The sequence below is a fragment of the Lactuca sativa genome, chromosome 8 (genome assembly GCF_002870075.4).
Source record: "Lactuca sativa cultivar Salinas chromosome 8, Lsat_Salinas_v11, whole genome shotgun sequence".
NCBI lineage: Eukaryota > Viridiplantae > Streptophyta > Magnoliopsida > Asterales > Asteraceae > Lactuca > Lactuca sativa.
Window position 1 is genome coordinate 52,304,838 of NC_056630.2, and position 72,089 is coordinate 52,376,926.

At 36.7% G+C, this 72,089-nt stretch overlaps 1 protein-coding gene and 1 pseudogene across 1 annotated transcript; one reads left to right on the plus strand and one right to left on the minus strand.

Moving 5' to 3' along the window:
- Positions 1–436, minus strand: part of LOC111904515 (CDK5RAP3-like protein) — a 6,757-nt pseudogene extending 6,321 nt beyond the window's left edge.
- Positions 437–30,119: 29,683 nt separating this feature from the next.
- Positions 30,120–30,713, plus strand: LOC111904516 (uncharacterized). Its single transcript, XM_023900264.1, has one exon. The coding sequence runs from the start codon at positions 30,120–30,122 to the stop codon at positions 30,711–30,713; it is 594 nt and encodes a 197-aa protein (XP_023756032.1).
- Positions 30,714–72,089: the final 41,376 nt, after the last annotated feature.

The following is a 72,089-nucleotide window of genomic DNA, read 5'->3' on the forward strand; positions in this document are numbered from 1 at the left end:
TGTGGTTGCAACTTGGTACTTTCCTGTCCCATTATACTTAGCTACATACTTTGCTGCTTCAGTCTTAATCTCCTCTAAAATTATAGTTGTAGTAGTACTTAGTTCCTTTTGACACTTATCTATTTCCTTTTGCACAACACACAATCTCTTCATGAGATACTCTCTAATATACTTTAAGCAGGTGATGATTGGTTTATCCCTACCTTCCTATATCTTAGCATTGAATACCTAACAAAGATTATTCACCAAAAAATCAGTGTACATCCTACCTATGAAAAACATATTCAAAAAGAGAAATTACAAATTTTATATTAAAACATAAAACTCGACAACTTCTAAATGACATACCACTGAAGTGAGATTTAGACCATGTCTCTGCAGGAATCTTACATAACCAAGCATGATCTTTATCATTCATTTTCTTCAACTCATCCATTGCATATTTAAAGTGATTTAATGTTGTTGCTCTACCATATTCCCAAACCAAGTCACTCAACTCTTTTTCCTTTCCATTGTTTCTTCAAATTCTCTTGAATATGCCTCAAACAAAACCTATGTTCTGCATTGGGGAATACCTTTGCAACTGCTAGTATTATCCCCTTAACAAATGCAAATACAGTCAGTTTCATTTATAAAATAGAAAGTAAGGTAAACTATCATGAGAAATAATTAGGTAAAACATACCTTTTGTCTATCAGAAATTAAGGTAAATTTTGAATTTGCTCCCAATGCCAAGCCTTCTCCTAACAGTTCCATGAACCAGGTCCAAGAACTAGTTGTCTCAACCTCTTCCATTGCATATGTTACAGGGTATATTCCATCATTTGAGTCTATACCCACAGCAGTTAGTACCTGCCCAGGATATGGGCCTTTCAAGAATGTACCATCAACTCCCAGGAAATCCCTTAACCCAACTTTGAATCCCAACTTCAATGCACCTAGACATACATATATTCTTCTAAAAGTTCTTGTAGTAGTCGACAAGCATGGCTCAGGATACACATCTATCCTAATAGTTGAACCAGGATTAGTGTTTAGCAGTTCCAAAGCATAATCCCTCAGATACCCATATTGAAGTTGGTAGTCCCCACTAATCACACGTTCAACCATTTGCTTTGCCCTACAAACATTTTGAACTGACATACCAAGCTCCAGCTTCTTACACAACTCCTCGTGTAAAAGCTTTGATTGAAATTTTAGGGTTACTCTGAATTTGTGGAACAATTAAGTTTGCTAAATATTTGTAAGTACAAGCTTTAACTGATCTTTTCTGCAAACATTTATGGACATCATCTACTGTTTTCACCAACCAATCCTTATTCTCATTTGGCCTCAAGATTTGGACCGCCCAAGGACATTTTTATTTTTTCTAATCACATTTTTGCCCTTGCACTTTACCTTACATCTAGTTGATGGCCCACCACATTCAACTGTTTCAGTAGATTGGCCCACAACACCTCCACATTGGATCCTTATCCTGATTTTATCATTTTTTGCTAAGTATATGGACCTCCTTGTATTTACAACATGTGCATGCATGTAGTCCACAACTTCCTTCTTTGTTTTGAAACACTGCCCCACCCTATATGGTTTTAAATGGATCTCCCCATGTGAGCATGGAGTTGACCTACTCAACCCCTTAAGCATTTTTGTCCTTTCATCTTCATAAAATCCTGCATACTGATAATCATCACTTTGAATAACTTCCAACTCTTCATCAACTATGTCATTCCCTATACTTTCAGTTTGCTTGTTTAAAATTCCATGTTCATCCACATCCACGGCACTTTGGAATTCACTCATGTCTACATCCACATCAAATTGCAAGTTAGACTCATGTACAATGTAGTCACTATCATCATAATCATCTCCACTATCATCAAAACCATCTTCATTCTGACTATAGAAAGCATCTCCACTATCATCACTTACCATGCCCTTTAGAATTTCCATTTCTACTTGATTGTCTTCACCATTTGGTACATTGTACCCAGCATCAAAGTCAGCAAAAGTTGAATAATCATCTGTAAATGCTTCAAATTCATCGAGTCTTACACTTTGTTGTCCATCAATATCTTCACAAATTGGTTCATCTGCAAGATTGCCTAAATTACCCTTACACACTTCTTCTATGTGGCCCATGATCAATCCTTCATTCACATTAATGACATTACTTCATTGGCTAACTTGAGATATAACATATGGAACAATAGTCTTTGAATGATCCTGACTTTCATCCATATCTATTACCTGTGACTGGTCAATAACATGGTTGGCAGGGTGGTCTAACTCAAGCTTTTTACTACACGATCCTACTTCTCTTCTACACGGTTTTTTCTATTAAGTTCCGGTGACACACTCTCAGGTTCCATTTCCTCAATAACAACTTTGGAAGGAGACTTAAAATAACTAGCTACCCTAGTCTAACCAATTTCAATATAGACCTTTACAAGTCTGTTCTTAGGGACATACGAAACCAATATAAGAATATCTTGGTCATTACCTAAAGGCAATAACCCGTAGTCTAAAGGAAATTCAGGGATACATAAATGGTAGTAAAGAGTTTGTACACCTTTATCCCCTAATTCTCGAACCATGTCATCGAGTTCATTGACTGAAAATAAATCAGTGTCAACGTCATCTACGTATGATACAGTACCATCGACGTATTTCCTTCCAGGTGACTTGGTGAAGACACCACTATAGTGTATCTTCAACGTGAAATAGTTATCATATCCCTCTGCAAACACAAAAATAGAAAGGGTAAAGAAGATGATTTATCTTCACGTATACATTCAAGGAAAACAAAAACTTAAGTTTTTTTTTTTATGAAAAATCTTACCGTATCTCGATTGCAAGTCCTTCAAGCACACATTTTTTTCACGCAAACACCATATTGACAGAACCACTGTCCTTTGGTGCTGTGTAAACCATAAACTCCAATTTCGTTTCTTGAATGAGAGTGATCTGTTGAAGACGAAGTCACTGTACTCTTGGGAGATGAAGAGTGTTTGGGAGTTGACGTGAAGAAGACAATGGCATAATCATTTCCCTCAATAAAGAAAAGGGCACAGGTGAAAAGACCGATTTGCCCTTATATAATTTTAATGAAATAAAGGTTAACGGTGGGGTTCTAACGGTGTGAAGGATAAGGATCATCTATCAAAAGTTTTGAAAGCACAGGGACCATTTATGAGATTTTTAAACCACGGGGACTAAACTTCAGAATCTGGGAAAATACAGGGACCATTTATGATGTTTTTTCTTCATTTTTCCAACTAACATAGATTGTCAAATACACCCATTCTACTAATTTGGTTTTAACAAATATATAATCTATATTTTTTTTATTACAATAATAGTAGATAAATAAGATTATATTTATAATGCACTTATAAATAAATATGTTATCCTGTTTCATGATTTTAATACGTATTTAATTTTTTATATGAGTTCGATAAATAAAAATAAATTTTATATTTATGATTAATTAATATAATTTATTATATAACAAAGTATTATAAATATTAAATATTTTATTTAAATTAAATGTAATAGATAAAATAAACTATGAATGTAGAAATATATAAAGAATGGACTAAAACCCACAACTAAAATTTCATCCCCATATTTTGAAAATTGAATAGTATTACTTGGGGTAATAATATTATTCAAATCTCCAAATATGGGGGAATAAATGAGGTAGGGTTGGAGAAGAATAAGATGAGAAATGGAGATAAAACTATCATGTGGGGGTGGGTTGGATATGCCCTAAGAATGGTTTCGTAGAAAGATCCCATTTTATAACCAATAAGAAAGGACTACATACCATGGTGATGGTATTTGCACTATATATACTTTACATCAAGTGAATCTCATTCGGACAATCCATGGGCAAAAACCATATATCTATTCTATTATTCTTGTGTTTCAAGTGATATGAGAACCCTAGCTACGGATACTAAAAACCAAAAAACCTAATTCTCGGACTGACCCCATATTCAACAAGTGAATACATAATAAATAGAAAATCCAGGTTATAAATCAATTTAGATCGTCAAATTCCACGTCACAGGAACATTATGTTAACTTAATTTATGTATATTTGTTTGTATAAAGATTTTGGATGCGATTTTGTGTGTCTTACATGTGCATAGAAAAAAGGGTTTGTTGATGACGACACAATCTACAAATTTAATTATTTAATCATCTCGAAATGTTGGTGTCGTTGTTGAAAAGCTGTGATCCAGAAAGATGTGAAAGAAAACATTATCAGGTCGAGTTACTTTAAATGCTTTCGTTATCTGAGTTATGCTAGTGCTGTGAAAATGAATAAGTTTTTACACTACTACAAAGCAGTTGAAATAACTTGCATATTAGATTAGATATAATAATCGAGTTTTGCAACCAGTTTTGATGTACTCAACGCATGCAAAGTGGAATAAACAGAAAGATGCCCTGATTATTTCTTAGTGGACATAAAATCAATGTGCTTTCTTCACCAAAACAATACTTACAAAACACATTACTTATTAATCTCTTTATTATCCACAATGAGTTCAAAATTGAATGTTGAAAAATACGTAAATGAAATATATATATATATATATATATATATATATATATATATATATATATATATATATATATATATATATATATATATATATATATATATATATATATATATATATATATATATATATATATATATATATATATATATATATATATATATATATATGAGAAAGATCAAATACGAACCACTAAAAGTTAAGAACCCTAAAAACCCAATTTTATAACCAGATCTACACACACTACACTCTCACATGGTTATTTTTCTTTCTTATCTCGAACTTGAAGAACACACAAACATTACCACCAGTTAGCCACCAACCACCACCCTTCACCGCCACTGCCTCCTACCGCCCGTGAACCGCCGCCTCCTCCTATCGTCGACGAACCACCGTCATCAGATCTACAAGTTTCGGTGGGCTCCAGATCTACAATTTAAACTTCAGATCTACAATTTTCCTCTTCAGATCTACAATTTCAGCTTCAAGTCCATGATTTCTCTCTTCAGATCTAAAATTTTCGTCTTCAAATCTACTATTTTCGACTTCAGATCTTCGATATTCTCCTTCGAATTATAAGCTCTGACGAGCGGTGATAACAACCACCTTCCTCCATCAGTGTCGATAGCCACTTGGCTTCAAATTTGAAGTCGAGAAGTTGTTTCAACTTCACTTTTTCTCTCTAAAACACAAAACATATCAGATCTCGTGCGATTTGGTTAGATTTGGTAGTCGACCTTATCACCACCAACCACCGCCTAACATCAGCTATTGTGCTTCGTCGGAACTCCAAAAAACGTCACATTGTGCTCTGAAGTCCAGATCTAGTTTGTCTCCAGCTCTGCAAAGCATCATAATTAATATTGTAAAGTTGTATATTAGCTGATTTTAAAAGTGAAAACATTATGTAAACACATTGAATTTTATTCATGAATGATGTATTCAGGGATTAAACATTATAAAACTTTTCAGAAGTGATAGGAGCAAACACCCTCAGTATAGGATCCAATGCCAGCACGACAAAAAAAATTGGCAATCACTATCCTTATGAGAAGGGTTGGGAATCACACGATCGCACATATAATTACCATTGTTTTTAGATGTAGATTTATGGGTCACCACATTTCCTTTCTCAGTGGAAGCATATGGCATCTGCATACTTGAAAAGTATATCTCTTTAGCTTTGAACTCTAATAATTTTTTAAACTAAAGAGATAAAGAAAAAAATTCTACAAGATATACGCCTAAAAAACTATCTTCAGTAAAGTTTAAGCGAGATAACGAAACCGTACATTCATATTCAAACGATGTCACAGATAAAATTTCTCTCGAAGTCAATATAAGCATGTAAATATTAAATTTAAACCAAGGAAATTAACCCTAACTAACGTTGATCAAGTGCTAGCCAAAATCAAAGTTACCCGTCAAAATTTATATTTTTAAAATAAGCACACATTTGAATATGTCATTCAATTTCAACAGAATTGGTTCAACAAAATAAACTACATTAAAATTACCATCTCACCCTAGTCAACCAAACCCTCAAAATTACTACTCCATTAAACTAAAATTATGAACAGTAAACAAATAAAAATTAAGCATCATATTTTAATTAAATTTCTAAACAAAAGCAATTACTTTTGAAAGCAGAAACAAAAATCAACTAAACGTAGCAAAAGAAAATACTAAAGCAATAAAATTTGATCTTTGGTAGAGTCAAGGAGGGAATTTTGGAGCTTTTGAATAGCCGCGTCAAGGCCTTCCAGGCCGAGATTGATGCGGGGAAGTTAGGGGCTCTTTTGGGGCCCGATGTTTATGGATCTCTGGGATCCCTCGGGAGGAAGGATTCGGTTATTAGCTCTTGTCGTTAGGGATCGGAGGTGGGTTATGTACCTTGTTTTCAGAAGAGTTCACTACAGGATTGGATCGTTGTGGAGGTTTCGCAAGCCGTACACGAGGAGTTACCCGGCATTATTGAGTGTATTACTGACAGGGTAACCGCCACGTTTCAAGGTCAGACAGTGACTGTGCAGACGGTTGATGAAGTAGTCGAAGTGAATTAGGAGTAAGAGATTGGTTTAGGTGTGCAGTTAAGGAAGAGGAAGCGGACTTCTAGTCAGGCTCAGCAATCTGAGCAGTCGGACACCGCTATAGTTGACACCAGAGACCTGAGTGGTCGTGATGGACGTGCAAGGGATGAAGGGGCGCATGAGAAGGTTCACAGCAGCTTGTAGTGTGGTAGGTGCGGATGGAAGGTTCACCTCCGCCGAGAATTGACATCGACGGAAGAGTTATGTCTCCGTTGCCATCGGCCTGGTAATTTCATGGCAAATTGCTCCCGTATAATGGTTAATGCAGCAGGATTCATTGCAGAAACTTCGACAGAGAGAGAGATGGAGTTCAGGTTCCAACACCCATGATTCCGTTGGAAGTCAAGATCGAGCCGCAATAGATCGCTAGTATGTAATTTGAATTCTCCTTTCAGTGATGATTTTATTGCTATGGTACTACATCAATGTTAATAGGTGTATTTTAGAATATTATGTTTCCTGCCTATGAATGAGTTATATGCCATCTACATACCGTGAATATGAGAGTAGTAGTCCGAAGATGTTTCCCTTTAGAGCAGGTTCTCAGGATTCAATCACTGTAGCAAGTGTGAGTAGGGATCGAGTGGCGTTTTGTTAGTTTGCAAGAGTGGGTCGGGTTTGGTATTGGTTAGTTTTGGAGCTCTAGCGGTGGTAAGCATGGTTGTCAGCAGATCGACCTTTAGATGGAGAAATGGATTGGGAATCCTTTCCAAGCTGGGATCTGTAGGGATCTAGTTGAATCGAATTGGGTGAGAACCTTCCGAGTAGTCAGGATCAGGAGTAAGAACAAACCTAGGATGAGTGTGCATCCTTGATGAGAAGGAAAGCAGCCCAAGTGGCTGGTCGGATTGAGGAGCACGTGAGATGGGAGTTTCGGAAACTTCCCAATGTTGAGTTCGTATATTCATGATTAGTCGATGGCTGTTTTGGGAAACCAGGTTGGAGGACCGTCAGTAGGACTCGAGTGAGTCAAGATGCTGATTGAGTGAATGTCCGGCATGGGATGCTTTCGGATAGTAGTAAGTGTAGAGACAACATGGGAAGTGTGGTAAGACTTCAGGATAACCGCGACATTTGTTAGTATCCAGTTAGAGGAGTGTGGGCGAGGGCCCATATCTCCTAGTTAGCGGAGTGTGGGCGGGTCCCATATCTCCTAGTCAGCCTAATGGAGACCGAGAAAGGATAGTACGTTGAGGATTCAGGATGGTTTAGGACCCGTGTAGCCCTAGATAGGTGAGAACGGGGGTAGGGTCGCTCTGTAGTATGGTTTGGCTGGGACCCGTGGGCGAGGCCCTTGCGATAGTAGCAAGACAAGTGAGACTTGAAGGAGAGACCGCTCTAAGATATAGTTTGGGTGAGACCCGTAGGCGAGGCCCATGAGATTTTAGCCGCACAGGTGGGACCTGGTAGACACGTTAGAGTCAATATAGGGGATCAAGGATCCCAAGACTTATGGAGTCAGAGTGGTAAGGTATATAGAGCAGTTTTAGTTAGCCAAAGTTTTGTTCGGAAGTCACTGAGAGCGACTAAGTGATTGAGCTTGGGTGCAGTAACCGGTAGGAGTCCGGTAACCCAAATTATCGCAGATTAGTTAGGACGAGGGTGGTCTCGGTTCATCCAGAAAGCGGACAAGAGATAGCAGGACCTTCGGTCGGGGATAGCGATAAGAGAATTCCTGGTGGAGCAGCTAGTAGACCGAGGGGTGCTATCTCACATCATGGTTGAAGAATCTTAGAGGGAAGGGTTTGGCCAAGTTTCGCAGCTCTCGTATGAGTCCAACCGTTACAAGGATGAATCTTTTACTTGAGGGATTATTTGATCCATTCGCTGGGAGGGGTTTTCAGCATCAGGATATAGCAAGAGAGGACACTCAGTGGGTATTAGTGAAGTGACCAGCACTGCGAGTGGCTGGAGAAGTAGATACAGTGAAAAGTACGTCCTTCTCAGAGAAAGGAAAGATTGTTGTTTTTGGGAAGCTGCCTTGGGAAGGCTGGTGATCGCGCAAGATAAAGGTGTGAACCCTAATAATTTCTAGCATAAGTAATCGGGGGTTACCAAAAGGATTCTTGGTAGGGTAAGAGTTGTGCTCTCAGGATTTTTGGCGATTAGAAGTTCTCTCTAGGTTTTTATCTTTATGGATTATTTTGCGGAAGGTCAATGGAAGTGGTTCTTCGAGGATATGACCCAGTACGTGATGTATGCATCGGACAGGAATGTTGTGAGCAGATTACAGGATAGTTAGTCGTAGCAGACTTCGAGGACGAAGTCTAGTTTAAGTGGGGGAGATTTATAACACCTTGTTTTGAAAGTACATGTTTACGGGTTTCAAAAGCCAAGGCTAGGGGTATTTGGTCTTCTATGGGTTTTGAGTTTTTATCTGAGAGGTTTTGGGTCGGGGTGTGTCGCTAGAAGCATAAGGCTTCTCGCCACCCTTTCGAGGATATAAAGTTCGTTGGAAACGGACCTCAAATAATGAAGATATGACACTTGGAAGTTTTTGGCATTAATGGACCCTAATGGAAAAATATGACAAAGAAGGACCATGCATGCAAGGTGGTAAACGCGCTAGTACGCCTAGCGTAATAGAGCAAAGTGATCGCGGATGCGGAGAGGCATACTCCCAGCGTATGCTCAGAGTCTCAAAACCCTAACTTTTAAGGTAAGCCACCATATAAAGAACATAATACCCTGGTTATCAGCCTGCCTCTTATCTTCATATAGTTCCCACGAAAACCCTAATCGTTTTGGAGTATTTTTGGAGCTTTAAAGGCTTTGAGAGAGCATTTTTGGTGTTTTGGGTCCACTCTTCAAAGAAGCATAGGTCAAGGCAAGGTATTGGTGCAAAGGAGAGGGTTCAGATTTGGGATTGTTGCTTCATTTCATACCTTTCCAAGGTATAAAGTCATGAGCTTGATAATTAATCTTTTAGATCTCTTTAGGGTGGGTTTATGAACTCTTTTGGTCCCATGAATGGACCTTTATGACTCAACTCGTTTTCTAGGTCTAGGATTGCCACCCTTAGTGTCATATGAGTCCCATAAACGGTAAAGTTTCAATCTTTGGGACTTATTTGTGTTCATGCATGAGATCTAGCCCTTGGTATGGAAGATTGTTGAGTTTGGTCTCATTTGGTGGGTTGCAAGCCACCAAGTAGTCGACTTTATGGATTAATACATTAATGAGGACTTGGATCTATAATTGTAGCCTCTGGACTAGAGTATTAAGCAATTAATGGGAAGTGACTTAGCATTGAGGAGTACGCCCAACGTACATACGAGTACGCCCAGTATAATCACCAGTCAAGGTTTACGACCATGGTTTGCGGCCAAAGGTTTGCGGTCAAGGGTTTGCAGCCAGGAGATAGTGACGTGGCAAGGGGTACGCCCAACGTACATAGGACTACGCCTAGCGTACTCATCAGTCATGGGCTTGTTATGTTTTGGGCCTCGGTTTGGGCCATGTAGTGGACCTTGGGTCATTGGGCCTTAGTGGGCCATCATAAGTGAAATAATGTCCTTAGATATGCACCAAGTTGGATTAGGGTTAGAATGGTCATTTTACCCTAAGATGGATTATTGTACTGAACCAAGTGATGTTTGGTATTGGTAGTTCGGGAAGCCGGAGTGACTGGCAGTTTGGGAACTGCCAGTCAGCAGCCAGAGGAGTATCAACAGAGTTCAGCAGTGCGATGTGAGTCTCCTCACTGTGTGAATGGGTCTAAGGCCACAATGCCGGCCCATGTAGTTTATGAGTAGGAAGACCCGGGGGTTAGCCCTAGGCACTGTATGCTAGTATGTGATTCCGGATCAAGGTCCGATGTCGGGCGGGTGCCCGAGGAATGTTTATATGATAGTTTATACTTGTTAAATGTGAGATACTCGTATGTACCTAGTAGGGAGGTGAGTGTGGGCGAGGTCCCGTATCTCACCAGTAGTAGAGTATGGACGGGTTTCTGTATCTTATTAGTAGCAGAGCAAGGGAGAGGCCCGAGATAAGAGAGAGGTGAGTGTGGGCGGGGGCCCATATCTTACTATCAGCAGGAGCGTGGACGGGGTTCCATGACTCGTTAGTAGCAGGACAGGAGCGAAGCCCTAGTTAGGCGAGGCCTTAGATCAGGAGTATAGTAGAGTATGCTAGCTACTTGATATGTGTTATGTCTGTATGTGTTTAGCGGGCGTGGCCCAGAGACAAACGGGGCCTAAGAGAAACAGATATGTATACTGAGCGGGGCTCAAATCCAGGCGAGGCTTGGGGTCAGGCGGGGCTTGATGCTGGATTTGTCTGGAGCCGGGCAGGGCCCGATGTAGCAGGCGAGGCCCAGTGCTTGCAGTATGTGATTATGTATGGTATGTGGTAGGTTGGGGAACTCACTAAGCTCCATGCTTATAGTTTTCAGTTTTGGTTTCAGGTACTTCCGGTAGTGCAGGGAAGAGCTCGGGGTGATTGGATGGCACACACACCAAAGAAGTTTTAGCCTAGGAAGTTTACTCTGATATAAAAAGAATATGTTTTAGATTATACTCTGACTTGTTATAATGGTTGTATTTATGAATGAAATTCTTGATAACTATGGCTTTTACTAATGATTTAAAATGAAATTTTTGGTCATGATTTTTGGGTTGTTAAAGCCTCGCGTACGTCCTCTATTGGGCCTTTAACAACTAGGCTTCGGGTTTTGGGCTGTTTATGGACTAGTTGGATTTCGGCCTTTGCTGGACTTTATGAATATAATGTTTTGTGCCAAGTTTTGATAATGGATCTTGGAATTAGGCCCAGTTAGGGACTTGAGACCAATTTGGTAAATTGGGCCAATAATGGGCTTTGCATAAGGACTTTCAAGGTAATGGACTTGAGATTAGGCCTTGGCCTATCTAGTTGCAGTGGAAACAGATACGTACTACATGTGCTCCTTACTTATAGTTTAGGTTGTAGTGTCCCTCCTTACCGTATTTGTAGCATATCAAAGCATGACAAGCTCCCTCGTGGGATTTCCTATACTTGATACACCGAGGACCCTTCTGTCCCCCAAACCTTGATTCTTCATGCTTGAATCTCTTGGTTGTTAGCTGAGATGGAGCTAAATTCTACCTCTTTTCTTTTCTATGAGTTTCCAACTCAATTTCTTTTCTCTTGGCAGGCTCCTACATTTCTGCTAAGTTAATGTATCGATTGTTCGATACAAACTCCCTGATATAAGCCTTGAGCATATTTAAGTATCTAGACATATGTGCTTGCTCCGATGAGGCATACCGGGCAAAACAAGGTCATATCAGTGAACATCTTGGTGATCATAATCACCGATTTTTTGGTCTGTTTGAGTGACAGATTTCCTTGACCGAGTCACTCCCTCTCTAATGGTGGAACATACTCTGCTTTGATTCTCAACAAACTATTCCCAAGTTATCGCGCTCTTCTCAACAAGTGAATAGTTCTTGGAGACAAAGTTCCATCTGTCCTTTGCTCGTAGACGTAAAAGATTATGTGCATATCTAAACTTTAGCTTTTCCCGACAAGCACAAGTGTAAAAGCATCCTTCCACATCTGAGATCCATCTCATGGCAATAATTGGATCCATGAGACCATCAAACTCAGTGATTTTGGTGTTATTGAACCCTCGATAGCGCATTTCCTTGTCTCTAGTTGGTGTTGCAGGAGAAACAGTAGAAGTGGCTGCAGCGGAAACAATACTAGCGACAACAACATACCTCTCATCAAATAGTGCTATAAATTTAGTCTTAATAGTTCCGAACAAGTATGGAATCATCTCTCTATGGTTTTTGATACTGCAACCTCTATTTAATCGCGTATATCGGTCTCGCTCGGTCTTGACCCTTCTAATCTAGATCAAGAATTTCTTGCTCTAGTGATCATTACCATGCTGAAGATGGGAATGGGAAATAAATTAATTTGAATTATAGAACTACTTCAGGATAATCTTCAAATCTATTCCAGTTCCTTAGCAACTTTGTGGCTTTTCTTGATTTCGATATGGATCACGTGTTTCCAATATTACGGATGCATATTACCTTCAACACCTATCCATACTAGATCCAAGAATTTCCCCGAAGGTTTCCAAGTCACTACACTCAACTATTGATAGGCCTTTTCGTACACCTAGTGTTACAAGGGCCTAATCACTCACGTTCATAGATTTTCCTTCTAGGATTCCTTCCACTTCATCCTTCTACTTGCCGAGGAAAAAACTTCTATAAGCATTAACTATTTACTTGATGAATACGATTACATGCCTCTAAAATCAAACAGTCTGTCGACTGAAAGATTCGACACTACAACGGTTGGACTCAATCGAGAGTTGCAAAATGTCGCTAAATCAGGCAATCTAAAACTATTTAATTATGGGAGCATGCAACCTAATGTATTTGTCAAATAATAGGAATACACGTGTGTATAGTCGAGCCTTATCCTAATGATACGAATGCATGTGTGTATAGTCGAGCCTTGCCCTTCTCACGAATCAATGAAGTAACTGAAAACATTTATAGTCAACTAGGTAAGCACGAGGCTTAATGGTTTCCCCAAAATACCATATACCACAATACATATACAAGCATACAAGCAATGGCTCATGACCTTTCACTGATCCACCAAATGGTTCACAACCTTTCGTTGATCCACTAATAATATGTGTATCTTATACTTACGGCATGCCTGCCATTTTGTCTTCAACACTCAGGTCTATAGGGTCCTTACCTATCTCTGTTCCGCCTTTAACCCTTAACTTAACGGTAACAAATACTTTAATACAATAACAGTTATGCACATAGAGATTACACTTTCGGCTCTACTCATACACGCACATAGATTTTATACCTTTTATTCTAATATATCATATCATACATGACAATTTCTCAGACGATTAACAACTATCTGTGATAAGTTATAAACTAACTTGAAGATCGTTTGGATCTTTATAACAGGTAAAATAATGAATGCGAAAACAGCAAATAACACAAGTATGGATCAAAGTGTGTCGAATGATTAGATCAATATTCCTCAGCAGAGCTCGATAAAGAACTTCCACTGTAGAAGATTTAGGTTTACAGGAACGATAAAGAAATAATGCACTGATCTATCGTAATAATCGTTTTCCTATGTTGACCTAATATGCATGCAAGCATATATATATTTATACTGAACCTTATCAAGCTCTCGGTTGGACAGGCCCAAACCGGAGTTACAAAACTGGACTAATAAGCGAGCCCAATAGACGCAATCTATAACAAAACGCTACCCAACAATCTCCCCCTTTGCGTCAAATTGGAGCGAGATTACTTCTTCTTTTTGCTTGGGCCAGCAGCGGGAACCTTCTTCTTGACAGTATCAAACAGACGTGAGATAAGCGCAAGGATCGTCTGTCTGAACCGAATGTACCAGTGTATCATGTCGTCGAAGTACTTGATATCATCCGCTGTGTTTTGTTTGCATCTGTGGATGATCCCCAACACATGCTCTAGGCAAGCAGTGGTGTACAGATGCTTATCAGCTAAGGCAAAAAGACATTTCTGTCCTTCATTCCTAGTGAACATGACTGAGTTTCGCCTCGAGTCAGTTTTGCCCATCTGCATTTGGTTCAGATCACTGGCCGAGCCAACAAGAGATATTGTTGGTTTCTTTTTGAAGACACTTGCAATCTCCTGATCCATCAGTGCAACTTCCATGATGTAGCACACCAGCATCCTCTTGAGATGGTCAATGATCGGACCATATTCAGCTTCATTGGTCAGAAGGATGTTGTGCAGGATGATCTAATCATGGGGATTGAGGTTCGGAAGATCTGCTAAAGAAATGGCATGTTCGGTTTTGGCAGATCCCCTAAGCACCTTGAACCGAACGTTAATGAACATCCCTTCAGTGTACGGTTTCAAGACCCGAACATTGATAATCTTCTGAGTGCTCCAGTTTGATATTGGGGTTGAGCAGCCTTCAGATAGAATTCAATTAAGTCCCGATCAACCTTAGGATGAGGATGAGGGAACTCTGCAACGTTGGCGAAGGCGTGAAAGATGAATGCCTTTCGGGTCAGTGGCATGTCGAACTGAGAGTCGACAGTATTGGAACAGTCAAAAGAAATAATTGGTTCCAGCCACAAGATGCTCGGAGTATCGATTGCTTCCTTTATCATCCTCTCGAGAGTCCAAGCAGGAAAAAGAGTTTTCCTACTCTCGAGAAGGTCGTGGGCTTCCTTCTGTTTGCGTTCAGCTTCTTCAGCTTCTTTTGCCACACGAGCACTATCATCAGCCTCATTGCGTCGACTTTTGCGTTTCAACAAGTCGGCAATGGCTTCTTCGTCATCTTCCTCTTCTTCCTCAGCAATCTTCTTGCCTTTATCTTTCACACCCGAACCAGAGGCTTGGCCTACAGGAGGAGGTTCGGTTGTGTGAGTTGCCTTTGTGGAATGAGGTGGTTGAGATACAGACTCCTTTTCTCCCCCTTGTTTCGGAATGGACATAAAATCGGGTAGCCCTTCAATTTTGCTTAATAGGTCTTGGGCAGGAGCGAGCTTCTCTGCAAGGGTACGCCTCACAGAATGGTTAAGGATTGGATCATGTGCTTCGAGGATGTTGGAGATGGCTGAGTGGACATCCGAACACACGTCTTAATGACCTCCCGTTCGGACCGAAGAGTGTCAATCTGCTGTTGAGAATGGGAGAGTTGAGCACTCTTGACTTTCAGGGCAGTGGTCTTCTTTGCCAAAACATCCATCAACAAGTTCTCAGCCACCAAATCTTCTTGAAGCTTTGAGAGACGCTCATCAATAGAAGCACGAAACAATGAGTTGTCGTCTGTAAGCGATTGACGAAGTGAAGCAAAGGACTTCAACTCAGTAGAGACAAACGTGGCCAACTGTTGAACAATTGGTTCCAACGTAGTCTTGGTGGCATTAGCACTCTCATGTAAAGACTTTAACAGGGCAGAGGCATCAGAAAATAGTTTATTGACTTTTTCGGTCGCAGCCTGACAGGCTTTCGTTGAGGCATCGATGGCGGTGGTTGCAGAAGCGATAGAATCTTGCTGAGCCCTTGTGAAAGCATCAACAAGCTTCTGAATTGCAGCTTCAGAGAGTGATGATTGAGACGTGGAAGAAGAGGAAATAAGCAAGTCCACCTTGTCATGGAGCTCCTTAAGATGTTTCTTTGTGACCGGAGCGTCATCATCATCATCACTCTGCACTTGAAACGGACTGTAGTAGACCGAATCAAACGTCATGTTTTCCCCGCCAAGGTAAGGGTCTTCTCCGTCAGAGGCGTGACCAGGAGATGGTGGTGGTGGTGAGGCTGGTGGTACAGTGGTATGGGTAGGTTCGGGTGCTTTTTGGGTTTCGGTTGTGTTTATAGTTTCAGGTGCTGGTGGAGGTTCGGTTGCATCAGTATGAACCCCCGTATCAGATACGTTGGCTCTAACATCTGTAGTGGATGTTGTGGTTGCTTCGGTGAATATTGGTGGTGGCATTGGGATTGAAGTGTTTGGAATGTGGGTAAAGGGGTTTATGGTGGGAATGGAAGTAGGAATAGTTTTAGGAGGAGAGGGAATTGGAGAAGGAGGGATTTGAATCTCAGGGGTAGGAGATCTGGGTGGTGTGTTGCCTCGTGGAGAGCTGTCAGAATCCGAACTCTCACCCTCTGACTCACTGGATGAAGAAGCGATAACCAGCTTTCTCCTGGGTTGAGTTTTTCGCCTCTTTTGCTGCGGAGACTAAGCAGTTTTTGTGGGTTTCCTCTTTTTAGGAGAAGGGCCTTTAGCCACTTTCGCCACCTGTTTCCCTTTGTCAGCCTTCTTGCCTCTTGGAGCAGGCTTGTCAGCTTCATGAATCGATTTCAACATCTCCGGTGTGAGATCCCTCGGACCAGAACGCTTGAATTCTTTGTAGGTTCTGATAATCCGGCTGTCAGTTGGAATGTCAGCATACATAGATTCCGGAATGGAACCATTGAAGAGAAATTTGGAAACATCTGAGACGATGATCTTCGTGGTATGAAAGGTACCAATCGAAGACATCGGTGCACCGGCGACAATTGGGACGTTGTACTTGTCCATCACCCACTTCGTAATCAAGGTCCAAAACCTAGCATAAGACACCTCTAAATGTCGTGAAGAAGAAGAGAGACTCTGGATGAGTTGTTGCCAAAGAACAAACCCATAATCAACATTGATGCCATTGTAGACACCATACAAGATGGACAGAAACAGTCGACTGGAACCATCAGAGCCAGAACTCCTTTCAGAAAGGCCTTTGAATAACATAGTGAACAACCCGTTCCACTGTGGCGGCAAGCACGACTTCTTGAATTTGGTGACGGAAGTAAGCACCTCCGTATAACCCATGTTGTAAAACATATTGAACAGGTACCCCATTGGAATTGTCTCTGGATTAACCCTCATTGAGTTAGCTTCAAACCCTAACAGGGAGCAAAATCGTTGTTTGGAAATCGACGCTATGTGCTGAAAAACGTCAAAGAAAATCCTATCAACCACTTTGTCGTAATGAGCAGTCGCATAGATTTGCGACAGGAACTCCATTGGAACGGATTCCACCCTTGAAAGTGCAGGAGCAATTGGCGAAAACTTCAAACATTCAATAATGGGGAACATGTAGGAATCATAGACATGAGGGGTTAGATCGATAATGAGGCATTGTTGAGGGCGAATGGGAAGAATGTGGGAGGTGGCGTGAACAAAAGACGAATCTGCCATTGTTGAAGAGAGTGAAGAAGATGATGAACAGTTAGGGTTTAGGGATTTCTTGCGCTCTGGGAATTTTGATTGCAGTAAAGAGGTAAATGGTAGAGGATGTTGCCTTTTATACTGGGGTTTAAGGAGAGAGAAAGATCTTCCCAAATCTTCTATCGAAATACGAAGAGTTTTCCGGAGGTTGACTGATGCGTGACAGTTAGGGTAACCGATGATCACGCATGAGAGAGAGTGTCAGATCCCTAAGAACACGCCTCCCATCAAGCATCGTTTGAAGATAAACCGTTTCAGATATGCACGCGCCTCTTCTGCGCCATTTGGAGATGAACCGTTTCAAATTCACAAACGCGTCTGCGACATCATATAGAGATTAGACGTTTCCAATTCGCACGCTTTCTCTTTTAGCGCCGTTTAAAATCAAATCGATTAGACTCCCGCCTGAGTCAGCAACTCTTCATCTTATCCCTTTAAGGTGTAACGGTATCTTTCGAACAATGCTTCCACGAGGATTAAAAATGACCATAGCTTATAATTAACCACCAATCCAATGAAAAATCCTGTAATTATTAGAACCAGAATTTTGGAAAATCAAAGATTTTCGTGCTAAGGGTGTAAAAGAAAAGAAATAAAGCAATCCTTTTTAGGAAAAAAATGTGATGTCGATAAAGACATGAAACAAATGATCTCGGGCACGAATCTCTTCCTTCAAGGTCAAGAGAGACCTTAAAGTGTTAGTGTGGTTTCCCGTTGAATAACGATCAAACACTTATTAAGAAGTGTTGAAAGGCTTCTTTTAATTAAGCTTTTTAGGGTGGCTTTTGCTTTGATTCAACAGTCCTAATCTTTAAATAAGATAGAAAGTGAACAAAGGACTTGTGAGACTGGTGTAGTCTGTTGAACAAGTAGGTTTGTAATAATTTTAAAGTGGCTGGGAAATATAAAATCTCAACAAAAAATTAAAAACTGGATCCCAAGGGAAGAAATGTTATGGTTTTTAACAATTTCATAGGAATCACACAAAAGAAAATTTTGAGACTTCATGAAGATACGTCCGTCAATTCATTAGTGAAAACTAGAGCAATATAATTGTGCACCGTCAATTCAGATTGGGTATTGAATTTTGGGTTTCACTCAGCTCGTAGTGGCACGAAACTAAGATCATAAACGTAGTTTTTGAGTAACCATAAACCTCAGTGGTAATTTCTGAGAGTCTCAAGGGTTACGTTTGTGAAACGAATTTAATGGAGAAATGCAATAGAGATGGTGTAAGAAATCAAAGTACCTCTGCTGTGAAAAATAGGACCAAGCAGAAAACTCTTATCTCATGTGAGAAGAGAGTTAGGTAGCTCACGATTAGAATAAATGTGATAGCCTAATTGGGAAGACAAGGTTTGTGTATACCAAGTCATTAAGGCTATTATTCAGAATCTGATGAGGCTTTGGACACATACAGCAGCATGCTTCTAGGGACACTTAACTAATTCAACAATTTCCCCATAAACAAACACACAAATAAAAATTAAAGTCAAAAAGAAAATAAAGAACAAAATATTTATGGAGTTTTTGATATTAAAAGAAAAGAAATATTTTTGGAATTTGTGATATTTAAAAAAAATAAATGATAAATAATAAAATAAGAAAATAAGACTGAGAAAAAAGATAAAAAAAACTTTGGAACCGAACCCGAGCGTTCGGTTGATTTCGGTTGTGAAAAATTTTGAAAAACCGAACCCGAGCATTCGGTTGGTTTCGGTTTTGAAAAATTTTGGAAAACCGAAACCGAGCGTTCGGTTGGTTTCGGTTTTGAAAAATTTTGGAAAACCGAACCCGAGCGTTCGGTTGGTTTCGGTTTTGAAAAATTTTGGAAAACCGAACCCGAGCATTCGGTTGGTTTCGGTTTTGAAAAATTTTGGAAAACCGAACCCGAGCGTTCGGTCTATTTCGGTTACCGAAGAAATTAGATTTTCAAAAAAAGAAATACTTTTGACAATAAGATAAATAATTTTGGAACAATTGTACATGAAATTTACAACCGAGAAAACTACCTTTAATTGATGAGCGAAAGGCAGATTATTCAACCGAACCTGAACGTTCGGTCTATTTCGCTTCTGACGTTTGAGTTGGAGAGGTAGTTTGTGGTACTGATTCTGATTCCATCATACCTAGCCCTTGTAGAATTTTGTTGAACGACGCTTCAGGAAGGGCTTTTGTGAAGACATCAGCCAGTTGATCAGTGGTTCTAACAAAGTGAATTTCAACGTTTCCATCTTACACATGATCTTTAATGAAGTGATACCTCAGTGCTATGTGCTTAGTCTTGGAGTGTTGCACTGGGTTATGACAGATCCTAATTGCACTTTCAGAGTCACAATATAGTGGGATCTTTTTCATATTGAGTCCATAGTCTCGGAGTTGACTCTAGATCCAAATCACTTGAGAAGTGCAGGATGCAGCTGCAATGTATTCAGCTTCAGCTGTAGACAGAGACACACACATTTGTTTCTTTGATTGCCAGCTAACCAACTTCCCGTCAAGGAATTGGCAGCCGCCAGTGGTGCTTTTCCTGTCTAGTCCACAACCTCCAAGGTCTACATCTGAGTAGGCCTGAACGAAGAAGCCCGAGTTGGATGGATACCATAGACCTAAAGAGGTAGTTCGCTTGAGATATCGTAGAATGTTCTTCACTGCAAGCATGTGAGGTTCGCGTGGGTTCACCTGAAATCTAGCATAGTAACAAACAGAGAACATTATGTCAGGCCTGCTAGCAGTAAGATACATCAGAGAACCGATCATCTGGCGATAAAGTGTAATATCAACTGCCGGTTTATCCAAGGATGGAGTGAGCTTGGTGCCAAACGCCATGGGAACTTTGACTTTTGAATCTCCCATCATGCCAAATTTTGCAAGGAGTGTCTTCGTGTAAGCTTCCTGATTAATAAAGATGCCTTCGGGTCCCTGTCTAATATTCAAACCAAGGAAAAAGTTAATTGGACCCATTGAGCCCATTTCAAATTTAGTCTCCATCAGCTTTCTGAATTCAGTTGTTAAGCTGGGATTCGTAGAGCCAAAGATGATATCATCGACGTAATTTTGAACAATCATAAGGTTGTTACCTTCCTTCTTACGAAAGAAGGTTGGGTCAACCGAACCTTGTTTGAATTTGGACATCTTTAAAAACTTTGTCAGCGTTTCATACCAGGCTCTCGGAGCTTGTTTCAGTCCATACACGGCTTTGTCCAAAATATAACAATGATTAGCATACCTTTCATTTACGAATTCAGGAGGTTGCTCCACGTACACTGTTTCTTCAAGTTCTCCATTGAGAAAAGCACACTTGACGTCCATTTGGTAGACTTCAAAGTTTTTGTGTGCAGCATAGGCGAGGAATATTCTAACGGATTCCAACGTAGCTACAGGAGCGAAAGTCTCTTCATAGTCAATTCCTTCCTCCTGACAGTATCCTTTCACAACCAGATGTGCTTTGTTTCGTATCACGTTCCCTTCCTTGTCCATTTTGTTCCTGAAGACCCATTTGAGACCAACAACTGAAGCATATGGAGGAGTTGGAATGAGTCGCCAAACTTTGTTCCTTTCGAATTCATTTAATTCGTCTTGCATAGCTTGAACCCAATCGGAGTGATCAAGAGCAGTGTTAACTGTCTTTGGTTCAACTTTTGAGACGAAGGAGTTAAACATACAGAATTCTACTTTTGAAAACAAGGAAGTTTGTTTTGCCTTGAGTTGTGATCGGGTCAGAACTTTTTCAGACACATTACCAACAACCTGGGAGACAGGATGATCTCTGGTCCATTTGACGAGAGGAGGGTAGTTTGGATCAAAGGTTGGATCCAATTCAGTGTTTACCATCTCTTCTAGTTCGGATTGACTTTCATCGTCTTCAAGTATATTAGCATTCTCCCTCTCGACAGATAAACTTTCTGATGTGTCTTGAGTTTCTGGAGCTATAGGGGTTTCGGGTGGCGTCAAGCTTTCGGGTGTTGATGCACCTTCGGGTGGTAAGGCACTTTCAGTTGGTGTGGCACTTTCGGTTGGTGAAGTGCGTTCGGGAGCAGCTTGAGAACAGTTCTCCCCCTCAATATGTGAGCTCGTCTGTGATAACGAAGATCTGCCCCCCCCCCCCCCCTTCAACTGAAGTATCGTGTTGTGGAGGGTCGTCAGAACATTATCCTCCTTCATTCATTCTCTTTGCAGCATCATCGATGAGTTGCTTCAGAGAATCTACTTTGTTGTCTGCTGCACTCGCTTCTGAGAGAGTTGCCTTCTCTGGTTCATCAAATAACTCGACAAACTTCTCAAAGAGGTTTGCGATTGAGGCTGTGACTTGGCCAGTTTGAGGAAAGATTTCTCCAGTTGTGTCTTCGTTGGCCTTTAGCTTTTTGACATAGATATTGTCAAAAGTCACGTAATAAGTTTCTTCTATTTTCCTCGAGCGCTTGTTTAATACCCTATACGCTTTAGAAGTGAGAGAATAGCCCAGAAATATCCCTTCGTCGGCTTTGACGTCAAACTTGTTGCGGCGTTCTTTAGAATTGAAGATGAAACACCATGAACCGAACACATGGAAAAACTTGACACTTGGCTTCCTGTTGTTGATGATCTCATAAGGAATGAGAGTGAAGCGCTTATTGAGATATGACATGTTCTGTGTAAAACAAGCAGCAGAAATAGCATCAGCTCAAAAGTATAAAGGTAAGGAAGCGAAACTTAGCATGGTTCGGGCCGCTTCACACAAAGATCGGTTTCGGCTTTCGACAATTCCGTTTTGTTGAGGTGTGTAGGGAGCTGAGAAGTTGTGACTGATTCCTTTTTCTGCCAGGAATTATTCGAATTCTTTATTTTTGAACTCCAGTCCATTTTCTCTCCTGATGTTGCGAACGACTTTCTTCAGCTGCACTTCAATCTGCTTGATAAACGTCTTCAGTTTGAGTGTCGCTTCAGATTTGTGCTTTAAAAAGAATACCCATGTAAAATGCGAAAAGTCATCAACAATAACAAGAATGTACTTGCTACCACCGATACTTTCGATAGATGATGGACCACACAAATCAATATGAAGTAACTCTACTGGTTCAACAACTTTGGTGTTTATTATAGATGGATGACTTTGACGACTCTGCTTCCCCATTTCACATGCAGCACACAAATGTTCTCTATCATACTTGAGCAATGGAAGACCTCGAACATGACCTCCAGTGACAAGTTTTTTGATATCCTTAAAGTTGAGATGAGAGAGCCTTCGGTGCCACAACCAGCTTTCGTCAGATTGTGCTTTGGATAATAGGCAGATAGTTGGGTTCCCTTTGATAGGTTTGAGGTTTAGGGGAAACATTTCTCCTTTACGCTCCGATTTGAGAATAACTCTATTCGTCTTCTTCTCAATTATTTCAGAACCCTCATCATCGAATGAAACCTTGAGACCGGTACCTCCAACAAGCTGAGGTACACTGATGAGGTTATGTTGTAGTCCTTCCACGTATGCAACCTTCCTAATCGTGAAATCACCATTTGTAATCATTCCATAGCCTTTTATGGTGCCGAAGGAGTTGTTCCTGAACTTGACATTTCCACCGTTTGAAAGAGACCTGTATTCCCTTAGTTCCTCCTTCCTTCCTGTCATGTGACGCGAGCAGCCACTGTCAATGTACCATTTTTCGTCAAACTGCTCGTCACTGATAACCTGCAAAAATTAAGCAAATTTAGGAACCCAAAGTTTCTTGGGTCCTCGTGAGCCTTTCACAGGAACAGGAATAGTAAGAGAGATGTCAACAAGATATGTTCTTGTTATTAGTGTTGTTTCATCTTTCTTTTTGATGGTGAAAACCTTGATTTTATTAGGATTTGTTACTTTCGTTTTGGTTTCTGGTTCAGGCACTGGGACATTGGAATGCTTTTGATCAGTTTTGACTGAGGAAACCTTCGATTTTCCTTTCAAATCTGTTGAAGATTTTGGATTTTGAGCATTAAAAGAATTGGATTTAGAATGAGGTTGAGAGGAATTAGAATAATTAAAAGAAGAACGAGAGAAATTAGACCGAGATGATTTCATGACTTGAGATTCTAAGTGACCCTTTTGTTTTTGATCATTTGTGGGACTGAACCTAGATCTTTGGTCGCTTTTACTCTCGAAATCGAACCTCTGCTTTCGGTTGACGTTGTCCTCTGAACCGAACCTTTTTTTTCGGTTGACGTTGTCCTCTGAACCGAACCTTTGCTTTCGGTTGACGTGGTCCTCTGAACCGAACCTTTGCTTTCGGTTGTTTTGACATTCTTGTGACCTTACAGTGTTATTCTCTGACCTCAAGTTTCTGTCACGATATGAGAAATATGCATTTTGAGATTGCCAGAACTGGTTTCTCTCAGAGAGATTCTTCTTGTATCTTTGATTTCTTTGTTGTTTCTGATTTCTCATCTGCTTCGGTTGATGATGGATATTGGCTTTTGGTTTTTGCTTTCCTTCAGCTGGTTCACTATGAACTGTTGATGTTTCACTTCATGGAGTGACTACTTTAGCAGGAATTCCTTTTTCTTGAGGAACATCTTTTGTACCACTAGTACTTGGCGCGTCGAAGCTATCAGGCTTGTTCAAAGGTTCTGGAACATATCTACCTTTACTTTTCCATGAAGTTCTTTCTGACAGACCTACTGTTTCGTCAGCGTTGTCGATGGGAGCTGACCAGAAGAACTCGTCGCAGCCGTCAGCATTGTCTTCGTTTACAATGGCTATGAGTTCAGCAGTCTGATGTTCGGTTACGCCTGTGACCTTATACACCTGATTTGGAGTGGTTCTTACCTTTTGGTATACTATAGCCTTTTCTGCAAGAATGGGGACTTTTGTTGGGACAAACGAGCAAACTCCACTGAATTTTCTGAAATGAGATTCTTGTGGTTTTCGGGTTCGCTCTTGACAAATTCTGAACAATCAACTATGTCCTCTACAGAAATTTCACTCATATTGTCGTCTTCATTAAGCTCAGATGCATTTTCAACATCAATTTTATTTTCTAAGCTCAAGTTGGAATTAAATGAGTCAAATTTTTGTATGGATTCGGTCCTCAGTTTCAGTTTATCATTTTCATCCAAAAGGTTTTTAAGCATGTCCTTATGGTCCTAGGACTTTGTGAAAGATTCGATTTTGCTAGTCCATACATATATGTCGGATTAACTTCTTCAGACGAAATAACACTTTCACTATTATACGCTTCAGCATCAATTTCATCCTCCTTAAACTCAAGGAAGGACAAAATCATGCGATCAATCTTTTGTCCTATTTCACAGTCCAAATGAAGCTGAGTGATATTAGTATAAAGACGTTTAGCAATCAAACAAAAAACATTTCTCTGTTTTAAAAGCTTTAAATTGTCTCTTTGCAAATAAATATTTTCATCTTTGGTTTTGATTAACTCCGACTCCTTCAGTTCGATCCACATCCTTCTTTCCTCACTCTTTGAAGATACCCTGCTTATTTGGTCAGTTAGGTTAGAATTGGTGACTCGTGTTTGAGTTAAACTGCTGTCTAGATGAGAGATTCTTGAATTAACATTTTTTAATTCTTTTTCATATGAGCTTTGTGGTACTTTGAATGCAATAAAAACGGATTGTACCTTCTTGATTAATTCATCAAGTTCGTTGAACTGTACGCTGAGCGTTTTTGCTGTGAAGCACAAGTACTCTCGCTCCTTTGCATCTTCAATCCCACCATCTGTGTTGTATCCCCTCATCTGAGATACATCGGACACCATCAAGCATTTTCCACCACTACTCTCTTCTTTCGCCACATAAGCCATTCCATGAGAGGGCTTCCTTACTTCATCATCTTCAGAGTCGGTTAACCAGACCTCCACGCCACCGAACTCATCATCAGCTACCAAACCCTGCACAATTAAAGCATTCATAGAAGGGTTAGCAGTAGATTTCTTCTTCCTGATCTCGTCCAGCTTTTTCAGCAACAAAGCTTCTTCATCTTTTTCATCATCCTTTTCTGCCATTTTCTTGAGGACACAATCTTTCGCATAGTGGTTCTTTCCTCCACAGTAATAGAAGCTTACTCCCGAATCTCTTTCAGCTTTCGGTTCCTTCTTTGGCTCTTCAACCCTCGGTTCTTCCCTGACCTTTTCTGAACTATAACTTCCCTGCCAATTTCTGTTCTTGTTGGTGGGGAATCTTTTCTTGATGAACCTTTTTGGGTTTGACACCATCATTGCATAGTCTTCAGAGGTAAGGTCATAATCCTCTAGGTTGAGGTCTTCATCTTCCGTCACAGCTTTGCTTTTGGACAGAAGGGCTAATGAACCCAAGCTTGAAACCACATTTTTCTCCTGTAACACGATCTTTTCTTGAGACTTCAGAATGCCTACCAGTTTCGCCAGAGAATAGGATTTGAATTGCTCATGCGCTTTAACTGTGGACACTACAGCTCTCCACTCAGATCTAAGACCGTTTAAAAACGTGACGAATGATTAGATCAATATTCCTCAGCAGAGCTCGATAAAGAACTTCCACAGTAGAGGATTTAGGTTTACAGGAACGATAAAGAAATAATGCACTGATCTATCGTAATAATCGTTTTCCTATGTTGACCTAATATGCATGCAAGCATATATATATATTTATACTGAACCCTATCAAGCTCTCGGTTGGACAGGCCCAAACCGGAGTTACAAAACTGGACTAATAAGTGAGCCCAATAAACGCAATCTATAACAAAACGCTACCCAACAATCTGGATAATCCAATTGGCGAGCAATGAACCTAACAAGTATTAAGCTATAATATTATAATTATCAGTCCCTATGGCAATCTGGTAATGAAGGCTAGATCTTTCACTAATACCAATGAATACTAAGAGTTTTATCAATTAAAGATTAGCCAGGCATGACAGTTGGGATGCATGATCATTTCGGCATATAACTTTTCTAAAATCTAATAACCAACCAACATGCCTATTTTAAATCCCTTTCCGTAAGTAGATCAATCAATATTATGACTGGAATCACTGATAAATCTTATATTTACATATCATAATAATGACTGAATATAAATATAAGTTACACTTAAAACATAATAAGTCCAACTTAACTTACATGAATTTCTATCGAAAACAGAGAATTGCACAAGAAGGACATCGAAACGGAAAGCTCTACGTTTATCTATAGGGGCTAAGGGTGCGGCGGTGTGTCTAGAGGATTTGGGAGGGAATTAGTGAGAAAAGGAGCATCAAACGCAAGTTTATCTATAGGTTAGGAAAGGGGGTGCATACCGGGGCATCGCACCTGCTGTCAGAGCTGTTGATGTGGACCATTTCAAATGTCGCCACATGTTAGAATATGGGTAGGACATGTGCCACCATTTAGAAAGTGCGACCTACGGGCTAGATTTTAGCAATTTTCAAAAATACGTATCTTCCTCATACGAACTCCATTTTCGACATTCTCTATATCCACGCATAGCAATCGACAAGTACTACAACTTTCATTTACACTCCATCTAATGATTCTCAATTTATTTTTAAAGTTATGTTTTTAATTTGAATTTTGATCTTCGATATCATCTAGGCTAGGCACACATTAGTCTTAGCCCATCTCTTGATCCACTTAAGCCTTTAAGGGCCTATCAATATAATAGCATTATAAACCCACTTTTGGTTTCTCCCCCATCAATGTGGGATAAAGGAAAACTTACCCAACTTGCCAATTTACCTCTAAAATTTCCAACGATCAAACACATAATAGTAACCATGCTAATTAGTCACACCATAATCAACTTCACAATATGTATTGTAACTTCATCGAAAGTATTACTTAAAAAGTCCTTTTGGCTAAACCTAGGACACCTTAAGAAAGAAAGAAACTTTGTCATCTATGCCACTTTTCAAAGACTGCATATGTATTTGTTCAAAAACTTTTAAAAATAGACTTAAATTTCACTATAATTGAGGAAGATGAGACGTAGTTGACGAAAACGATAAGTGTAGCTGATCCGTGTTCCATAAAAGCGGGAATGGCGGTTTTGATCCTGGAGATGCTCTCGTTGTACGTCTTATTTGTTGCTCAACATATCAGCCCAACCAACAACGGTTGTAATTAACTTGGTTTAATAAAATATCACACCTGGTATCGATGAGATATTGCCCCCCCAACACCAAAGGGACATCGTGGCAACAATCATAGTGAACGAGTGAATATGTATACGTGTGTTGGAAGGGGAAGGGAGAGTAGATAGTTCTGATAAAATCAAGGGTTTGAATTATAGGTGAGCATTTGGACACGTGGACCGAACTGGAACAGAATGGACATAGACTTGTACCTTTTTTTGGACCCTGTGCTGGTTCTCGGTTCTAGGATTTGAGCAATATTGGTCTGGTTTTTTTACCGGTCCGGTCCGGCCGGTGCCGGGTACAAAACTGGTTTTGGATCAGATTTAAACTTTTCTATTTTGTGAAAATTTTTAACCAAACATATCTCATTCGTTTTAAGTCGGATTGACAAGCAGTTTTTCCAACATGTAGTTTAGAGTTTGTGGATGATTTTAGACTATAATTGTATTGTTTTTGGTTTTATATTCAATGAAATACAATCCTTCAAAGTTGGATATCATAGCTGAAATATTTCAGCTTTTCAGCAAGAAATTTGAACTTTTGATTTCTGTAAAATTCTTTAAACAAGCATATCTCATTCGTTTTATGTCGGATTGATATGCGGTTTTTTCCAACATGTAATTTAGATTTTGTAGATGAATTGACACTTTAATTTTGCTGTTTTTGATATTTCATTAAATTTGTTACAATCCTTCAAAGTTGTGATATCAAAGTTGAAATATTGCAACTTCTCAGCAATAAATTAAAATTTTTGTATTCTTTGAAATTCTTTAAACAAACATTTCTCAATCGTTTTAAGTCGGATTGACATGCGATTTTTTCCAACATGTAATTTAGAGTTTTTAGATGAATTTAGACTATATTTTTTTTCTCTTTTTGTTGTTATAGTCAATAAGTTACAATCCTTCAAAGTTGGGATATCAAAGCTGAAATATTTCAGGTTTTCAATTATTAATTACTTTTTTATTAAATACTAACATAATTTTCATTTTGTGTTGATGTAGAGATTACACAAGGTTTAAATATGTTATATTTAGATGAAAATGATATGGGGGAAGTAGTCAATTGAAGATTAGATTACGACGTTTGTTAGTTGGATTGATTTTAAAGTTTTAACTATGATTTTTGGTGTTACGATAATTACTTTTGTATGTTTGTTTTAAGATTATTAACTTTTGTTGGTGAGCTTGATTTATATGTTAGGTGCTTTTATTTGGAAAATTAATTTTGTAAGTTATAATATTATAGATAAACTTAGATTAGTTATGCATGAAATATGATAAAGTCATTAACTTATTTGATTCAAAGTTCAAACAAATGGTATAAACAATCAAAGTTTGATTGGTTTAACGAGTACCATAAACGGAAACATACTCATTTTTACGAGTTGTATTGTATCAAACCCAAAAAAGTAGTTATTTTAACGAGTTAGAACATATCAAACCCAACATATTCGTTTTAATGAGCTGTATCAAACCCAAAAACGTGTTTTGATGACTTGTACTATATGCATGTAAAGTTGTACCAGTCCAACCGTTTCCAAGAACCGGAAAACCCAGACCTAGACATGGACCCGTAAGTCTCATCCGGTCCGGACGTCCAGTCCACGGTCCACAATATTCTCCGAAACCAGTCCGGTCCAAATATTCACCCCTAGTTTGAATTTATGATCTCAAATTGAAATTCCTATATACCTTTCCATTTTCTGTTAAGACTTTAACCATCCATGAAAAATACTAAAGTTTGAATTATTTACAAGATTGTTATCTTAAATCTTGTCCCTATTTTATTTTGATCTAATGGTTTAAATTGAGTTCTTGGGTTCTCACGATTTTTTTTAGTTTGTGCCACAAATCATTAATTTCAATGTTTCTTGGAGAAACGGACTAGATTTGGATGTTTGTACTAATAACAACTCTTGTTAATGTCGTGAATGTTGGAAATGTAACACAGAGAAGAATTTATAACAAAGTCGTGAATGTTGGAGATTCAAGAGATTTATGAAGGAAAACCAAACCAATGATTTACAGAGAACAACTAATGTTTATTGGGGGGAACAATAATTTTGGTTTCGAATTAATTGAAGCAATGGGGAGATCTGGAGAACTTATTACAATCTGGGATGATGAGGTATTTATAGTATCTGATACGATTAAATCAAGGTATTTTTTATTACATTTGGTCGGTGGGTGGGTATAAACACTAAGATAGCTATAGTAAATGTATATGCACCTCAAGCTCCGTCTGAAAAAATGAGAACATGGGAGAAGTTGGCTCATATTAAATCTAGTAGAGTGGCGATATGGATCTTTGCAGGAGATTTTAATGCTGTTCGTAGAAGATATGAGCGGGTAAACTCCAGGTTTTGTCGCATTTCTGCTGATGACTTCAATGATTTCATATTCTCCTGTGCTCTACATGATCTGAGAATGGGGGGATATAAGTTCACTTATTTTAGACCAGAAGACGGTGGTAAGTTGAGCAAATTGGACAGATTCTTGGTTTGTGATAACTTCATGGAGTGTTTCCCGGGTTCATCGGTAACTGCCCTTGCCAGAGAATTCTCGGACCATTGCCCGATCATGTTGAAAACTTCTTGTGAGGAGGCCATTTAGATTCTTCAACTCGTGGATGTTAAAGGCTGGATTTCAAGATGTGGTTTCTGAGGCATGGAGGAAATTCAGAGGTTATGGAAACGGTGATGCTTTCTTGACGGCGAAATTGCGTTTCTTAAAGAAGGAAATTAAGAAGTGGCGAGAAACCGCCTTTGCTTTGGAAAACAAAGAACTAGAAGAGTGCAGGAATTCCATTGCACAGCTTGATACTTTGGCGGAATCCAGAGATTTATGGCCTCATGAATTGGGGAAAAGAACCAACTGTGTAAAAAGGATTACAGAAATTGAAAGGATGGCTGCAATGGATATGAAACAAATGGCAAAGGTAAAATGGGTGACTGATGGAGATGAAAACACTTCTTTCTTCCATGGTTATGTAAATAATCATAATAGGAGGAACAAAATTCATGGTTTGACTATTAATGGTCAGTGGGTGACGTGTCCTGATGCTATAAACGGTGAGATCCTCCAATTCTTCTCTAAGAAATTTGAAGAAAAATGGATGAGTCGACCAAAAATCAGAAGCAACAGATTTAAAACGCTCTCTTCAGAGGCGAGCTCTGCTCTTGAGCTTCCTTTCTCAGTTGAGGAAATTAAGAACGCAATTTAGTGTTGTGGTTCAGAAAAGGCCCCGGGTCCAGATGGATTCTCATTTAAAATTTTCAAGTCTTACTGGAGTTTGCTAAAGGATGATATTATGAGCTTTGTTAGATCATTTGAACAGCGCGGAGAATTTTCTATGGGATGCAATTCGTCCTTCATTTCTCTTGCAGCTAAGATTAAGGACCCACTCTCCTTAAGCGATTACAGACCAATTAGTGTCATTGGTGCGTTATACAAGATAGTTGCTAAAACACTGGCGATCCGGGTGAAAACACATATTGGAGTATGCATTGACGAGGTGCAATCGGCTTTTGTGGAAGGGAGGAACATACTCGAAGGTCCTTTAATAATTAACGAGGTGTGTTCTTGGGCATTAAAAAGTAACCGGAAAATATTGTTATTCAAGGCAGATTTTAACAAGGCTTTTGACTCGGTAAATTGGGAGTACCTTGATTCGGTTATGGCTCAAATGAACTTCGGGTTAAAATGGAGAAGATGGATAAACGGATGCCTCAGGTCGGCTAGGGCGTCGGTACTGGTCAATGGCAGCCCAACGGCGGAATTTCCTTTGACAAAAGGAGTGAGACAAGGCGATCCGCTATCACCGTTCCTTTTTATAATAGCGATGGAAGGTCTAAATGTCATGATGAAAGCGGCAAATGAAAAAGGGATATTCGATGGGGTCCATATTCCTAATACCAACATATCCCTTTCTCATTTATTTTATGCTGATGATGCCTTATTTATTGGGGATTGGTCGAAAAAAAATGTCTACAATCTTTCTAGAATCCTCAGATGTTTCTATGTTGTGTCGGGATTAAAAGTGAACTTCAACAAATCACGGGTATTTGGAATTGGTGTCGACTTTGAGGAGGTTTGTGAGTGGGCTGGGCCACTAGGGTGTGCGCCATCCTCTCTACCTTTCACTTATCTCGGGGTGCCTGTCGGGGAGAATATGAACAAAAAAAAAGCTTGGAAGCCGATTGTAGATAAGTTCCGCTCCAAACTCTCCATGTGGAAGGCAAAGACTTTGAGCCTTAGTGGCAGGATGACTTTGGCAAAAGCTGTACTTGGGAACCTTCCAACCTTTTATCTATCACTGTTCTCAGCCCCCATCAGAATAATAGAAGAGTTGGAAAATATTCAAAGACAGTTTATTTGGAGAGGTGATGCAGAAAAAGCAACTGTACATTGGGTTGCATGGGAGAAACTAAAAGCTCCAAAGCAGGTTGGAGGGGCAGGTTTAGGATCTCTTAGGAACCTAAACTTGGCCCTACTGGCTAAATGGTGGTGGAAGTTCAAAACACGTCCTGACTCCTTTTGGGCCCGAATTGTAATGGGGTTTCATAACCCTGCAAACCGTCCCTGGTTCTGCTTCGCAAAACATAATCGAGGTGGGGTGTGGTCATGCATAGATAAAGCAAAAAATGGCTTATGGAAGTTAAATATTGATGTGAAGGAAATAATGAATACTAATGATGGGGGATTATCGTGGAGATCTGACTTTGTGGTGGATGGAGTTTTTAGCGTGGCAAGGCTTAGAAATAGACTTGACAGAGCCTCTCACCTGATTTGCGATGGCGATTTCTGGTGGTTGAATTCGGTTCCAAAAAAGGTGGTGAATTTTATTTGGCGAGCAAAGCAGGGGAGGATTCCATCTGCCGAGGCGTTAAGGAAAAGGAACATCCAAGTACCCTCCACAATGTGTGGGATATGTGAACACGTAGAAGAATCAATGGATCACATTCTCACTTCATGCAGTTTGGCGAGGAATGTTATAACCATGGTACTAAAGTGGTGTAATGTTCTCCCTCAATTCTTTTCAGGTGTGAATGAGGTGCTTGACTTTGCCAGGAACTGGGGACATTGCCCAAAAAAGAAAGAGTTGCTTACATGTATTATATACGGAACCCTCTGGAGTTTGTGGAAGGCAAGGAATGATCGGATTTTTAAAGAAGAATCATCGAAACCGGCGAAAATTTTAGATTATATCAAAACATCGATATTTACTTGGAGAAAGTATAGGAGTTCTAGTGGTGATATAGTTGATTGGGATAAGTGGTGTTGTGCACCCTTGAATTGTACATAGACTATGCTCTTTGTTTAGCTTGATGTTTTCTATTGTACTTTTACCCCCTAGCTTCTTGCTAGGAGTATTTTAATAAAATTGCCGGTTCAAAAAAAAAAAAAACTAATTAAGAGATGAAATTAGTGACAAGATTTAATACTAAGCGGGCATATGGCCTATAGATATCATTAGTCGCTTATTCATAGCATATATTCAATGTTGTATAATAATAATCCTTTAGCTGGTTGAATTTTATTTCACAAATTTCTCTGGGAACAAACGTACTTGGACAACATTGATAATATTAAATATAATATTAAAATTAAGTGCATGGATAACACTGGCAAAGACTCTTACAACATGTACCTATGCCAATTCGACAGTATATTTGACATGGTCTAGAGGGACCACACAACTGGTAGCCCATTAACGAGCCTTTGTGAGCCAAAACAGATGAGATAAACAAACCTGCAAAGCATATTTATTCCATTAGAGATAAACAGGGAGCACAATGGTAATTGGAGTGCTAGTTATTGATACAAAAAAAATACCAGAAACCGAAACCAATAACATGACCAAGAACACCATCTTCAAAGTTCGCTCCATGTTTTTAAAATATTAAAACAAAACCGAAGCAGTTACTTTTAATCTGCCCCAATCATTTCTTATGCCTCATATATATAAGTGTAATTTGGTATTCGTGGTATACCAATGCTTCTGGTAAGATCTTTTATCAAAATTAAATGGCCATAAATGCTGATAAAAATGGTCAAAGATATTGTTTAATCATGGATATTCTTAAATTATATTATCAAAAGAATTGATTATCAATCCAAATATAGCAAAAATAAAGAATAGAAATTTCATAATTAAATATGCTAATACATAAAAGAAGAAATCAATAATATCTTCGTCGTTAGTTTGTTACTCTGTTAGTCTGTTACCTTTAAATTTCCAAACCAACAAGAAGCCTACCCCGATAACCTAACGATTAATGAGTTATAAAAAATTGTCAAACTATATCAACATTAGTTGAGGGTTTCAGTTGTAAAAATAGAATCCATCAGTTATAATAGAATACATCAGTTATAAAAAACCTAAGGCTATGTTTGGCGTGCCACAGCTAGCTTATTTTTTGAGCTTTTTTATGTTGTGTTTGGTAAGCCAAAAAGTAGCTTATAAGCTAGCTTATAAGCTAGTTTTTTGAAAAGCTACTTAGACTAGCTTTTTATGAGCTTTTTTAAAATTTTCCAAATACACCCCTTAATTAATTATAGAAACACATATTATTACATGTCCTTTTATGTAATTTTATATATTTCAGCTAGTTTTACCAAACGTTAATTTTTATCGGCTAGCATTTCAGCTATCAGCTAGCTTTTTATTTAACAGCTAGCTTTTCAGCTATCAGCTAGCTTTTCAGCTAATAGTCAGCTTTTCAGCTAGTACGTCAAACATAGCCTAACTATAGGACTGAGCCCATATACAACAAGTGAATCCAAAATAAATAGAAAATTCAAGTTATAAATCCATTCATATCGCCAAATTCCACTTAACAGTAACATTATGTTACCTTAATTTATGTTTATTTGTTTGTCTACAGATTTTGGATCGGATGTGATTGAGTGGGTCTTACATGTGCATAGAAAAAAGGGTTTGTTGCTGAAGACACAATCTACAAATTTATTTATTTAATCATCTGGAAATGTTAGTGTGGTTGTGGAAAAGTTGTGATTCAAGAAGATATGAAAAAAAAAACATTATCAAGTTTTTACACTGCTACAAAGCAGTTTAAATAACCTGCAGGTTCAAAAATACTTTCAAAACACTATACTTATTAATCTATTTATTTATGATCCACAATGACTTCAACATTGCAAGTTCAAAAATACGTAAACAAACTATATATTAGTTTCTATGATGAAAATAATATATATGAAAATTTTGCATCGTCAAAACGTTAATTTTTATCAGCTAGCATTTCAGCTATCAGCTAGCTTTTTATTTAACAACTAGCTTTTCAGCTAACAGTCAGCTTTTCAGCTAGTACGTCAAACATAGCCTAACTATAGGACTGAGCCCATATACAACAAGTGAATCCAAAATAAATAGAAAATTCAAGTTATAAATCCATTCATATCGCCAAATTCCACTTAACAGTAACATTATGTTACCTTAATTTATGTTTATTTGTTTGTCTACAGATTTTGGATCGGATGTGATTGAGTGGGTCTTACATGTGCATAGAAAAAAGGGTTTGTTGCTGAAAAAACAATCTACAAATTTATTTATTTAATCATCTGGAAATGTTGGTGTGGTTGTGGAAAAGTTGTGATCCAAAAAGATATATATGAAAAAAAAAAAAAAAAAAAAAAAACATTATCAAGTTTTTACACTGCTACAAAGCAGTTTAAATAACCTGCAGGTTCAAAAATACTTACAAAACACTATACTTATTAATCTATTTATTTATGATCCACAATGACTTCAACATTGCAAGTTCAAAAATACGTAAACAAACTATATATTAGTTTCTATGATGAAAATAATATATATGAAAATTTTGCATCGTCAAAATGACATTAAATGTTAGAACGATCTCAATTAATATTGTAAAGCTGTATGGTTACTGATTTCAAAAGTGAAAACATCAAGTAAACACTAGGGGTGTTCACGGATTTTTCGGTTTCGGATTGGCCGGATCGGATCGGTTTTTCGGTTTTGTGGGTTTTTTGCACACCCCTGGTAAACACATTAAATTTTATTCATGAAAGATGTATTAAGGAATTAAACACTATAAAACTTTTCAGAAGTGACAGGAGCAAACACCCTCTATACAGGATCCATAGCCTGCGCGACAAAAAGGTTGGCAATCACTATCCTTATGACATGGGCTAGGAATCACGCGATCGCTCATATCATCACCATTGTTTTTAGTTGTAGATTTTTTGGTCACCATATAGCCTCTATCAGTGGAAGCATATGACATCTGAATACCTGAAAAATGTATCTCGTTAATTAGCTTTGAACTCTGAAGCTGATATATAGAGGGAGAAAATAAAAAAATATACCAGATATGGCAAGCAATAATGCGACCATAAAGACTATCTTCAGTGAACTTTTCCCCATATTTTGACAAATATGATACGCCTCAAAGGAATAAACTTTTGTCTGTACGTACCATGATCTACTGCCTATGAAGATATATATATATATATATATATATATATATATATATATATATATATATATATATATATATATATATATATATATATATATATACATAGAGAAATTTCATATTAGTGATACAAAAAACGTATCCAAATAATCGATGCAAATAACTACTGTTTTAAAGAATATTTATGTTAGGAAACGTAACCTAGAATCTTGTCATTAAATTTTTTGATCTTTTAGTATCAATAAGGGATAATGACTTGTAAGGGTAACGAACTTTCGATTTTGCTCACATTTAATCATTAAACTTTTTTTCGTTATTTATTTGCCACTGAACTATTGAAACTGTAGACATTTTACCCTTATGACCGGTTGTTGCCGGTCATAAGGGTAAAATGTGTACAGTTTCAATAGTTCAGTCGCAAATAGATAACGAAAAAAAGTTTAGTGACTAAATATGAACAAAATCAAAAGTTCGTTTCCCTCTAAAAAAGTTCAATGACTAAATGTGAACAAACTTCCTCTTGTATTATGTTTTAGCAAATTGTTTATTTTTGTTAAATTCTAGCAACATTTGTTGATGAAGAAAGTTTATAATCATTTTTTGATTATAAAAAGGAGGAGAGATTTAGATATGAAAATTCGAAAGTTGAATTTTTCATATTATGCTAACTTGAAGACCGAAGTGACCTCAGAGTATTTGAAGTTTATGAAATGATTCGACTGGAGATTCGGAAGTGATTTCGGTTCATGATGGGTTTGGACTTATTGAAGATTTTTGGAGTGTGCATAAATGCTCAAATTTTGGGTAATTTTTTGGAGAATGAGGAACTCCTAAGTACCTTTTGATGCTCGGTTTATATGGTCTCACATTCTATAACCCGGACTGAAAAGTTATGGAAGAATTGAAGATTTGATGTTCATCTCTACATGTGTCATGTTTGAGGCTCGATTTGTGAAGCTGCTCGAGTTTGGAAGATTTAAAGCGGGTCATCCATGATTCCATTCCTAACTTTGAGGGGGAGAATGTTGGGTACAAAGTTATCATGTATGACTTTGTAAATGGTTTATTTTTGTAGACTCACTTGCATGTGGTAAAGTAGCCTTGTGACATGATATATATATATATATATATATATATATATATATATATATATATATATATATATATATATATATATATATAGATAGATAGAGAGAGAGAGAGAGAAAGAGAGAGACATATGTAAAGACCTCTATATAAGGTGGGTTCATACCGTGTGTTTGAGAGACATAACATTGAGAGTGTTAGTGTGTGTTAATTATGTATATTCAGATCTAGATCCTTTTTTGTAAACACCTTTCATAATCAAATTTCTCTATTAAACACCCAAATCACCGTGTTCTTTGTGTTCTTTAATTCCACATGTCAAACCAATGATCATAATTCACATGAGTGAGAATGATTAGTTGTTTTGTAAAACCAAAACCGGATTGGAAATTTTGATTTTTTATTTTGGAAAATACAAAACTATTATGTATACAAGAGGAAGTTTGTTCACATTTAGTCATTGAACTTTTTTAGAGGGAAACGAACTTTCGACTTTGTTCACATTTAGTCACTAAACTTTTTTTCGTTATCTATTTGCCACTGAACTATTGAAACTGTACACATTTTACCCTTATGACCGACAACAACCGGTCAGAAGGGTAAAATGTCTACAGTTTCAATAGTTCAGTGGCAAATAGATAACGAAAAAAAGTTTAGTGACTAAATGTGAACAAAATCGAAAGTTCGTTACCCTTACAAGTCATTATCCCTATCAATAATATATTTATCCTACCAAAACTACAATTCTTCCTTCCAGATCAGCCTTCCAAGAATTTTCCCATTTGTTTAATGTTTTCTTCTTCCATTCTCCATCCCTGTAATCACCATATTTTATTTTTTACTTCTCCATCCCTTTTGTCTCTGTTATCTGTATGTTCGACTCCTTTCCTCTTCAGTTTCATTGTTGCTCGATGCATTATAATCAAATTATGTGGTCAAACTATAGAACTTAATTTTTGGTCGTTTGATTAAAAAACAAATTCATAAGATTAACTAAAAGATAACATGTTTTCACACAAACTTTGTGACGGAATCATACGGATCTCCAGCAATAGGAGACAATATATAATTACGCATTTCCAATTAGCACATTCGGGACAGATTAGTTTATTTAGTCCGTCGCTGATCTATCAAAACAGTTTAGAATCCAAAAAACAGATTTGTAATGGAATTTCGTATTATTTAAAATTTGTCACTAATCCTTCTATGATCTTTTTCTTTTAGTTAAAATTTCCGTCTGTAATCTATTGCTAAAATTATCCTCGACAGAGTTTAAAAAATCATCGTAATACACACATCCATTGCTAATACATCACCTATAATATCCTAGAGAAAACAAATAACCCACAAAATTAAATAAATGTATGTTTACAAAATTAAATAAATATATGTTTTATCACGAAACTTTGATTAATTCAATGGACCAAATTTCATGCTTGTTGTAGAAAGACATTTACTTCCATAAGTTTATCACATGAACTTTGAAAGTCAAGTCATCATCCCTAAGTACATCCACATCAACTATGAAAGTAACATTTGGTGCAACCATTTCTTTGCAAACATATGAAATTATATAAATGCATAAGGTGCAAGATTAATAATAGTAAAGGGCATACTTGTAATTTATATTAAAAAAATATTATAACATTTGTATATTTTTTTTAAACAGAATATTGACCTGTGTTGACCTTTGGCTAAAGATCGAGGTCTTGATAATTCAATTGATATCATATGTACATAATTAATGCATCTTACCATAAAAACCTACATGCCACTTAACAATCCAAACATAAGCACAATTCAATTTCATGAAGTAGAATGTCATTTCATGAAAAAGTATTAAGTTTTTAATTTTAAAGAAACAAGACAAAATTGCAAGTTTGGTCCCTGTAGTATGTCAAAAACTAGATGTTTGGTCCAAAAAGTTTTGGGGTTGCACCGGTGGTCCAAAAGGTTTGATTTGTTGTAAAATAGGTCCAAAGGCTTAACAGCTGTTTGTGCTGTCTGTTTGTGTGAGGGTATTTCTGTCCAAAAGGATTGATCTTCTAAAGTATTTGTCAAATAAGGGTAACCTTTGAATAAATAAAATTCAAGTTTGATTCCACTTTGACTTTTGACCGGTCAAAATAGGAACCCGATTAGGAAGGGGTCAAGGGATTTTTTGTTTGTCATTTGATTGATTGTCAAGGGGAATGCAAAAGAAACGAATATAGAACACGAAGGGAAGAAGGCATAATTGATTTGGAGGAAGAGGATATTGGAACGGGAATGCATCGAAGACAGTCAAGAAGAAGGCAATCGATGCTTGTAGAATTCGTCTTGTGAATTGATTTTATTTGGTTTGTACAAACATAAAATCGATTATGATAAAGTTGCCGATAATTGATTCAATTGTAAAGTCAAACTAAAAGTCAACATTTGTGTTCGTTGAAATTTTGAGTTTGATTAAAGAATCACAATTGTTTTAAGTTGATTTCGAGTTTGATTGGCTTGAATTAACACTATCTTAATTTGAGTTTGATGTTCGATTTTGATGTGTATTCTCAGTCTCTAATGCTCAATGTTTAATGGATGAATAACTTCATACGAGTTTTTCATATGATTTAGAAATTTGATTTTGAAGCCTAATAATCAGTTGAATTTGAAAGTTGAGTATCGACGGATGCTTGGGTATGTTAATAGAGAAGGTTGATGTTTGAAGTTTGATGACGATTTTGGAATCAATCGATGGTTTATTTACTGATTATATCAATATCGACGTGTTAATTTTGGTCGATGTTGGTATGTTGATCGATTTGGCTGGGATTCGATGTTTGGAATCAATAATTGTGATTTTGATGTCGTTGGTGGATGATTGAAAACGAAATGGGTTTATTGGAGTACCGATGACCGATAGTTGGGTACGACATGTGACTAAAGAATCGATGGTTAGTTAGATTGAAGAACTGTTAACGAAGACTTTGATAAAATGGCTAAGAGATTGAGAACGAAGTGTGAATGGCTTTACAGTCAATAGTTGAAATCGATGGTAATTGATGTCGATTTTGGGAAGGATGTGTTAGGTTGATCATATTTCAAAGATTGGGTGCAATTATTGAAATTGAAGGCGGAGTTTTGGGACTTAATAGATAAAGAAGGTTTGGGAAGTCGATTGAGAATTGAAGGTTTGAAGCAAAGTTGAAATCCATGTATAGAAAGCGAAGTCTGTGTAGTTGAAGTCAACTGTGCTGGGATTTGATTTCAATGTTTCGAAGGGAAGAATGATGATTTTGACAGTCGATTAAGAGCGAAGGAATCGTTGGTGTCAAAAGGCGAAGGTTTGGTTATTTGATTTCGGAGGTTTTGATAATGAATGTTTTAATAACGAAGATTTTGATGTAAATGTGTGAATTGACAAAAATACCCTCACACAAACGGAGGGCACAAATGGCTGTTAAGCCTTTGGACCAATTCCACAACAAATCAAACCTTTTGGACCACTGGTGCAACCCCAAAACTTTTTGGACCAAAAATCCAATTTTTGACATACCACAAGGACCAAACTTGCAATTATGTCAAGAAACAATTTTAAATGAACATGTACATCAAAAACAACCCCCATATGGAATGAGAGAGTCATTGTAACAAAATTATGAAAATCAAATATAATGACATTTCTATAACTGGAAAAACGACCCCTGGCCATGCTATGTTTTTTATCAAATCAAATGAAAGTACATTGTTGTAAATGACAAAACAAACCCTATATTGTCGTTTATATTGTTTTTATTCAATTGAAGAAACACCCGTAAAAATTGAAGAAAAATACACAATGTGGAGTGAGAGAGTCATACTAACAAAATACACTTTCGGAACATAAAATAAACAAATAAAATGTGTATATAATAAAAAAAAATAGCAATATATAACAATGCACTTTAATAAAACATAAATGTACAAAAAAAATATGGAATTAAAGTCAAAATAAATAAAAGTAGTGAAACATCTCAAAAATTAAGGTTAAAAATTTCATTTTCATTATATTCAAAACACTATTGTAACTTGTTCAAAACATTAGAAAGCATTTCAAATAAAACAATTATCGGAGTTCAATCCTAAAAATCACGTTTTGCGGAAACTGCGGGTGTATACGCTGCGATCGTCCCGAAATCTTCATTTGAAAACTCGAGTACCTGAAACATAAACTGAAAACCGTAAGCACAAAGTTGGTTGAGTTCCCTAAATACCACATACCATATAATAAACATATAGTAGGCCCCGCCCGTCATCGGACACTGTCCGGCATCAGGACATGCCCGGATACTACCGAGCATATATGGGTGTTGGCCTCCCCTTCGTTCTGTTTCAACCAGATACTGTCGAGCATATATGGGTGTTAGCGTCCCCTTCAGTCTATTTCAACTAGATATTGGGTCTATTTCACCCCTACCACTACCACATAATATCTACGCAAATAATCATAGAAACGCTGACAAGTAGTGGCAAACCAAAAAATTATCACAAAGACGATCACCTTACTATAAACATCAACTAGTGGGCCGGCATTGGTGCCTTCAAACTTAGAATTCTGCAAAGGGAGACTCACCTCGAATGCAGAAGCTTCCAGAAGGAATTACCCAGTTAACGACACCTCCAAACTAACAGATCAAAAATAACACCCAATTAGCAATTAGGTTCCAATCCATAACCAACTTCATACCTTGGGTAAAAAGACCATTTTACCCCTATCCCAACCTTGTCCAAAACTAGGACCCAAACTTCAATCTGAATGTCCTAAAGGCCCACTAATCAACCATTGGCCCAATTTTCCAAATTGGGCACAATCCCATACAGGTCTTATCCTAAGCCCATATTTTCCTAGAATACAATTCAGGATACCTCAAACACCCCTTGGGACAAACTTGATCAAAAGCATAAGTCAAAAGTCAAAGTCAACGGTCCAGGTGACCCAACTCGCCAAGTTGGTCCTTCAACTCGCCGAGTTCTCATCAAATCACAAAATCAAGAAAAATCGATCCAACTCGCCGAGTTCCCTTCAACTCGTCTAGTTTCCCTCCTTTTCATCAGAATCGAGACAATCCCAAAGCAACTCACCAAGTTCTTCTATGAACTTGTCGAGTTCTTCGGTTAGCAAACCCACTTATTCTATTAAGCCACTTAATCATCAATATAAGGCTTTAAATTGCAGATGTGGTCCCTTAAGGTTGTATTGATGAGTAAAGTCTCCAACTTTACTCTTATGCAAGGCTACAAGAAGCTCAAAAGCTCAAAATCAGCTAGAAGAAAGGCTTAATGGATGCATGGAACCCTTAATACCATAAAGTTGGCACCTTTATGCCAAACGAGCTCCCTAGAACCCTATATCTGAAAGGGTTTGTCTTAATGGGACGTCCAACTCCCAACAACCACTGCATTTGGACAAAAACATGTAAAAGAACCCTAAGGAGGAGATCTATGAATTCACAAAGAAAGGTTGAGAATTTTTACCATAAAAGTGTCGAAAATGAAGCAAGGATATGAGATCTAACAACTCCTTCTTGTATCACCAACTCTCACCAAGCTTCTGTTCCTTCCAAAGGCTTCAAACACACCACAAAAGCACTCAAAATGGCTCACAACATTCAAAAATGCCTTAGAGTTTCGAGGTTAGGGTTTAGGACAACGGTGGCTGGAAATGAGGCCAACATATGGGGTTTAAGCTGTTTAAAAAGGGTGCAAAACCCCGAAATTTGGGTTTCCCAAACCACGTCCAACTCATCGAGCTGGTCTTCAAAAACACGCACGAACAACACTTCCAACATGTCAAATTTCTTCACCCAAACTCGATGGGTTGGCCTTTAGAAATGAGGTTTTATTTCCACAATTGACCTTCTAGATTCCAAATGTTACTGGTAGGATTGTGAAAGATATCATTAAAATATTATACATTTTCGGAAAATTAGTTTGATTTTGAGAATATATACATGAAATAGAAGAACACAAAAGAAACATAATGAAAAAGAAACAAAAATAAACTACAGAAAAAGAAAAAAACGAATATAGTCAACAAATAAACTATGAAGTAGTTTGCATTTGTCCAAACTGTTACATGTTTAACATAATACATGAAAGATGGAAAGATATCTTTAAAAATTAATTAATTTTCTGTAACGTCTAGTTCCTGGTACGCATTTAATCATAAGTTATTCAATTTTGTAGAGCAACTCAACGAGTTGTGAGCCCCAAACTCGTCGAGTAGGAACCACATTTGACGCGGGATTTTAAGTCACCTACTCGACGAGTTGAGAGCCTCGACTCGACGAGTAAGGCTGCTAAGATGAAACCCAAATTTCAGGGTTTTGCACCCTATTTAAGCATCATGATCCCCACTTGTTGGCCTCATTTCCAGCCTCCAAGTCCCAAACCCAAGTTTTAGAAACCCTAATGTATTTGTGAGCTTATGAGCCATTTTATAGTGAACTTTGTATGTTTTGAAGCTTGTGGAAGAAGAAGGAGCTTGACGATTCAAGGAGAAGGTAGTAGATCCAGAGACTTCATTTCATCCTCACCGTTTTCTGGTAATCAAGTCTCTAACTTGCTTAGTAGTTTCTTAGATCTCCTTATTTCCACTTTATTGCTTTTTTGGTCCAGGAAGCTTGATCTTTGGGAAATGGACATCCCAAGTGAGTATATCTTCAGATATGGGGTTATAAAGGGCTGTTATGGCATAAATGTGCAAACTTTATGGCCATTGGAGCCCCCATGCAAGCTCTAAGATGTCATTTTGGCCTTTTAAGCCCGAAAAGGCCATGCATGGAAGTAAAGGCAGAAACTTTACATGCTCAAATGATGTCTAGAGAGGCTCTCGACGAGTTGTGTCGTTATGTCCCGATTCTGAATATAATAGAACTCGACGACTCTGAGCATGACTCGATGAGTTGACTCGCTTAATCGCGACTATGAGCAGCCAGGGAACTCAGTGAGTTAGGGGGATGACTCGACGAGTTGGATTGCGATTTCAGGGTTTTCGATTTATAGAACTCAACGAGTTGAGTCAACTTAGAACGTTGACTTTGACAATAAGGTTGACTTTGACTAGGGGTAAAATGGTCATTGTACCCTAAGAAGGATTATCAAATTTTGACTAAGTGTTATTGTAATAATGATAGTCGGGGATTCGTTGGTGCAGCCATCAGAGATTCCTCACACGAGATTTTGCAATTAGCTTACAAGGTGAGTTTTCCTCCGGTAGGAACGGGTCGACGGCACTAAGATCGGCCCGTTTATGTATGTTAGTATGTTCTGGATTAAGGTCCGATGTCCGGCGGGGCCCGATGTAGGTTTACATGTTTCTCTAGATTTCGATCCGATGTCGGGGAGGTACCCGAAGAATGTTAGTATGCTTAATGTCTGTATGATTCTTGCATGTGTTGTATTTGTATGTTCCGGACTACGGTCCGATGCCGGGGCGGTTCCCGAGGAATGTTTGTATGCTTTCGGATTTCGGTCCGATGTCGGGTCGGGTCCGAGGAGTATTTATATATCTATAATTAGGTTATTATGCTCATGTTTTGTGTATTAGTAGTTATGCTCATATGTATGTCGAGCTTTTCTCGATGTCGGGCGAGGCCCGATGCCGGACAAGGCCGATGTCGGGCGATAGCAGGGCGGGGCCCAATGTATGTTATATGTGTTTATGTGTATGGTATGTGGTAGTTTGGGGAGACTCACTAAGCTTCGTTCTTACAATTTTCAGTTTTGGTTTCAGGTACTTCCACTAGTAAGGGGAATAGCTTGGGATGACTGCATTGCACACATCACAACTTTTAACCTGGTAGGATTCACTTTGATATTTATACATGTGATTTTGATAATGTATTCTGATATGATGTTTTGAGATACTATCACTTAGTTTTATGAGATGTTTTAGGTTACTATGGTATTATTTATAAATTTTAAATGAAATTTTTGGACCGTATTTTTGGGATGTTTCATTTTCGGAAAATTACTTTGATTTTGACGGTATATACATGAAATAGAAGAATACAACATGAAATAGAAGAACAGAAAAGAAACATAATGAAAAAGAAACAGTCATAAACAACAAAAATCAAAGTAGGATTGTTACGAACTTTGTGAATTTTTTACAAAAAAAAAATGTACGTATACGACTATTACATGGTTAACATGATACATGAAAGATGGAATTAAAGTCAACATAAATAAAAGTAGGATTATGAAAGATATCATTAAAATTTAATACATTTTCAGAAAATTACTTTGATTTTGACTATATATACATTAAATAGAGTAACAGAAAAGAAACATAATGAAAAAGAAACAAACATAAACAACAAAAACAAAAAAACGAATATAGTCAACATATAAAGTGTGAATTAGTTTGCATTTGTCAAAACCATTTCATGTTTAACATAATACAATTTCGAAACATAACATAATAGAAAAAAAGAAAATGTATATAATCAATAGATAAAGGATGAATTTTAAGATACTTATACACTAAGTTGTTGATTTGGTATTCTGTGAATGAAAGGTTGTGAATCAGGAGGCGCTCTATAGAAAGCAGGAATCAAAAGACAAACACACAACAAGTATTTGCAAATGCAAACGTAATAAATTGTTACTTTGGAAAAGGCTTTTATAAGTGAAACTAGGGAATAAGGAAATAAGGAAATCAATGATTTGAAACATATGACATTTAGCCTATAATTCTGAAATATTAAATTTAAAGAGATGATAAGATTAACATTCGCAATACATTTCAAATTTATTCAAAATTTTAATTTAAATGTCAAACAAAAAATGAAAACTGTATTGAGTTATTTTTGCCAATTATATGTGTTTTATATGAGATGATTATATGATAAGATTAGTATTAGTATTAATTTTTGTACATTATGAGTTCCTTTTTTGTAAGGATTCGAATGGATTGAGTGCGGCTAAATTAGGATATTAAATAATGATAATAATGATTTTTGAATATTGATTGATGATACAAACGAAAAGCTGATAGTTAGGAATTGAATGTCGATGGATGTTGGGAATGGTGGAAAAGGAGAGAGTAGAATGATGGTGGGATGACACATGGCATAAGGTCGTGCTTAAAAGATGGCACATGGCAGGTCTAAGATTATTTTATTAATAACTAGGTGAATATCTACGTATTACGCAGAAACACTTATATAGTTGAAATTTTTAATATTTTTTTAAAATATAATAATAACATTGTTGTTAAATTTGATATAATAATTTGTATACTAGATTGATATAATAAATTGATTATTTTAAGTATAATATGTAAAAGGCTAAAAAAACATAACTTTATAAGTAGAATTAATGATACTGTTTTAATTTTGAAATTTAGTTTATATATGATTATACTTTAGGTTTGATATTAATTTAATCTTATTAACCAATTTATAATGATTATTAGAAAGAAATTGAAAAGTTATGCGAGTTTCAAATTAATGTGGTGAAAGGAAAAATGCATAGGAGTTTCAAATAAAAGTGGTGAAAGGAAAAATGTTTCATAAGTCTGTGTATATATATATATATATATATATATATATATATATATATATATATATGGATTAATTAATATTGTCTGTAAGTAGATGCCAAAACTTTATTGGCTACTAATTAAGAGATGAACCGAAGAAGATGCAAATGTGATTTCAAAATGGAAGGTACATCTGCTGTTTGCGAACCCAAGAAATTAGTGACAAGATTTTATATACTAAGCTGGCGTATGACCACGTAGATATCATTAGTCACTGATTCATTTTAATAAACGAAAGTTATTAGGAATTACATCAAATATATTCATATGTTGTATAATAATAATCCTTTAGCAGGACGAATTTGATTTCATAGATTTCTCGAGGAAGAAACACATTTGGACACCAACCTTTTATATTTATGATATTAAATACAATAATCAAAGTTAAGGGCATCCTAAACAGAGGCAAAAACCGTTACAACACTTAGGCAGCCCAACTGGACAGCTTATCTGACATGATCCAACTGAGGGACCACACTTCTCAAACTTCATTAACGAGCCTTTGTTAGCCAAAACAGATGAGATAAACAAACCTGAAAATTAAAGCATATTCCATTAGAGATAAGCATGGAACATGATGGTAATTAGACTGCTAGTTATCTCGAGACAAACAAAAGATCTAGTTCGTACCACATATGGAAAGCAATAACATGATCAAGGACACCATCTTCAAATTTTGCTCCATGTTTTAAACCAAAACCAAAGGAGATAGTTTTAATCTGCATCAAAGTAATCTCTTATGCCTCATATGTATATAAGAGTAATTTGAACATTGTGGTATCTTGTATCAAAATTAAATTGTCATAAATGCTGATAAAAATGGACAAATATATTGTTCCAATCATGGATATTCTTACACTAAATTATCAATCAATCCAAATATAACAAAAAAAAAAAAATGAATAGCAACTTTCTAATTAAAAATGTTAATAAATAAAAGAAGAAATCAATAATATATGTGTGGTTAATTTGTTACTGTGTTAGCAGTAAATTTCCTAACGAGTAATGAGTTAAAAAAAGTAGTCAATTATCGTCCATTTCCAACCCACCAGTTGAGCGCGGCCACCTGAAGACGCAAACCAGATATGGTCTATGGGTCTAAAACATACGCTTCCCTACTCTACTGTGTTTCAAACATAAGAAAAAAAATAAAAATAAAAAATGCTGGCTCAGCTGAAGAAAACATATAATAATAATAAAGGCTCACACAACAAATTCATGCATGCCACGACGTTGAGCTGGATCTACTTCAGCAGCAGACTGTATTATGAATCGTCTTTTAGTGTAGTACCGGCAGGTCAACAACGTAAAACTTGAAATTCTCTCCCAGAAAATGTCTATTAGTTGCAAAAACCATTAAATGAAACCAATACAAACAATTAGAAATATATATATATATATATATATATATATATATATATATATATATATATATATATATATATATATATATATATATATATATATATATATATATATATATATATATATATATATATATATATATAGATGGGTTTTATTATTTTTTGAGCCTCTTATTTATTTTCCAATTTTACATATTATTGTTTTATATATTTAAAAAGTTTATAGGATAAAAACACATTAATTATAATATCTATAATTTTTTTTTTGTTAACCGCATCCTCACGTCCTAATCTTTATTCTAATAAAGGAATCAAATAGTTCGACATCTCATCTCCAAAATTCTTATTTGGCCCTCAAGCTAAATTACTAAATTCTCCTCGCTTTAAATTCAATCTAGTAAAATTGACAAAACTATTTCATCCATAAATCTTGCCTTTTGCATGCTCCATCTTTCCTATCTCAAACCAAACCGTACTATTAGACTCCCCCTTCCCTCTTCCCGGTATACGACCACCGCTATCATGGTCTTTAGAAGATATGAATTCTCTATTTGTTTACGATAACTACCCACATGTGAACCCTTTACCTCTCCTTTTAGTATTTGAACTCAGATCTTGTGATTTCTAATATTTCATGACGATTTCAACAGCAACATGAGATGTGCATTAGGTGTTTTTTTCTTATTTCTTATATATTTTTGTTGATGGGTTTTCTGAGCTATCTCTTCCAATGACTTGTCGTTTGTATGTATATTCTATTGTATGGATCTATTTGATTGTTCTTTATATTTCGTCAGTTGACATCATATATTTTGAAATTTCAAGACAAATAACAAAACTAACACGTACATGTGATCATATTTACAATGAGGAAGGCGATAAAGTCACCGAAGCAATCATGTTCCCGTTTAAGATACCTTATATGTGATGAATTATACATATTTTTAGAGTCATATTTAATACTTTCCTACATACTTTTATAGATATTTGTACATAAAAGATATAAATTTGTATTTTTCATATTATAAAGGCTAAAAGATAAAATAAAAGAAATTTAGAGCATTTTCTGGAAGAAATACATAGCTTGAGAAGTAAGCAAGATTCAAATTGAAGATATCACCAAGACAAAAGAAGATTTTGAAGATTTAGTAATTTGCGTCGAGAATTATCACTTGCGTCATGATTTGAGTCGGTCGAAAAATGTATAAATTTAAATGAAATTCGTATGTGTGTGTGTGTATATATATATATATATATATATATATATATATATATATATATATATATAGAGAGAGAGAGAGAGAGAGAGGTTAAAAGATCTAGAGAGTTTTCATAGCAGAATAAAAGGTCTGAAAAGGAAGGGAAAGTCTAAAACCCTAGAAGAAGAAGAAGAAGAAGAAAAGGTTTGAAGATTTATGCAGTTTAAGTTCTAAAGAATTTTGGTTTGCATTATGTTTAATTTCCTTGTTCTTTCTAATTATTTAGTTATGATTATGGACTAAAACTCTAAACTGTCATTTAGATGTAGATGATCCAAGATTGATTATGTTTTAGTTCATTGACAGGAGTTTAGTATTCAATTTATTATGTTAATGCTTATTTATTAAAGATCTGTGAGTATTGATAATGATTTTATTATGCTTATCTAACTGAGTGCATGCTTTATGATTAGCATCATATTATGTATCTTGAATCATATTGTTTATTAACTTATTCAAGCTAAGAAGCTGAATCAAGAGCATAGGGAATTGTGACTAGTAAAGTGACACCCTAGGTTAAACATAATAGAATTGATATTAATATTTGTGATTGATCTTATAGCTTGGACAATTTGAGAAGTCGCTAGTAATTCTGGGACTAGTCATACATTTTAAGTCATTACATAATGTAAACGAACATGGCAATAGGCTGAGTCTAGGAAAGCTAGCCATTAAATTAATCACTCTAGGAATAAGTGAATGTCTATTAAATTTCATTGCACTTGAATGAATTAAACATAATCATTAGGGTATTTGAATTCTAAACAAAATAACATTTATTTCTTTATTTGACAAGTTTAATGTTTTATTTATATTCAAAATTACTTTGATTCATTTATTTTAATTAGTACACTTCGATTCCTATTGAGTTCGACACCCTTACTTCAATTAATACTATATCTGATAAGCTACATTGTCTGGTGGTAATAGTCAGTTTAGTTTTGGGCCTTTTTAGATTGTGGATTTGGGCCTTAATATTGGATCAAAATAGATTAGGGGTAAAATGGTCATTTTACCCCAAATATGGGTTATTGGATATAGTTTGGAAACGAAGTGTTAATTGGGTGTTATTTTGTATTGATAGCTCGGTGAGTCGTCAAGACAACAGCTAGAGATAGTGAGATTCAGCATTTGAGGTGAGTTTCCTCACCATGTATAATGGGTCGAAGGAACCAATACTGAACCTTGATTTGATATTTTAGAATACTCATTGTGTTTATGACACTAGTATGTGAATGTGTTTGTATGCTTACTGGGCGGGGACCGATGATTATCCTATATGCTATTAGTTGTTATGTGTTATGATTTTGTATGTGCACGAGACTCGTTATCCGAGTTAGGACAAGCCCGTTATCCGAGTAACGTGGGGCTTGTTATACTCATTGGGTGTGGTCCGTTAGGCGAGTTAGGATGGGGCACGTTATACTCTTTGGGTGGGGGCCGTTATATGCTATGTATGTATGGTATGCAATATCTTGGGGAACTCACTAAGCTTTGTGCTTATGGTTTTCAGTTTATGTTTCAGGTACTTCCAGTTCCAAAGGGAAGAGCTCAAGTTGACTGCATTGCACACACCATATGGATTCCGCATTTGAGATTTCACTCTAATATTTATGATGTTTGTTCCACTTATTTTATTTGGGATGTATGGATAATGTTGGAATACTGTTTTTTACTTAAACTAAAAATGAAAATTTTGGATCATATTTTTGGGATGTTACATAGTGTCAGAAAATGCCATAAGATCGAGTGTTGAATTTCAATTTAGAAAAAGACTATTTAAAATTGTGCCTGTTAAGTAGCATAAATTCCTTTTGAAAGCTTGTCGGTGAATATTTGACGGTGAGTGCATAAATTATGACAGTTTGTTGATAGCACATGGGTATCCGTTATATTAATAGAAAGGTATTGTAGAGTGCAAAGAGATTTCGGTAAGGTCACGGATCTACCCTGGGAGCTCCAACTTCTTCAGCAAGTGAAACAGGTGAACTTAAAGAAGTTGTGACCTATTTGTCGCCATCCATATTGAAGTGAGTAAGAATGTCTCTGATTTGATTGTGTTGTGATAGAAACAGACCCGACCTTGTTGGAATATTTTCAACACCTATGAAGTGATTTAGATAACTGAGATCTTTGACAGAAAACTTGGCAACAATCATTTCAACAAATTTGGAAATAAAATTTGAGTTATTTCCTATGAACACAATGTCATCAACATATACCATGATATAGTAGGTGACTCCAGCATTATTAAAGATGAATAATGAGGCATCAGCTTGAGATTTTCAAAACTCCAATAAAAATGAGGTGAGTGTCAAGTACCATGCATGCAGTACTTGCTTAAGGACGTATAACGACTTTTGAAGCTTACAAATGTGATTGGAATGTTAAGGACTAACATATCCTATTGGTTGACTCATGTAAACTTCCTCTTGTAAAGTACCCTGTAGAAACGCATTGTTTACTCGAGTTTTCTTAAGGGCCAACTTTTGGAGAGAGTAATGGATAACACGGTACGTATGGTAACTGGTTTGGTTATGGGGCTAAATGTATCAAAATAAATTTTCTTGTATTGTTGGAAAAACCCTTTTACCACAAGACATGATTTGTACATTTCAACGGTTCCATCCAGATTTTGCTTAATGCAAAAGGCCCATTTGCATACGATTGGTTGGTAAGTGGTAGAAGGAACAAGATCCCATGTAGAGTTATCAATTACAACATCGTATTCACATTCCATTACTTTATGCCATAACGGGTCTTTGGATGCTTGAATATGGGTAGTAGGTTCAAGAGCAACGAGAATGGAATGAATAGTGGTGGTGTTTACGAGCTAAGGGTTGAAATATTTGGGGGTTTTTTTGTAAGCGTCGCATTAGATCTGGCGATGAAGGTAGTGATGGATTCGATGATGAAGGTTGTGATGATATAGATGAATGTATTGGTGAAAGATGTAACGGGATATGAAGAAGGCTCTGAATTTTGATCAGAGGTTGTAGGTGAGATGTGTTCGTTACCAGGTGGCATTAGTTGTGGTAAGGAAGAAGGTTATGTGAACGGAGTATCAGGAATAGTGTGAGTAAAGACAATCGATGTGGTATGGATGAAGAATTCATCTATAGTGGGAAGTGAGATGGATGGAGTTGGGGAGTTTTTGTAGGGGAAAAAGCATGTTCTATAAACTCAACATGATGAGAGTGATATATACGATTGGTTTTAAGGCGAAGACATTTGTAGGCTGATTTAGCACTGGAATAGCTTAAGAAGAGGCAAGGAGCGGAGCGCGGCTGTAATTTTGAGGTGGAGTAGGGACGCAGCCGTGGATAATAGAGACATCCAAAAGGCTTTAGTTTTGCATAGTTGGGAGAACAACCATACATGAGATCATATGGACTTTTGGAGTTTAGGATTGGATTTGGTAAACGGTTTATGAGGTGCAATGTTGTTTATAATGTAGCAAGGTAAGACCCATTTCAACAATATGTCGATGGCGTCGTTCAGGTGTGCCATTTTGCTTGGTTGTGTGAGGGGGAGGGGTGTAATGAGATATCCATGGATTGGAACGGCGGTATAAGAGCTTGATATTCTCCACCATTATCATTGAATATGAAAACGATGGGTGTGTTAGTATATTTTTTGAATCGAAGTTTAAATTGAGTAAAGATATTTAAGACATCGGATTTATATGTAATAGGATACAACCAAATATATTTTGAGTACTGATCCACAAACACGACATAGTAAGCAAAGTCATCAATCGATTTTTGAATAAGTCCCCAAACGTCATAATAAATGAGTTGTAATGGTTTATTGGAAGTAAAAGAATTTGGCCCAAAGCATAGTGTGTGGCTTTTATTAACATAATATGAAGCACAATGAAACTTTTTTGTCGATAATGATTTAAAATTAAGACCTAAAACTTTAATAAGATGTTGAAAAACACGAACAAATGGATGCCTAAGTGTGTGATGATAATCAATAGGTGATGCTTTAATGGCAACATTTACGAGAAGAAGGGCTTGAATAGCATAGATATCATTTATGTTCTTTCCCCCGCATGAGAGGCACCCTATGCAAAGATCTTAACAAGAAAATACAAGGGAAAAAATTCAATAGACTTGATTAGCACAATAAAGTTTGGCAATTGAGTTTTCCTTGACTTTTAAGGCAGTTGTGAGTGGCATGTATTCCTCCCTAAGTTGGCTTAGTACGTGAACTAAGATATCTTCTTTATAGATGGAGGTTTGAGCAAATGTTAATTCATCAGCAATTTGTTTAATTTCATCGAGGAATTATGTGATGGATCGACTTCCTTAGGGATTCTTTGCAAGCTTTGACTTGAGTGAAATAATTTTGGATCGAGATTGACCGGCATAGCTCGTGTTGAGCCGATCACAAGCTTCCTTTGCTGTAGAGGCAAATGTAAGGATGGGTTGAGTAGCATCGGAACAATTTCCAAGGATAGCACCGAAGAGACAGGTCTAGACGATACTAGATTGTGTATGCCTGATTTGTTTTATGGCATCTTTGTCGGTTTATGAGTAAAAAGACTTCATATTGCACATGATGATGGCCTCCTTCAAATATATTAGGCGTTTACATTTTATTAGAAGTAGTCCGTTTATGAGAAAAATAGTAAAATATACCTTTGTTTCTTATTAAGATGTAATCATGCTTTTATTGTTGTATGAACTTTTTTGAGAAAACGGTAGTTGCAAAACTCAATCTATATTGCTCTAATCAAACTAAAAAGATTATATTAACAATTTTTCAAATTGAGGACATTTGATTAAATTAATATGTCGGATTGTAACCTTTTAACTCTTTAACGCAAGAAATTTTAACCGAATTGCCTAATCCAAATTAAGTATAGGTTTGCTTGTTCATTATCCAGATAATATTCAACCGGTGTGAGTTTATACTCATTTTGATTAGTTAAACCATACATATCATTTTCTTCTCAAGCATTGATGCTGATTTCTTGTATCGAAGGTGGAGAATGATGCAACAATTTTCGTGGAGACAAAAAAAAAATAGTAAATATAATTATCGAAATTTATGTATGGCACGGGAGACATTGGCAAATATTTCTACAACAATTTGGTATGCCAATCCGACAATAGATTTTGCAATCACCTATGTCAATACATGCGGAGTTAATTATCGAGCCTTGGTCAGCCAAAACAGATGAGATAAACAAACCTGCGAATCATATTCCATTAGAGACAAACAAGTAAAAATGACGGAAATTGGAGAGTTATAGAGACAAATAACTAAATAAAATCACCGTAGATGGAAAGGAGAAAGGTGACCAAAAACACCGTCTTTAATGATGTTTGATTCATTTTTTAGAGGGTATAAAAGCAAAACTAAAGTAGTTACTTCAATCTCTACGGGAGTGAGTTTTCTTTCTCATATATATAGGGCAATTGTGGTATCAAAGCGTTTCCTAGAATCTAGTAGCGAAATTAAATATTCTCACACGAAATTACTAATTAAAAAATGTTGATAATTTCTCCAAAGATGATCGATATAAAAAGTATGTTTTGTTAATTAAATTTGTTTGGAATTGGAGAAGTGGTGAAAAAGAATTAGCTAGCACCTCAATATAATTTCTACATGTTTGGACAAGAAAATTGCATTTTGTGGGTTTTGCAAAAAACTATGATGGGTCAGTTAGATTTTTCCATGGTTCCAGCTCTATGGGTTAATTGGTATATATATTTTATTTTGCTTGTAGCAGTGTTAGAGGGCTATCTATTGGAATTATTAGTTATAGAAATTAGATGCCTCTTACCAAAAAAAAACAAAACAAAAAAAATGTGAGGATCTTTTACTAGTTGTTCATGGTACCGTGTGGGTTAATTAGAAAGTCGATTGTACTCGTTAATTAGCATAATAAAGATATTTAGTATTTCATATTTATATTTGTCTTTTCTATTTTCATTTTAATTTCTTTTTTTCTTCGATAATAAATCCTAATTGTTATCTCTCTATTTTGTTATCATATGGGGAATGTTCAACATATTTTTTTGAGATGTTAATGGAGTTTTAGCTTTTCTATATATATATATATATATATATATATATATATATATATATATATATATATATATATATATATATATATATATATATATATATATATATATATATATATATATATATATATATATATATATATATATATATATAGGGACGGAGCCACTATGTAGCCCGGGGTAGCCCGGGATACCCCTCTAATTTTCCCGTCAAATATAAATTTCATGTTTTTTTTTCAAAAATCCGTCACAAATCCATTAGAAATCTGTCACAAATCCGTCACTAATCCGCCAGTAATCCATCACTATATCTGATAATTATAAATTTAGTGTAAATTCACGGGTTTAATGACGATTTTGTGATGAAAACTTCCTTCGATAACAAAAAAATTTCTAGCAGTGCAACCCCTAATTTTTCTTTCTGGATCCGCCACTATATATATATATATATATATATATATATATATATATATATATATATATATATATATATATATATATATATATATATATATATATATATATATAAACTTCAATTAAAGAAAATGTTTGGTTGAGATTGCTTTAAAGCTTTTTTTATATAATCTAATCGTAAAGTTAGTTCAACTAGTTTTTGAGAGTTTTTAACTTTTTAATTTTTATGTCATTTATATCTATCTAAAGTTTATAGCTAGCTGCTTTTGTCAAACACCTTCACACACATAAAAGTTGTAGCATCTAACTATGAGCTTCCAGCTTCCAGCTATTGGTTTTTAATTTCCAGTTTTTAGTTTTTAATTTCCAGTTTTTAGTTTTTAGTTTCCCGTTTCTAGTTTCCAGTTTTCAATTGCCTATTTCCATCTTCCAGCTTAGTTGATTATCCAAACACACCCCACATGGTATCAAAGCTCTATTTGATCCATGTTTTTTTATTTGATGTCTGTGGAAACTTTCTAGCAGACACTAGCATCGTGAATCGTAAATTTTATGGCATTGTTCATCATATTTTTTGGTTTCGATCTTGTATTTGTTGCATGTGTTTTTTGATCTTATTTGTAACCGATTGTCGCTACTGTTATCGCTTGTTGCTAGTTTCATTCTCGTTTATGTTGTTTTTTGTTTTGGTGTCAAATTATTTGTTTTACTTTATTATCGACAATATGACTCAAAAAAAATAAGTAGCTTCAGTTTATTATTACCCAAATTGATGGGAAGAACTGTTCGTACTTGAGTTATGTAAACAAGAATTTTGCATGGGAGACATATGTGAGGTGTTGTGACTTGTGTAATAGGTAAATTGATAGATGAGAAAGCTGCTAATTATACAAGATTACTAGATATATGGGAAAATGATAATTCTAAGATTATCACTAGCTTGGATCAATAATTCTACAGTTCAGTTAATTGGATACCAGTTGACGAAATATAATATTGCAAAAGAAATGTGGGACTACTTGGATAAAACTGTATACACAATCTAACTTTGCTAAAAAGTACCGGTTAGAGATTGTTATTTTAGCCCTCCAATAGAATACTATGAGTGTCCAATATTTTTATGTTATTATGCCTAATTTATGGGCTCATATATTTCTTACAAAATCTGTTGAGTTGAAAGCTACATTATTTGTGTAGTTCTAGACATCTAAGTAGTCTAGTTTGACAAACTCATGATTCATGAGTTAGAAGTTGGCGGAATAGACTTCAATGTCCATTTTGTCTAAAACTTTAATTAAAAATAAATTCCTATAGGAATGTTTAATTTCGGACATGATAATTAAACAATATGATAACTAATATTATAAACTAATTATTGAACTCTTAAAATATCAAATAAATGGTTAAATAATAAATGTTGATGATTAAATATCCAAAAATTATAACCAACCTAAACAAGTCAGCAATTTAATAATGAGAAAAGTCGTTGCAAATTTTAAATAATGAATCCAATTTTTATTATATAATTATCAAGTTTCATCTAAAAATCAAATTGATCATTCACAATAGTACTTAATTATAACCAACACACATGTGGGCTTGGCTTATCCCTTAACGTCCACTAAAATCCTTGAAAGTTAAATGCCGAAACCCTTATAAACTCACTCAAGGTTCTTGCTCCCCACATGCACCTATGTGGGACAAAGGATCGAAATTATGCAACTTGCATCCTTTATAATTTCCAACATTTTTTGGTTTATACCATATTACATGTAGACTGTCGGGTATGTTGTACCATGTAAGTGATCACACAACATAGTAATAGAAAATTAGGTTAATTTTCAATTGATATGGTAACAAATTTTTGCCACAAATATCTCAAATTAAATAATCAATAAAACACGACGTCGCGTTTTTATTTCAAGGAAAACATTCACAATTAAAAACACTTAGCATGCAAAGATTGTTTTGGCAAGTTTTTACACACAGCTAGCTTTGCATTCCGACAGAAAGCACATTGCATGAAAAGATTGTTTTTGCAAGTTTTTTCGCACAAGTTGCATTTTTCACCTTTTATATTTCAAAGGCTCTCAATTCTATAAAAAAATAATTCCACAAACAGCCTTGTTCCCAAAAGTATCCATCTTCTTTTAGAAGTCAAATAACATATTACACAAGGTGTACGAAAAAAAAAAATTTACTTCAAAAATTTTAAATTAATTGCTTTGTAAGTGTTAACTTACTTTACAAAAATTAATTAGCAAAACTACATTGTGAAGAAATGGGTCCATCGAACCATGGTGGACTGAGCACGGTAGGTTTTTTCTCATGGAAACATTCAAGGACGATTTTAATGAGTCGATAGTCAAAGGTTTGGGCAATATGGTCGAGAACGAAAATGGGACGGAAGTAAAAACATCACAAAGATTTAAGTAGTTAATTTATACCAATACATTTTGCATATTTTGATATGCACGTATGAGCCATAAAAAACCACGCACACAAAAAAATTAGCTCACCATGTCTTGGTGAGCTACTATTACTATTATTTTGAACAAAAAGTTTGTCCATAATTTTATTAACGAATAAAATTACTAGTCCTCTAACATTTTTAAAACTCAAGATATTTCCCAATTAAAGCTTTTTTTTTACTTGTGAGCACCTGACATAAGATTTAATTTACGAGTTTTATAGCTTTCAAATAGATTTTCCGAAATTTTGAACTTTTGGGGATTTGAAAAAATGCCAACTATATGGTACGAAATTGTTAGTCCCAACATATAGTTGTTAGATAGAAAATAACAAATCATGTCATTAGGCCATAGGGTGTCATATCGTACTCACTGTACTATTACATTGTCACCTCATCGACACATTATTTTTTCCTTCACCCCACAAAACCGATGGATGTCATACCACACATACACACACTCCAACAGTCAAAAATAAAGAAAAATGGTGCAGTAAGGTTTTAGGCTTCGGTAAGGGGGACGGGGTCGGAGTTGTGTTCATTGCACACTGCGACATCAAATTAGCAACCACATTGTGCGGTAGAGGATGCACCGACCGGTCTAAGTGACAATATTGTACCATATGGACAATTATAAGTGCATACAACATGTCTTAAAATCAAATTGTGTGTATGATATATGATGGTCAGCTTATTATTTAATTTTCAGCATCAAAGTATATGATCTCCCACTAAGATTGTACTATCGAAGAAGATACATTCTACTTGTCATAACATGGTGATCAATTTTGTTTCTCAAGACTGATGCAATTCTTCTAGAATAAAATCAAAGTAATGGCTCTTAAAAGTACTACCACGGTAAGAGGAATCTCTTATACATACTATGATTATGCCCCGAGCTTGTATTAGCGAATATTTGTGCGACAAGTGGCTCAAGTTGTTTTGATTCCTTTTTTCGACACATAACCTTCCTCCCTAGAAATTGCTAAATATGTAGAGAAAGATTGTAAGAGATATAACAAAGCATTCATCGACTGTCATTTTTAACTCTTTTTAATTTAGTGTTATATACCGAGCTTCAAGGTATAATAGCTTTTCTATACAAAGTTTGATTGCATAGTATGTTGGTGATTTTAGTGTTATCAACATATTTTAGTGTAGTTATTATTAATATTAAGATAGAATGAGTTATATTTACTCACTCAGACTTGAGGTGCGAGATGCACACTCGGAGTGATAAATGTGAACTTAGGAATATGGGGATCCGGGGGCAACGCCGCTGGGGTACAGGGTCCTAAGGGGAAGCGCCCCTACCACGGTCTAAGGCGGCACCCCTTGCTAGGTATAATGTAAGAATACGAACATGCATTTTCACACCAAAACAAGGGTTGACATTATTATGATATAAGAATCGGTCGTGTCTTTTAACCGCCTTTCTAACTACCGGTTTTGGCACCAAAATGGATGTAACTACCATTTAACCACTTTTCTCTCCTGTATAAGAACATAGTGAATGTTCCAGAAATGGTATGGATTCTCCACACTCAAAATCATAGATTTTGGAAAGTGATGGTAATCACGATTCAAGTATTATCCAAGTATATATTGATATTCTTTTACCCAAAATCTAACATATTCATTAGTCCCTTAGAGTTTTTCTTCTTTGCAGTTATTCTCGTAATCGATTATAAAGAAAATATTCTTAAAAAACTATTGTCATTTAGTTTATCGTAGCTTTTATTATAAATTGATTGTATATACCCCCTTATACAACAAACATTTTGTAACACTCGAATCCATGTATTCTTTCCAAGTCCTTGAAACAAATTATAAGATGGGTGATAAGGTTCCTCCATACGCTGGATGTACATATATGTACGCTTAGCATACATGGGCGGGTATGATCCCGAACTTGAACCATGTATGCGGGGCGTACGAAGCGTACACGAGGAATACGTGGCCAAAAAGCAAAACCCTAATTTTCGGGCATGACCACTATTTAAGCACATTTATGACCTTTAGACCGTCACCCTTATCAGCCTCCACTGCTTGTTATCGTCCCTAAACCCTAGTTTGCTAGTGAGTGTGATCTTTGAGCTTTAAAGTGACTTTGGTGGCCTTTTTGGTGTGTTTAAGAAGAAGAACTTGGTGTGCAAGCCTTGGACGTGGTTGAGCTTCAAGATCCTGAATCTACATCATCATAGGAAGCTTTTGAAGGTATAAAGTTCATACGTTGTCCATCCTTTGGTTAGATCTACTTCTTTAGCTAGTTATGGTCCTTTTTGGTCCCTTTTGGTTGGTCTTGATGAGTTACGACCATTTGAGATGCTAAATCTTCTAGATTTGTATGTTTAATGGGTTCCATAAGCTTAAAGGTGCAAACTTTATGGTGTTTATGACCCCCCCCCCCCATGCTAGTATTAAGTCATTTATTAAGTTGTTTTTAAGCTCTAGGGCCTCATTAAGCCATGCATGCATGTAAAGTTGGCAACTTTATGTGATAAACCATCTCAAGGAGGCCAGATATGAGTTCTGGGCTAATGTATTAATCGATTAAGAGCTAAAAAGTGAAGTTGGCCAAACAGGGGGAGTACGTTGGGCGTACAAGCTTGTACATGCCACGTACAAACCCTTAAGAATGTACGCTTAGCGTGCAAGCTAATTATGCCCCACATACTCAACAATGGGTTGCATATGTTTGGGCCTTTCAGTTTTGGGCTTCATCTTGAACCATTTGAGTTTAGGGCGTTATTTTAGGCCACCAAAATATTGTTTTGGGCTAAGGGTGTTTTTTGACTTTTGTTGTGGGCATTAAGTTTTAGGAGTTAGGCCTTTAGGCCTAAGGGCTCATTATTGTGTTTTGGGTTAGGAATGATTAAGCTCATTAAGAGTAAGGTGAAGGGGGGCCTTGACCTTAGGAAATTGGATTGGAATTTAGGCCCATAGTCTTGATTGTTAACCAATTCCTAAATAGGGTAATTTTTCTATGTTTAGTGTGGGATTTCCTGGATCAGTGGCCGAGCAGTTAGTATTTTTCAGCAGACCGAGGTGAGCCTCCTCCATGTATTCACGGGTTGAAAGCACCAAGGCCGACCCACTATCTGGTTATGTAGTATGCTAGTTGTTGTGTGATATATATTGTGTTTGCATGATCGGGTTGAAATATATCCTAGGACGGGGCCCAATATGACATGTCGGGTTGAAATATAACCTCGGACAGGGCCCATTATGGTATGTTTGGGTTGAAATATACCCCAGGGCAGGGTCCGCTATCGTATGATCGGGTTGAAAGATACCCTAGGGCGGGACCCATACTTGCTTTCTGGGTTGGAATATACCCCTGGGCTTGGCCCAGTTGTATGATTGGTATGTGGTATTTTTGGGAAAACTCACTAAGCTTTTGCTTACAGTTTGTATTGTGGTTTCAGGTACTTCTGGTACTATGGGGAAGGGCCTGGCTTAGTGGCACATCATTCACTTCCCTCTATTTTCCACATTTATTGTTATTGTAACTCTGATAGTTTGATATGATGATGATTATGCAATGGATTTTGGAATCAAACTTATAATTGTAGACACTAATTAAAAATGAAAAAAATTCTCCTGGTTTTTGGGTTGTTACAATTTGGTATCAGATCCTTGGTTTGAGGGATTCGGGCACACTCTCGGGTGTATCAGAACTCAAACTGAGGAAATGATAATATCTTCAAAAGAAAAGGAATCGAATTCTTCTGAAAAGGTTTTCTTAAGTAAAAAGGGAGAGTATAATGTGTGCGATCGCCCGAGCTCAAGTAAGTGTTTCCCAAAATTAATCATGCTTATGTATCGTGATTAGTGTGATTGATATGTGAGGTGCATGCTAGAGTAGTGCAAAGGATACCTTCAGGGAGTATTTGATTAAATTGTCTGATTTGTGTGACGCATTATAGCCTAGGAAAATTTGATGCCATATATTTTTTGGAATCAATGTTGACTCTATATTTGCTAAGTGTATGCTTTCAAAGTTATATACGATTAGGATTGCATAGCCCTAGAATGATGTATTCTGCCTCTTTTCATGTTTATTGTTTGGTTATGGACTTAGGGTAAAAAATTTATTTGACAGTCTATGTGATTCTATTTGTGTATAACTTGCATGCATAAGGCAACACGCGGTGTTGATTGAGGATTCTGGTTCTAGGAGGACTGAGAAATCCTAGAAGAGTCTAGGATATGTGTGTGTGATGTGTTATATGAGTTATGTTTTTAGTATAGTTGGGTGAATTAGAGGTATTAGGTATGACCTTGAAGAAGATACATGTATGTGTGGAAGGTCGTATTGGGCCCGTACTATTGAAAGCACAGGTCATGTATCCAATACAAGAACAGAACTGGAAACTCTAAGGAGTCCAGTGAGGAGGAATCCCTTTGAACTTCTTTATCGATCGTTTCTATGTTGTATTTTCAGTTGAGGATGGTGATGACTACACGAGGAGGTTCAAGTTCAGGATCGAGTTCTGGTTTGGGTTCAGGTTCTGGCGCAGAACCGATTAGTGAGAGGTTGCGCGAGCTTATCGCGGCGTCCTTGACGCTACCCCGGTGATTTTTGTACCATCAGGGAGGGGATTATAAAGATCATGGATGAGCGGCTCAGATCATTTTGATCCGAGATTATTGCGGTTCAGATTAAGACTCGAACTCCCTCGTTTCGGGAGTTCAAGGCATGCAGAACATCTGAGTTCTTTAGGGCTAGGGACCCCATCGCTAGTCACCTCTGTATCGCCGACATGGAGAATGATCATCGCACAAGCTTTTTCCCCGAGTTAGAAAAGGATGGATTCGCATCCTGCTTGCTGAGGGACCGAGCGCGGGACTGGTGGGAGGAGGTTACCCATGCAGTTGGTACATCGGTTGTTACAGTGATGACTTGGGAGGAGTTTATGCAGAGGTTTGATCAGGATTTTGCACCGGCCATTGAGGTACAACATCTAGTGAGGGAGTTTCAGGACCTTCACCAGACAACGGAGACTGTGGCGGAGATCACCGCCAAGTTTTGGGAGAGGGCATTGCTAGTTCCGCATTATGTTGCGGATGAGGAGATAAGAAATACGAGATATCATGTTATGCTAAGGGATGATGTCAGGGAGTTCGTGAGTTTTTCAGGTTGCAAGACCCTAAATGATATGATTAAGAAGGCCCGTGAGCAGGAAATCGAGTTGGAGCTCCGAACGAAGCGGAAGCCGGAGTAGGTTTAGACAGCAGTGGGTAAGGCCAAGAAGCCCAAGACCTTCGATGTTCACCGTAGAGGCCATTCGGGTCGGGGCTAATGTGCCAAGTTTAGCAAGCCTCACAGTGCAGCATGTCGATCTGTGGGCTCCGGATGTTTCGGTTGTGGTCAGGCAGGTCACATGAGCAAGGACTGCCTAAGAGGGCTCTGATCTGTTTTCACTACAACTAAACCGACCATAAAAAGGCCGATTGTCTGAGATTGTCTGGGGGAGCAGTGTTGACACCGACGTCAGCCACCTTGAGGATTACTGATGGCCGCTAGGTCAAGGCGGAGGCTCCTGCTATGAAAAGCAGGGCATTTTAGTTAATCACTGATGAGGCTCGTACAGCGCCAGATGTAGTTACTGGTATGTGACTTAACTCTATATTTTATTGTTTCCTTGTTATGCTCATGTTTATTATGATCTTGTATAGGGACCTTTTTGGTCAATGGGTTGTCTGCTCATGTTTTGTTTGATTGGGGGGCTACCAAATCCTTTGTATCTCTTGCACTCAACAATAAGTTTTGAGATGCACCAGGGACTTTGGACTCCCCTCTGGAGGTGGAGATCATGTATGATCGTACTGTGAGTGTTGTGAGGGTATTCCGAGGATGTGTTTCAAACTTGTTCAGTGAAAGGTTTCCTATTGATTTGGTACTGATTCCCTTGAGGAGGTTAAAGGTGATCATCGGGATGGACTGGTTGGGGCCCAATGGGGTCGTGATTGATTTTGAGCGGCATTTGGTGAGAGTTCGAACCGCAAGTGGGGGAGAAATGGTCATTCCTAGTGAGAGAGATTCATATGGACTAGCTCTCTATTCAGTTGCGAGGGCTAGGAGGTTTCTTCAGCATGGTTGTTCTGAATTTTTGGCTTATATTTCAGACACACAGGTTGATACCATGTCAAAGTTGAGCAGGATACCCATTGTGTGGGATTTTCTCGATGTGTTTTCCCGAGGAGTTGTCAAGAGTGCCTCCCGAGAGGCAGGTTGTGTTTTATATTTATTTGATGAATGGTTCGGCTCTGATAGCCAAGGCTCCATATCGCCTAGCACCTCCTGAGATGCAGGAGTTGTCCACATAGCTGCAGGAGCTGTTTGATAGGGGCTTATCAGCCCGAGCAGTTCCTCGTGGGGAGCACCCTTCCTATTCGTGAAAAAGAAGGACGGGTCTCACAGGATGTGTATCGATTATCGGGAATTGAACCAGCAAACAGTGAAGAATCATTACCAACTTCCGAGGATCGACGATTTATTTGATCAGCTTTAGGGTGCATCTTGGTTCTCCAAGATTGATCTTCGGTCAGGATACCATCAGATGAGGATCAGGGATGAGGATGTACAAAAAACGGCCTTTAGAATTCATTATGACCATTATGAGTTCGTGGTGATGCCTTTCGGGCTCACCAATGCACCATCAATGTTCATGGATCTCAAGAACCAGGTTTGCAAGTCGGTGCTAGATCAGTTTGTGATTATTTTCATTGATGATATATTGGTCTACTCCAAGACCAAGGAGCAGCATGAGGAGCATTTGTGTGAGGTGTTGGAGACCTTGAGGAGGGAGAGGTTTTATGCCCAATTCTCCAAATGCGAGTTTTAGTTACGTGAGGTGCAGTTTTTAGGGCACATCATCAACCAGAATGGGATCTTGGTGGAAAATGAATGCGGGGGGGGGGGGGGGGAGGGGGAGGGGGGCTCCGACCTCCAAGGGATGAATGGGGCATTTTTGTTCCAAGAGGACTACCATTTTTGTTTCATGAGAACTGGTGGAAGGAAAGTATATGGAGAAAATGAGTGGGTGGGGGGGGGGGTGTTGGGGGGCTCCGGCCTCCGAGGGATGAATGGGAGATGTTTGTTTATTTATTTTATTTTTAAATGTAAAAAAATAAACAAATAAAAATTTAAAAAGAAATTATTAAGGGCAAATTAGGTTTTTTATGTCCGAAGGGATGAAATATATAAGTTCTTAACAAATAAAGGATTATCCAAGTTAATTTTTAAAATTATGAACTAAATGACTAATCATGCCTTTTGACGCCTCACACCCTTTTTTAAAAAACCTATTGCCTTGTTAATTTTACCAACATAAATACTAATATAAACACTTATTAAAAAAATATTTCTTTCAAATAAATCATTTTGCCCAACAGTCATTTTGAGGTAACCAATACCCTCTAAAGCTAAAAGACGGAAGAAGGAGAATTCGTGAAGATCATTAGTATGCATCTTTTTTTATTGAATGGCACGTCAATTTATGCTTAGTAATATTGAGGAGAAATCAGTGAAGTCGGAGCCGACTTAGTCAAGGAATGTTCGTTATATTTGTAAAGTTTCCTTAAGTCTTAAGATGTGTTAAATTAGTGGTTGCAAGTCAAGATTACTAGATGATGGGATGTAATCTAAATCAAGACATTGTGTTTATTGACCTAATTTTGTCAATTCTAGGAATTTCTCAAATAAATTGGGTAATGGTAATTTAAGTGAACTAGATGATGTTAATCACACGGAATATTTAGTGACATTTTCTCGAGTACTTGAGTACTGTAGTAGTAAATGATAGAGGTGTGAACGAGCCAAGCCCAAGCATGGTCAGGCTCGGTTCTGGCTCATTTAAGTTATGAGAGACTCAAGCTCGAGCTCGGCTCGATTTGAGCTTTATTACACCAAGCTCTCGGCTCGAGCTCGTGAAGAGTTGTACAAACTCCGTTCGGACTTGAGATCGGCTTGTTTTTAGTATGATCATGAGCCTAAATGAGTTTAGGCTCGGTTCAAGCTTGTTAAAAAGCTCGTTTACTAATACCTTATATCCCTAATTCCTTAAGTATTTTTTTTTAATTTAATATATACAAATAATAATAATATTGTATATTATATATAGGCTCATTTAGGCTGTGAGTTCACTGATTGAAACTCGGCTCGAGCTCGTTTAATAAACGAGCCTCATATTTAGGCTCGAGCTCGTTTAATTCGATCTCGAGTCGAGCTTTTAACGAGTCGATCCCGAATAGCTCGGCTCACTTACACCCCTAGTGAATGATCTACTACTTAGTTTGCAACTTGTAATTTTGTTGTGATAAATTAAAATTATTAGTTTCATAAAATAAATTAACACAAATAAACAAAACAAACATTGCATGTGATCTAGGCAGGCCAATGTACTGTCAAATACTAATAATAGAAAATCGAATGGACGTCGTATGTATCAGAAAGTGTGAACATATTTACCTTGAACGTTGATTTTATTTAGACTTAGAATATCAAATTAATAATATGATTTCTAATATTGTGATTTAGAAGCTTAAGCATTAAATCATACCATATGTAGGTTTCCACTCATTTGACCTGCTCAACCCATGTAATTGTTTTATATTCACGGTTTTAAATTTTACCCATTACACCTATTGGAAATGAAATGTATGTAGCCTAATTCCAAGTTTATAATTGTAACTATCATTTACAAAAATCTATAATCTATCTATGATTTTACGAAAATGGAAATGCTTGTTTGTCAAATACTCTGCTGTTATAAAATTGTGTGTGCCATGGGGACACAAAAATATAAGTTTGTGGTTAAAAATTTTTAATTGACTTCCAAGTCTTCCAATATTGCAACAACTTATATTCTTCATTGATTTCTTTATAAATGTAAGTTTCTGGTCACTTGGGTGGGTGGGGGGGTGTCGTGGGGCTCCGGCCTCCAAGGGATAAATGGGGATTTTTGTTTATTTATTTTATTTTTAAATGTAAAACAAATAAACAAATAAAAATTTTAAAAAGAAATTATTAAGGGCAAATTAGGTTTTTGATGTCCGGAGGGATGAAATATATAAGTTCTTAACAAATAAAGGATGTTCCGAATTAATTTGTACAATTATGAACTAAATGACTAATCATGCCTTTTGACGCCTCACACCCTTTTTAAAAAACCTATTGCCTTGTTAATTTTACCAACATAAATTCTAATATAAACACTTATAAAAAAAATATTTTTTTCAAATAAATCATTTTGCCCAACAGTCATTTTGTGGTAACCAACATCCTCTAAAGCTAAAAGACAGAAGAAGGAGAATTCGTGAAGATCATTAGTATGCATCTTTTTTTTTTTGAATGGCACGTCAATTTATGCTTAGTAATATTGAGGAGAAATCAGTGAAGACGGAGCCGACTTAGTCAAGGTATGTTCGTTATATTTGTAAAGTTTGCTTAAGTCTTAAGATGTGTTAAATTAGTGGTTGCAAGTCAAGATTACTAGATGATGGGATGTAATCTAAATCAAGACATTGTGTTTACTGACCTAATTTTGTCAATTCTGGGAATTTCTCAAATAAATTGGATAATGGTAATTTAAGTGAACTAGATGATGTTAATCACACGGAATATTTTGTGACATTTTTCTCGAGTACTTGAGTACTGTAGTAGTGAATGATAGAGGTGTGAACGAGCCAAGCCAGAGCGTGGCCACGCTCGGTTCAGGCTCATTTAAGTTATGAGAGACTCGAGCTCGAGTTCGGCTCGATTTGAGCTTTATTACACCAAGTTATCGGCTCGAGCTCATGAAGAGTTGTACAGACTCAGCTCGGGCTCGAGATCGGCTTGTTTTTAGTATGATCAGGAGCCTAAATGAGTTTAGGCTCGGTTCAAGCTTGTTAAAAAGCTCGTTTACTAATACCCTACGTCCCTAATTCCTCAAGTATTTTTTTTTTATTTTAATATATAAAAATAATGATAATATTGTATATTATATATAGGCTCATTTAGGCTGCGAGTTCACTGATTGAAGCTCGGCTCGAGCTCGTTTAATAAATGAGCCTCATATTTAGGCTCGAGCTCCGCTCGGGCTCGTTTAATTCCATCTCGAGTCGAGGTTTTAACGAGTCGATCCCGAATAGCTCGGCTCACTTACACCCCTAGTGAATGATCTACTACTTAGTTTGCAACTTGTAATTTTGTTGTGATAAATTAAAATTATTAGTTTCATAAAATAAATTAACACAAATAAACAAAACAAACATTGCATGTGATCTAGGCAGGCCAATGTACTGTCAAATACTAATAATAGAAAATCGAATGGACGTCGTATGTATCAGAAAGTGTGAACATATTTACCTTGAACGTTGATTTTATTTAGACTTAGAATATCAAATTGATAATATGATTTCTAATATTGTGACTTAGAAGCTTAAGCATTAAATCATACTATACGTAGGTTTCCACTCATTTGACCTGCTCAACCCATGTAATTGTTTTATATTTTCCCACGGTTTTAAATTTTACCCATTAGACCTATTGGAAATGAAATGTATGTAGCCTAATTCCAAGTTTATAATTGTAACTATCATTTACAAAAAATTATAATCTATCTATGATTTTACGAAAATGGAAATGCTTGTTTGTCCAATAATCTGCTGTTATTTAACTGTGTGTGCCATGGGGACACAAAAATGTCAGTTTGTGGTTACAAATTTTTAATTGACTTCCAAGTCTTCCAATATTGCAACAAGTTATATTCTTCATTGATTTCTTTATAAATGTAAGTTTGTGGTCACTTGGGTGGGTGGGGGGGTGTTGGGGGGCTCCGGCCTCCAAGGGATAAATGGGGATTTTTGTTTATTTATTTTATTTTTAAATGTAAAACAAATAAACAAATAAAAAAATTAAAAAGAAATTATTAAGGGCAAATTAGGTTTTTGATGTCCGGACGGAAGAAATATATAAGTTCTTAACAAATAAAGGATGATCCGAATTAATTTGTATAATTATGAACTAAATGACTAATCATGCCTTTTGACGCCTCACACCGTTTTTAAAAAACCTATTGCCTTGTTAATTTTACCAACATAAATTCTAATATAAACACTTATTAAAAAAATATTTTTTTCAAATAAATCATTTTGTCAGACAATCATTTTGAGGTAACCAACACCCTCTAAAGCTAAAAGACAGAAGAAGGAGAATTCGTGAAGATCATTAGTATGCATCTTTTTTTTTTGAATGGCACGTCAATTTATGCTTAGTAATATTGAGGAGAAATCAGTGAAGTCGGAGCCGACTTAGTCAAGGTATGTTCGTTATATTTGTAAAGTTTGCTTAAGTCTTAAGATGTGTTAAATTAGTGGTTGCAAGTCAAGATTACTAGATGATGGGATGTAATCTAAATCAAGACATTGTGTTTATTGACCTAATTTTGTCAATTCTGGGAATTTCTCGAATAAATTGGGTAAAGGTGATTTAAATGAACTAGAAGATGTTAATCACACAGAATATTTAGTGACATTTTTTCGAGTACTTGAGTACTGTAGTAGTGAATGATATAGGTGAGAACGAGCCAAGCCTGAGCGTGGCCACGCTCGCTTCGGGCTCATTTAAGTTATGAGAGACTCGAGCTCGAGCTCGGCTCGATTTGAGCTTTATTACGCCAAGCTCTCAGAGCTCGTGAAGAATTGTACAGACTCAGCTCGAGCTCGAGATCGGCTTTTTTTTAGTATGATCATGAGCCTAAATGAGTTTAGGCTCGGTTCAAGCTTGTTAAAAAGCTCGTTTACTAATACCCTACATCCCTCATTCCTCAAGTATTTTTTTTTTTATTTTAGTATATAAAAATAATAATAATATTGTATATTATATATAGGCTCATTTAGGCTGCGAGTTCACTGATTGAAGCTCGGCTCGAGCTCGTTTAATATATGAGCCTCATATTTAGGCTCGAGCTCCGCTCGGGCTCGTTTAATTCGATCTCGAGACGAGCTTTTAATGAGTCGATCCCGAATAGCTCGGGTCACTTACACCTCTAGTGAATGATCTACTACTTAGTTTGCAACTTGTAATTTTGTTGTGATAAATTAAAATTATTAGTTTCATATAGAAAATTAACACAAATAAACGAAACGAATACTGCATGTGATCTAGACAGGCCAATGTACTGTCAAATACTAATAATAGAAAATCGAATGGACCTCGTATTTATCAGAAAGTGTGAACATATTTACCTTGAACGTTGATTTTATTTAGACTTAGAATATCAAATTGATAATATGATTTCTAATATTGTGACTTAGAAGCTTAAGCATTAAATCATACTATACGTAGGTTTCCACTCATTTGACCTGCTCAACCCATGTAATTGTTTTATATTTTCCCACGGTTTTAAATTTTACCCATTAGACCTATTGGAAATGAAATGTATGTAGCCTAATTCCAAGTTTATAATTGTAACTATCTTTTACAAAAAATTATAATCTATATATGATTTTACGAAAATGGAAATGCTTGTTTGTCAAATACTCTGCTGTTATTTAACTGTGTGTGCCATGGGGACACAAAAATGTCAGTTTGTGGTTACAAATTTTTAATTGACTTCCAAGTCTTCCAATATTGCAACAAGTTATATTCTTCATTGATTTGTTTATAAATGCAAGTTTGTGGTCACTTGGGTGGGGGGTGTTGGGTGGCTCCGGCCTCCAAGGGATGAACGGGGGATGTTTGTTTATTATTTGTATGTCTGGAGGGATGAAATATATAAGTTTTTAACAAATAAAGTATGATCCGAATTAATTTTTAAAATTATGAACTAAATGACTAATCATGCATTTTGACGCCTCACATCCTTTTTTAAAAAAACCTATTGCCTTGTTAATTTTACCAACATAAATTCTAATATAAACACTTATTAAAAAAATATTTTTTTCAAATAAATCATTTTGCCCAACAGTCATTTTGTGGTAACCAACATCCACTAAAGCTAAATGACGGAAGAAGGAGAATTCATGAAGATCATTAGTATGCATCTTTTTTTTTTTGAATGGCACGTCAATTTATGCTTAGTAATATTGAGGAGAAATCAGTGAAGACGGAGCCGAGTTAGTCAATATATGTTCGTTATATTTGTAAAGTTTGCTTAAGTCTTAAGATGTGTTAAATTAGTGGTTCCAAGTCAAGATTACTAGATGATGGGATGTAATCTAAATCAAGACATTGTGTTTACTGACCTAATTTTGTCAATTCTGGGAATTTCTCAAATAAATTGGATAATGGTAATTTAAGTGAACTAGATGATGTTAATCACACGGAATATTTTGTGACATTTTTCTCGAGTACTTGAGTACTGTGGTAGTGAATGATAGAGGTGCGAACGAGCCAAGCCTGAGCGTGGCTACGCTCGGTTCGGGCTCATTTAAGTTATGAGAGACTCGAGCTCGAGTTCGGCTCGATTTGAGCTTTATTACACCAAGCTCTCGGCTCGAGCTCGTGAAGAGTTGTACAGACTCAGCTCGGGCTCGAGATCGGCTTGTTTTTAGTATGATCATGAGCCTAAATGAGTTTAGGCTCGGTTCAAGCTTGTTAAAACGCTCGTTTACTAATACCCTACATCCCTAATTCCTCACGTATTTTTTTTTATTTTAATATATAAAAATAATAATAATATTGTATATTATATATAGGCTCATTTAGGCTGCGAGTTCACTGATTGAAGCTCGGCTCGAGCTAGTTTAATAAACGAGCCTCATATTTAGGCTCGAGCTCCGCTCGGGCTCGTTTAATTCGATCTCGAGTCTAGCTTTTAACGAGTCGATCCCGAGTAGCTCGGGTCACTTACACCTCTAGTGAATGATCTACTACTTAGTTTGCAACTTGTAATTTTGTTGTGATAAATTAAAATTATTAGTTTCATATAGAAAATTAACACAAATAAA

Excerpts from the sequence above, each read along its gene's own strand:
- LOC111904516 (XM_023900264.1), top strand. The coding sequence starts at position 30,120 with ATGTTAAAGGCTGGATTTCAAGATGTGGTTTCTGAGGCATGGAGGAAA.